This window comes from Martes martes (assembly GCF_963455335.1).
Source record: "Martes martes genome assembly, chromosome: 4".
NCBI classification, from domain to species: Eukaryota; Metazoa; Chordata; class Mammalia; order Carnivora; family Mustelidae; genus Martes; species Martes martes.
The window spans coordinates 97,956,281-98,028,369 of NC_137891.1; the positions used below are offsets into that span (position 1 = coordinate 97,956,281).

Below are 72,089 nucleotides of genomic sequence, written 5' to 3' on the forward strand. Positions count from 1 at the left end.
CAGAATCACTCAGCTAAGCTGCTCCCAGATTCATCACTCACAAAAAATGTAAGATAAGGGGCTCCTGGGTGGCTCAGTGGGTTAAAGCCTCTGCCTTCATCTCAGGTCATGATCCCAGGGTCCTGGAATCGAGTCCTGCATCAGGCTCTCTGCTCAGCATGGAGCCTGCTTCCCCCTTCTCTCTGCCTGCCTCTCTGCCTACTTGTGATCTTTGTCTGTCAAATAAGTAAATAAAATCTTTTAAAAAAATGTAAGATAATAAGTACATGTTCTCAGCCCCTAAGTTTTGGAATAATTTGTTACGCAACAATGGATAACTAATATATCCAGCTTGCTGGCAGGGCAATCAGTCTGAGTCACAGAAAACATTTGAGATATAGGAATGAAAATGTAATGATTCAGATCATAAGCTGTTTTATTTATTGAAGAGATAAAATAGTACATTAACAAAACCTTATTTGATAGAAAAATAATACCAGAACTCTTACAAATGTGATTATCAGCTAAACCACTAGAGATACCGATCCTGCTAAGTTCTTCCATAGTTATGTAACTCAAAGGCTAAGAGACTGGCTGAAGTCAGGATATGAATCACTGGGAAGTTACTTCTGGAAAGACAAAGAATCAATAAGGTCCTTTAATAAGGAAGTTGCAAAGTTTCTCTTTGGAGAAAGAGTACTCTGTCATTCCTATAGTGAAGGCCCAGGCCCAGCCAAAATGAAGCAGAGGGTCGTGACAATGATCCAAAGAGTCTGGCCCCAGAGCTCCCTTCAGCTTCTCTTTTGCTTGGCTTTGGAGAGTGGACTGGGCATGATTTAGAAGCTGGAGCCTTATTTGACAACAAGCAGATGAAAAAATTCAAGTCCCAAACCCATCCTTTGATCTTGAGCCATTAGTGCAGGTTCTCTTGGCTTCTCATGTCCAAAAAATGCTCAGGTATTAGTGTCACCACCTTGAGGGACATAGCTGCCCCATGAGTGGGTAAATCATTGTTCTGGTGCCTGAGATGGGAAATGTCTGGCTAATACCTTCTTTTCTGGTTTTATGATACAGGGACCAAAACAGGGAAAAGATGAGAAGGGGACAGAGACACCAGGCCGAGGTGACCATTTAAGCCTCCATGCTAATAACTGATTTTGGGTTTCCAAAGATGAAATAAGCCTCTCCACACAAGGCAGTATCATGTCACAGCCCTAAGGCCTGGCTGGTTTTATCAATCTGGCAGTTCAAGGTCAGCGCAAAGGACATCCCCAACACCTGAGAAAAGAGTTGAGAAAATGTGAAGTCTTCATAGGAGGAGCCATCTCTCCCACACCCCTGGGATTAGCCCCAGAGAAAAAGAGTGTCCATCATACTGGAACCACCCTTCATGCCATTGTTCCCCAATTCCTTCTCTATTCTCTCCTTTTGCTTTAGGATGGTAGTGGGGGTGATGGTGTCAGAACAGTAGAGGATAGAGTGTTGGGACATCTTTGTCTCCTTAAGAAGTCACTTGTATAGTCAAGTACTGCACAAGTCAACACTTTGTGCAATGAGTCATCTCTCCCTGTGCCCTGAGATTCCTTAGTTTCCAAGCAGAGAAAAATTACTTCCCTCTGAGCTTCTTGATTACATCTTAGCTCTTCTGTGACATACCCAAAATACTTGGGTATAAAATTAGTAGAAATGTCACATAATAAAAAAGAACACAAAACTATCCCCAATTCACCCCTGACTTACCATGCTAAGCAGAGAAATTATGGTTATGATTTTTATCATCAGCTCCTGTTTGGCATACAAGGCCAGTTACTCACAAAGAATGCTATTCTATCACAAGGTTTTCCACACCAGCTCAGTGAATGACCAAAATAGAAGTCTGCCTGATGGTTTTTAATTTGACTATGAAGCACTCATATCTCTTAGTGATAAGTTGACCAGATAGATCTTGCAGCATATTTTCTGTATGCCTTAAATTGGTAATGACATCATTTGCTACCTGACTGGGGAAACTCACATTTATTGAGCATGTACTATGTATCTGGTACTGTTCTAAAACTTTACTTGACTTACCTAATTTAATCTTCACAATAGTCCCATGATTTAAGTTCCTACCTGAATCACACATACACAGATAGTGATGATTCCAATGTGCAGGAAGTTGGAGTGAAACCACAGTTTTGCTTGTGCATAGCAACCCTAGAAAAAATTACAAATACAAAGGATACCAGTCTATTACTGACTTGACAAGAAACCTAATTTCAGAAGATAGTTCATATTTTGCCTTATACCAAAAGACTTAGGCCATTTTATTTTCTTTCTGTGTATGAAGGAACAGGCATAAAGCAGGGAATTAAACTACAGACTGGTAGTTTAATTAGTTTAATTAGTTTTTCTGGTCTTGTTATCATCATAGTAGCACCTAACGCCAAAGTCCTAGATTTCTACATACAGAGTTAAAGTGGCTCCTGAGAGGCATTTCAGCAATAGATGTCCTTATGTTCTTTAAACATCCTCTGCTGACTTGGGACAAATAAATGGGGAGATCGCCTATGCAATTCTAGGGTTGGTTGCATTTCAGCTCCTGCTGAAACCTGAATCTATCATGGCCCTACCAAGCTCCAGGCCATGGTTAGTTGGTGAGTATCTCAATCTTTCTTCATAGACCTAAAAATTTCTGGAGATTTTCAAACAACCCTAAGGTGGATAACACCAGGTAACAGGAATTTAGGAACTTAATCTTGGAATATAATCTTGGCTTCTTCTCTCACCCTAGTCTGGAGGTCTAACATAACACAATGAAAAAAAAAATAAGTGGGCAGGTTGTTTCAATAGTTCTACCAACTCTCTCTCCCCCAAATCCAGACTCTTTTACTAATGATTCATTTTACCAAGAGGCTGGATGTTGCCATTTCCAAGGAAGAAAAGCAGAGTAACAGGAAAAGGGAGAGGTTTTCTACCTCAACTTTATAATTTTCACTTTCAACCATAAGACCTACTTCTTGCTCAAGAAAAATGTAGATATAATCCTCTGCCACTATCAGATAAACTTTCCCCCTCTAATGTAATAGTTTAGGGTAGCAAGATTTGTGATGGCATCTCTAGTCTAATGAGCTTTTTCCTTTCTTTTCTTTTGTCTAGTTGTCTGGACAACTTTTATCTAATTTGTTTAGTAAACTGGTTTTCTCCCTGGCCTCTATTTTATCCAAGGTTCCTTGTTTCTGGCTGGGAGGACTAAGTCCTGTATGACTGGAGTTTCTAAGATAATTGAAAGTTTAACCAAAGATGCTAATAACAGAAAAGTTGCCAAAAAATTACCTGAACTTGTGGATTTGAGGGACAAGATGCTGGTGGGTGACTGCCCCAATCACTTGTGCCATTTACACCACAACATTGCAGCTAAAAGCCAAACACCCCAAAAACATGATGGTTAGAAAGTTAACAGAAGGAAAACTGTAACTTGGAGAAATGGTGGGCCCTTCAGATCTGACTATAGTGGAAAATACGGAATTAGCTTACTACTATGGCTCCTTAGAACAAAATATTTTCAGATCCATTATACCATTTCATTCACATAAATCTCCTTCAAGTAGAAAGGTCATGTTTAACTTATTAACATTTTACAGATGAAAAATTAAGTACACAGGGGATTCAGTCTGACATGTTTGGGTCTTCCTTAGATCTTAGTAGGGCTTAGACAGTGAGCCTACCTGAGAATGTGAAGGATGAGAGAATGTAGAGAACTTTGTACCAATCAGACAGATTCGTGTTTGTGACTGCTAAACATTATTTTGGACCTAGGGGCTGCAGACCTTAGATTCTGGACCTTTCAAGAAGGGAAGTTACTTTAGCCTCCAAGCACTGAGGTTGGAAAGTTAAGTCTGGGCGAAGCTGAGGAGGATTCTATCTGTACTCACAAATGACTGGATGGAATCCCATGCTGCTTTGGTGCTGTTGTTCGAGTGGTATTGCTGGATGCTCTCAGTCAGGCTCGTAGACACATAATTATTCAACTGGGTGTGGCATATTCCAGCAGAGAAGACATTACAAAAAGCAGGTGAGTTCAAGGAACAAGAAATTTCTAATAATGGCTGGTCGTTCCATTTGCTCCTCCCTTCCAAATGATCTCCTCAAAGCTAAGGAAGTGAGGAGCAGGAGTTTATATACAGGGAAAAGTGCTGAGACTAAAGTAGCATTGCAGGAAGAAGTTCATAGTAGCCTCTTGTCTTTCCAGAACTCTCGTTTTTCAGAGGAAGATAATCAAAGCATGGGCTCTCTCTTAGGCATGGAGACAGACATTTTCTACTGCCAGACACATGGAGGGAAAGAAGTAGGTGGAGGATAAACTTGTTTTTACTTTTCTTCCTATTCATCCTTCAAAGCATGATTCAATTGCAATCTTCCATGAAATCCGCACCCCCCCCCCCAGTTACAGTTAATTTCTTTCTTCCATCCTTCCACTTTGCCTCTATCTCTATTACAGGACTTCTTCTCCCCAGTGAGAAATACAACAATTTGATCTTTATAACTTACCTTCTGATCATACACGAAGAGCAGGATGGCCATGGTCACCTCAGCAAGGAGGATAATCAGCAGCAGGAAAAAGAACTGAGGCAAAGTAGAGACATGCTCATAGCACTGATCCTAGTTCTTCCCTCACTCCCACTGCACCCTGGGAGCATCCAGATGTGTCTCCACACGTGTACAGAAGTTCCTATTTCTGCTTGCTCAGGCCTTCATAGGCCTTTTGTTTTGTGAGGAATATGTGTCATTCTTGTACAACTAGACTCCAAGTCTTTAAATGGCAGATCAGCTGTCTTCTAACTTTATTCTCCTCTTCACATGTGCCTATACAGCTCCATGCACATAATGAGTATGCAATATTATTTGTTGAATCAGTGAAGCAATTTTGGCATCAGCTTTTTGAAACAGTTGAGCAAAAGAGCAGTAAACTAAAGTATATGTCTTTAGTTTGGGGCCTGGTCCTTTCTGCAAGATCAGGGCTAGTTTGGGGTTGGGATCAGGTGATGGTGGAAGTTGAGAGGAGCCCTGTACAGATGTGGAGAAGAGGTATTCTAATCACAGTCCTAATACTTAGTTATCCCTAGCTGTAGATGCTTACTCCCTTTATGCTAATCACACACAACAGAAAACATATTGTCACTTATTCTACTTCACCTTTTTATCCCAACATTAATTTTGACTACTTAAACCTGTTTAATCTTTTCCCTATGTCTATCAGCTCCCATCTTTTACCATTAATCTGGGAACTGAGAACAGGAACTTTTTATTCTATGCCTTGGTTCCAGTTTAAGAGTTGACCCATAAGGGAAAGAAAATTAACCAAATAACCTAAGGACAAACCAACGTGACTGGGAACCCTTACTAAGGATGGAGTAGTACTGTTATATCAAGCACTATTCTGGGTCCACTTAGAGATACAAGGAGCTCTTCTTTCATAGAGCTTATAGGTAAAACCGAACCTAAATGTGCTCTTCAGGAGTCTTAACTGACAGGGAACAACAGAAAAGCTCTAGCATCTCTCATGTTAGATCACAATGGCTACCACCTAGGGCCTCACTTAAGTTGGATCATCACACCATCATGTATCCTGTGCAGATCTGAGTTGGAGAAGCATCTTCTGTCATTTTAGGAGGATCACAGTACCCAGAAGAATCTAGAGATTATATTTTCCATTAGTTAGTGACTCTGATTCAGATCCTAAAAATACATACTGATGTGAAAGCATTTAGGCAGATGGATAACACTTGATTTCAACCAAACATGAAGAAATAAAATGTCATAAAGGGAAATTATGACAAGGGTCATTATTAACACTGTACAATGAATCCCAAGGAGGATAGCAATGTCCTCTTCCACCTATCCCTGGGACCCCAGTCAGAAACAAAATACTATTGCTCTAGACAGATTTGGCCAGCTTAAAGTGCCAATCCTATGTTCCTATGATTTCCCTGTGCCCATAGGTTAGCTACCAAGGAACATCTTGCCTGGGACTTAAGGTATCATGTCTCTCTACTTAAGGTACCACATCTGCTGCAAGATACTCACTGACATAAGCAGGCACTTGTTCTCCTTGATGGAGCCCATGCAGCCCAGGAAGGCAACCACCATGATAATGGAGCCCACGATGACAAACGCATTGCCCAGTGTGAGGGAGGGGAACAGGCTGAAATTGTTGTGGATCAGGAAATAGATCCCAAAGCCCAAAATGCAGCAGCCACAGAACTGAAAGAAAGAATCCCACAACATTCTTGAATATCTGCTCACATTTTCACTTGAGATTAGGGTGGGGGATGGGGTAACCATGTGATGGGTATTAAGGAGGCACATGTTGTTATGAGCACTGGGTCTTCTATGGAACTAATGACTTGTTGAACACCACATCAAAAACTTATGATGTACTATATGTTGGTTAATGAACATAATAAAAAAATTTTTTTAACTTTCCCACCAAAGAATCAAAAAAAATCATATTTTCCATTGGCTCTATAAAGACTCTCATGAACACCCTCTTTACCCAGCTTTCCCCTGCACCTAGAAAAGAAGTGATCCTACTTTCCTCCTGTGATGTCCCACTCATGCTTCATCTTACCCATATAAGATACCAGGGGAAGCTCACTGTGAGTAATATAGTATCTTCAATCTTCAGCTCTCCTACTCCTTGTTCCCACAACATCTTACACATGGTCTTCCCTTTGGAAACCACAACAATGTAGAGGGGATGCCTGGTTGAGAAGTTTATCTTGCTAGACAGAAAACTAGAGAAGCCAAACTTTGAAGAATCTTCTCATAGACACATGAGTGCAAACTGATCCTATGTTTGAAATTCAATTGCTTAATTTGGTGCGGTGAAACCTTCCCAGAAAAGGTGACATCCCTTTCAATCAGTTATTCATCCAAGGGATTAAGGGAGGGAGGGGAGCAGGAAAGTGTTATTTATTCACAGAATAGAGGGTCTCAGGTTTCTCACCCATAGATGTCAGCAGTGAGCAGTAGTAGCCTTAAGTCCCCAGAGAGAGGAATAGCAAGCCAATAGATCTGCACTGGATAAAGATGTGGTACACATACACAATGGAATATTATTCAGCTATCAGAAAGGATGAATACCCACCATTTGCATTGACATGGATGGAACTGGAGGGGATTAAGTGAAAAAAGTCAAGCAGAGAAAGACAATGATCATATGGTTTCACTCACATGTGGAACATAAGGAGTAGCATGGAAGACCATGGGGGAAGGGAGGGAAAACTGAAGTGGTGGGGGGAATCAGAGAGGGAGATGAACCCTGAGACTATGGACTCTGGGAAACAACCTGAAGGTTTCAGAGGGCACAGGTATGGGGAGATGGGGTAGCTGGGTGATGGGTATTAAGGAGAGCATGTGTTCTGATGAGCATTGGGTGTTATATGCAACTATTGAATCATTGAACATTACACCAAGAACTAATTATGTACTATATGCTCGCTGACTGAACATAATTTAAAAAAGATAACTGCACTGGTACTTTTCAATTTTACAGACTTATACAATGGCAGAATGGGAAGAAGGGAAATTATTACTCCCTTGTTTTAAGCTGGGTATGCCATTTGGACATGCTCTCCATACCAGGATCTTCAGGAGAGGAGAGAGAAATAGAATGGAGCTGGGAGGAGATGAGCTCCTCATGCTCAGAAGAGGCACACTTACCCAAAAGAGCAGGTTGAAGAAAAACAGAACATACTTCAGCAATTTCAAGCCACTCATGCCCATGCTGGGATATTCTTACCCTAAGAAGTGAAAGGAAAAAAAGGGGAAATAAATTACCTGGCTCTGTAAGGTGGCACCGGTGAGCAGACAGCATAAATGTTCAGAGTTCAAGATCTCCAGCATGACCTTGGGTTTGATCTGTGAGTATCCTCTGGGAAGTTTCCCCAAACTCCCTGTTTTCCAGTCTCTGAACCAATTGGTTTATCTTGGACACTCACTTTTGCTCCAATTCGCAAGCCAAGAATACTTATCAAGAATACTTAAGAATACTTATCACTGAATTAAGCACTGTAGAGGAAAGCAATAGAGTTGCTTTTGGAGGAGTGAGTCACAGTAACACAAACTAGGCCAATGCTCAGAGAAGAGTGCTTGGCATTTACTCAAGAAAGCAGGCTAGGGGTCAGGAATTAATCAGCTGTGGAGGTCAGTGACTTGATCAACCAGTTCCTTAAATGCCCTGAGATGTATATATATACTACATTTGGTTTATAAAACTCTCCACATGAAAGTGGGGGAACATACATATGTATGATTCATTCTTCTACTGAAGAAACGTTTATGATGTTTTTTATTCTAGATACTATGGGAGATGTAACTGTGACTAAGCAGTAGCTATCTTCCAGGAGATGTCAATCATATGGTAGAGATAAAACTAGCTATCAAATATCCAATGGAGAAATGAAGAGATAGCAATGGGAGCTTGATTAAAAAATATATATATATATAATTTCATTTTCTCAGCAAGGCATTAATGTGCAAACCCTCACCCTCAATTCTAGAGATCTGAATACACAATTTTGAATTTTCTCTCAGACACAATTTGGTTTTATAGAGTAACTCATATTTTAAAACCACACATAAGCCTGCTATATAAAGCAGAATGCTATTTTATTGTTTTTTTCCCATTAGAACTATGCCTTTTCTAGTATATAGATTGCTTACACAATCTATTGCCTGTACTCTCTTAATAGTATCAAGCTATCCAGAAATCAGATGGTCTTGAGGGATAGGTCGTCTAGGCTATTAATAAGCCTGATGAGCTATTTGTGTTCCACAATAAAATAATCTCTCTTGAAAAGACCAAATATATATATTTATCTCATATTATTTTCCTTTTCTTTTATTTTGTCCTTCTCTTTCCCTTTCCCCTTCTTATCTTGACCCTCAGTATTATTCTTAATTCTTCACCAATATTTTAGCCAAGTTAAAGTAAAATTGATTATATTATAAGTGTGTTTGTATATACTTGGGAAGTCAATATGATGACTTACTAGATAGGCTTTGAGGTCAAACTTGAATTCAACTCTCACATATGCCACTAAAGAGCTACATGAGATTTGGAAATTTACTTAACATTTCTAGTCACAATTTATTCCTATGTAAAATGAGGGGAAATACTTACACCTCTTAGGGTGGATGTGAAAATGAAATGATCTTACAACAGAAACTTATATACTGCTGTACTCAGTAAATGAAACCCATGATTATTTTGTCTTAAAGGAACTCTCTGGGAAGGGAGAAATGGAAGTATACTATAAAGTTCCATTATGTGGTATGGTAATGTTACTTGAAGATAGACTGTGATGAATTTAAGATGTACAGTATAAACCATAAGGCAGCCTCTAAAATAGCAAAATGGGGAATTAATAAGTCACCAAAGGATTAATAAATAAAACTTTAAAAAAATAAGCCAGCAAAGGAGATAAAATTTTTTTTAAATACTAGATTAGTTGGAAGAAGCCTGAAAAAAAAAGAGGAAAAGGAAACTGCTACAGTTTGAATGTTTGTGTTCCCACAACATTTACATGTTGAAATCTTAATGCCCATGATGGTGTAGGGACGTAAGGTTTTGGGACACAGTTAGGTCATGAGGGTGGAACTCTCCTAAATAGGATTAGAGATCTTATAAAAGAGACCCCAGAAATCTTCCTAGCTCCTTCCATCTTTTGAGGACACAACAAAAAGTCTGCTACCCAAAAGAGTAGTCTCACCTGACCACATTAGCATCGTGATCTTAGAATTCCAGCTTCCAGAACTGTGGGAAATATATTTCTGTTGTTTTTAAATTACCCAGTCTGTAGTATATTGTGCTTTAGCAACCTGCACAGACTAAGACAAAAACTAAGAACATATGGGGAAAACAGAAAACAAATAGAAAGATGGGACAAAGAAAAAACAAATATGCTCAACTCTAACCATATTAATAGCAAGTAAATGTAATGGTCTAAGTACTCCAGGTATGCCCCAAGATAGCCAATTGGGTTAAAGAATATTCAGTAATGAATTATCAGAAAAAGAAGAAAACAATCCCATTTAAAAATAGCATGAAAAAGAATAAAATGCTTAGGAGTAAGTTTAACCAAAGTGGTAAAAGATCTAGACACTGAAAACTAGACATTGATGAAAGAAGTGTAAGAAGACACAAATAAATGGAAAGATATTCCATGCTTCTGGATTGAAAGAATATTGTAATGTAAGGGCCTACTTAATCAGAGGGAGCCATTTTGTTGTTTATGCAGTAAACTTAGATTGACCCTATGCAGTAAACTTATATTGACCCTGCCCCTCCCAGAGGAACTTACTTGCAAAGCCCAGATACAGGGGTGGGTCAGGCCAGGAAGAGACAACCAGTCAGTGGGGCATGCATACTGTCTCCCTAGCTACCAGTCCCGGGTAGCAAAGCCCAGATACAAGGGCAGGTCAGGCCAGGTGGAGACATCCAATCAGTGGGGCACACATATATCTACTAGGGTGAATTGTAATTCAATTGGCCACCCATGTGTGACCTAACATGATTGTGCAGTTTTCTCTGTGGATTGTAATCTCATTGGCCACCTGTGTGTAGCCGGGCTCAACTACGTGGCCTTTACTCTATAAAAGTTAGTCTGTGAGACAGGGAGGGGTTGCCTCTTTGCAAGAGATAGCCCTGACCGGTCAGTTTGATTCTCGATGCTTGTTGTGAAATAAAGCTTTGCTTGACCTTCGCTTTGTATCAGTCTCACTCCTTTGATATGGACCCTAACAATTGTTAAAGGGTCTGTACTACCCAAAGTGATCCACAGATTAAATGCAATATGTGTAAGCATTTCAGTGGCATTTTTCACAGATACAGAATAAACTATCCTAAAATTTATGTAGGATCATAGAAGACCCTGAATAGCCAAAGGTATCTTGAGGAAGAAAAACAAAACTAGAACCATTACATTTCCCGATTTCAAATTATATTACAAAGCTGTACGAATCAAAATAATATGACATTAGCATAAGAACAAACACATAAACCAATAGAACAGAATAGGATGCCCAGAACTAAATCCATGCATATACGGTTAATTTATTTATAGCAAAGGAGACAAGAATATATGATGGGAAAAAGACAGTTTCTTCAATAATAGGTGTTGGGAAAGTGGTCAAGCACAAGCAAATGAATGAAATAAAACCACTATCTTACACCAATCACAAAAATAAAATCAAAATGGATTATAGACTTGATACAAAAATAGTGATTTGAAGGGGGCACATGTACCCCAATGTTTATAGCAGCAATATCCACAGTAGCCAAAATACGGGAAGATCCTAAATGTCCATCAACAGATGAATGGATAAAGAAGATATGGGAGAGATATACGGTGGAATATTACTCAGCCATCAAAAGGAATGAAATCTTACTATTTGCAATGATGTGGATGGAACCAGATGATTTTAAGCCAAGCGATATAAGTAAGTTGGAGAAAGACAAATACCATATGATTTCACCTATATATGGAATTTAAGAAACAAAACAGATTAGTATAGGTGAAGGGAAAAAAATAAAATAGGATAAAAACAGAGAAGGAGGCAAACAATGAAAGATGCTGAACTCTAGGAAACAAACTGAGGGTTGCTGGAGGGGAAGTGAGTGGGGAGATAGGATAATTCGGGGATGAGCATTAAGGAGGGCACTTGATGTAATGAGCACTAGGTGTTATATGCAACTGAAGAATGACTAAATTCTATACCTGAAATTAATGCACTATATGTTACTTAATTGAATTTAAATAAAAAATTAAAAAATGGATTATAGACTTGAATGTAAGACTTGAAACCACAAAACTCCTGGAAGAAAACATAAAGTGTAAGCACCTTGACATTGGCCTTGGCAAGAATTTCTTGGATATAACACCAAAAACAAATGAAACAAATGCAAAGATAAATAGGTGGGTCTGCACAGCAAAGGAAACCATCAACAAAATGAACAGGCAACCTATTTAGTGGGAGAAAATATTTGCAACATATATCTGATAAGAGATTAATATCCACAATATATAAAGATCTCATACAATTCAATAACAAGAAGCAAAAACAAATATATGATTTACAAATGGGCAGGGGAAGTGAATAGACATTTTTCCAAAAAAGTCATACAAGTGTCCAGCAGGTATAAAAAAGATACTTAACATTACTAATCATCAACATGGAAAATGCATGTCAAAACTGCAATGAGATATCACCTCATACCTGTTAGGACGGTTATCCGCAAAAAGATATAACAAGTGGTGAGAGGATATGGAGAAAGACAGCCGCCATGCACCATTGGTGGGACTGTAAATTGGTTACAGGCACTATGGAAAACAGTATGGAGGTTTCTCAAAAAACTAAAAATAGAACTATTCTACAACTCAGCAATTCCACTTCTGGGCCTATATCCAAAGGAAAGGAAATCATGGTCTCAAAGAGATATCTGCAACCCCACGTTTATTGTAACATTACTTACACTGGCCAAGACATGGAAACAACGTATATCTATTGACATTTCATTTTTTTTAAAATGTGGTATAGGGTGCCTGGGTGGCTCAGTTGGTTGGGTGTCTGCCCTCGGCTCTGGTTGTATTACAGGATCCTGGGACTGAGTCCCGCATTGGGCTCCTCACTCAGCGGCAACTTGCTTCTCCCTCTGCCTGCTGCTCCCCCTGCTGCACTCTCTCTCTCTCTCTGACAAATAAATAAATAAAATCTTTTAAAAATGTAGGATAAATATACAAAAGAGTATTATTCAGCCATGAGAAAGAAGGAAATCCTACCATTTGTGACAACATAGATGGACCTTGAGGGAATTCTCTCAAAATTCAGAAGACAAACAATCCCATTTGAAAATGGACAAAAGAATAAAAAGGACAAAAGATCTGAACAGATAGTTCACCAAAGAAGATACACAGATGGAAAATATGTACCTGAAAAATAACTCTACTTCATTAATCATTAGGGAAATGTAAATTAAAACCAAAATGAGATACTGCTGTGTCCCTCCTAGAGTGGCTAAAATTAGAAGAAAAAAAAAAGACAAAAAAATGACCATACCAGGGGTTGATGAGGATGTGGTTAGTGAGAGTGTAAAATGGTATATCCACTTTGAAAAACATTTTGCCAGTTTTGTGAAAAGTTAAACATATACTTACATGATTCAGCCATTCCACTCCAAGGTATTTATAAAGAGAACAAAAAGCATATGACCATACAAAGACTTGTACAGGAATATTCATTCCAGTTTTATTTGTAATAGTCAAAAGCTGGAAACAGCCAAAAGGGTCATCAACAGATAAATGAAAAAACAAACAGTGATACACCTATCAGATGGTACACTACTCAGGAATGAATAGAAGTGAACTGCTGATATACAACACAGCGTAGATGAATCTCAAAATAAGTATGGTGGATGAACAAAGCTAGACAAAGAAAAGAGTACATGTATGATTCCAGGTATATAAAATTTTAGAGATGAAATGGAAACTAATGTATAGCAACAGAAAGCAAATCAATGATTGGGGATTGAGGTAGAGGAAAGCAGTGGTGCTGGCGGGGGTTAGGTAAATAAAAGTAGAGTAGGGACAGGCAGGAGAAAGGGATTACAACAGACCATGACTGATCTTTTGGAAGTGATGAATGTTTGTTATCTTGATGTAGTGATGGTTTTATGTATGTATGTGTACATCAAAAAGTCCTTCCTAATTTGACCCTGTCCATCTCTCCAAATTCATGGCAATATACTCTGGCTTATGTATTTTTTTTCATTATTATTATTGTTTAAATGTATCTATTTTCAGTGTAACAGAATTCATTGTTTATGCACCACACCCAGTGCTCCATGCAATACGTGCCCTCCTTAATACCCACCACCTGGCTCCCCCGACCTCCCACCCCCGCCCCTTCAAAACCCTCAGATTGTTTTTCAGAGTCCATAGTCTCTCATGGTTCACCTCCCCTTCCAATTTCCCTCAACTCCTTTCTCCTCTCCATCTCCCCATGTCCTCTGTGTTATTCTTATGCTCCACAAATAACTGAAACCATATGATACTTGACTCTCTCTGCTTGACTTATTTCACTCAGCATAATCTCTTCCAGTCCCGTCCATGTTGCTACAAAAGTTGGGTATTCATCTTTTCTGATGGAGGCATAATACTCCATAGTGTATATGGACCACATCTTCCTTATCCATTCGTCCATTGAAGGGCATCTTGGTTCTTTCCACAGTTTGGTGACCGTGGCCATTGCTGCTATGAACATTGGGGTACAGATGGCCCTTCTTTTCACTACATCTGTATCTTTGGGGTAAATACCCAGTAGTGCAATTGCAGGGTCATAGGGAAGCTCTATTTTTAATTTCTTGAGGAATCTCCACACTGTTCTCCAAAGTGGCTGCACCAGTTTGCATTCCCACCAACAGTGTAAGAGGGTTCCCCTTTCTCCACATCCTCTCCAACACACGTTGTTTCCTGTCTTGCTAATTTTGGCCATTCTAACTAGTGTAAGCTGGTATCTCAATGTGGTTTTAATTTGAATTTCCCTGATGGCTAGTGATGATGAACATTTTTTCATGTGTCTGATAGCCATTTGTATGTCTTCATTGGAGAAGTGTCTGTTCATGTCTTCTGTCCATTTTTTGACATGATTATCTGTTTTGTGTGTGTTGAGTTTAAGAAGTTCTTTGTAGATCCTGGATATCAATCTTTTGTCTGTACTGTCATTTGTGAATATCTTCTCCCATTCTGTGGGTTGCCTCTTTGTTTTGTTGACTGTTTCCTTTGCTGTACAGAAGCTTTTGATCTTGATGAAGTCCCAAAAGTTTATTTTAAAAAATTTTTTAATGTATAAAAGCACTTTAGATATGCATGACATGAAAAAATGCTGTACATACTAACATATACAACTCGATGAGTTTGGGATAAGTGTACACTCATGAAACCATCACCACAATCCAAACCATAGACATACCTTTCATTTCTTGAAGTTTCCTTCCATCACATTATTATTATTTTTATTTTTTGTGATAGTAATACTTAATATAAGATCTACCCTCAGCAAATTTTGAATGTACAATACTGTATTGTTAGCTATAGTCACTATATTGTAGAGTATATTTCCAGAACTTATTTTGGGTAACTGAAACTTTGTGCCCTTTGACCATCACCTCCCTATTCACCTCTCTCCCAAACTGGTAGCAGCTACCATTTGACCCTATGCTTTCCTGAGTTTGACTATCTTATATTGCCCGTGTAAGTGACACCATACAGTATTTGTCTTCCTCTGTTGTGCTTATTTCACTTTGCATAATGTCTTCCAGGTCCATCTATGATGTTACAAGTGTCAAGAATTCCATCTTTTTTGAGTTAAGTAATACTCCATTGTGAGTATGTACCACATTTCCTTATGCATTCATACATTAATGAACATTTAGATTGGCTTCATATCTTGGCTATTGTGAATAATGCTGCAAAATGAGAATGCAGGTGTCTCTTTGGGATCCTGATTTCAGTTCACTTGAGTATATATCCAGAAGAGGGATTGCTGGATCATATGGTAGTTCTATTTTGAACTTTTTGTGGTTCCATAAGAGCTCTACATATTTACATTTCTACCAACAGTGCAGCAGGCTTCATTTTCTCCACATCCTTGCCAACACTTTTTTAAAAAAAAATTATTCATTTGTTTACTTATGGTGGTAGAAGAGCAATTACTATTTTTGTTTGTTTCAAGTTTTTTTTTATGTTATGTTAGAAACCATACAGTACATCATTAGTTTTTGATGTAGAGTTCCATGATTTATTGTTTGTGTATAACACCCAGTGCTGCATGCAATACATGTCCTCCTTAATACCCATAACCATGCTAATGCATTTCCCCCCTCCTCTCTCAAACCCTCACTTTGTTTTCCAGAGTCCATAGTCTTTCATGATTCATCTCCCCCTCTGATTCACACCCTCATTTTTCCTTTGCTTCTCCTAATGTACTCCATGCTATTCCTTATGTTCCACAAATAAATGAAACCATATGATAAATGACTTTCTCTGCTTGACTTATTTCACTTAGCATAATATCCTCTAGCTCCATCCATGTTGACGTAAAAGTTGGGTATTCATCCTTTCTGATGGGTGAGTAATATTCCAGTGTATATATGGACCACATCTTCTTTATCCATTTGTCTGTTGAAGGGCATCTTGGGCTTTTCCACAGTTCAGCTGTTGTGGACATTTCTCCTATGAGCATTGGGGTGCATGTGGCACTTCTTTTCACTACATCTGTATCTTTGGGGTAAATACCCTGTAGTGCAATTACTGGGTCATAAGGTAGCTCTATGGTTAACTTTTTGAGGAACTTCCCCACTGTTTTCCAAAGTGGCTGCACCAACTTGCATTCCCACCAACAGTGTAAAAGTGTTTGCCTTTCTCCACATCCTCTCTGACATTTATTGTTTCCTGCCTTGTTAATTTTTGCCATTCTAACTGGTGTAAGGTGGTATCTCAATGTGGTTTTGATTTGAATTTCCCTAATGGCTAGTGATGTTGAATATTTTTTTCATGTGTCTGTTAGCTATTTGTATGTCTTCTTTGGAGAACTGTCTGTTCATGACTTCTGCCCATTTCTTGGCTGGCTCATTTGTTTTTTGGGTGTTAAATTTGAGAAGTTCTTTATAGATTTTGGATACCAGCCCTTCATCTGTAGTGTCATTTGCAAAAATCTTCTCCCATTCTGTGGGATGTCTCTTAGTTTTGTTGACTGTTTCCTTTGCTGTGCAGAAGTTTTTTTTATCTTGATGAAGTCCCAAAAGTTCATTTTCACTTTTGTTTCCTTTGCCTTTGGAGACGTGTCTTGAAAGAAGTTGCTGTGGCCAGTGTCAAAGAGGTTACTGCTTCTGTTCTCCTCTAGGATTTTGATGGATTCCTGTCTCACACTGAAGTCTTTCATCCATTTTGAGTTTATCTTTATGTATGGTGTAAGAGAATGATCAAGTTTCATTCTGTATACAGTACTCCAATTTTCCCAGCACCATTTATTGAAGAGACTGTCTTTTTTCATTGGATATTTTTTCCTGATTTTTTTGAAGATTGTTGACCATAGAGTTGAGGATCCATATCTGGGCTGTCTATTCTGTTCCATTGACCAGTGTGTCTGTTTTTGTGCCCATACCATGCTGTCTTGGTGATCACAGCTTTGTAATATAGCTTGAAACCAGGCAACATGATGCCCCCAGCTTTTTTTTCCCCCCAACATTTCCTTGGTGATTCAAAGTCTTTTCTGGTTCCACTAAAATTTTAGGATTGTTTGTTCCAGCACTTTGAAAAATGCCATTGGTATTTTGATTGGGATGGCATTGAAAGTGTAGATTGTTCTGCGCAGCATAGACATTTTATAAATGTTTATTCTTCTGATCCATGGGCATGGAATGGTTTTCCATCTTTTTGTGTCTTCAATTTCTTTCATGAGTATTCTGTAGTTTCTAGAATATAGGTCCTTCACCCCTTTGGTTAGGTTTATTCAAACCTTATGGTTTTTGGTGCTATTGTAAATGGAATCAAGTCCCTAATTTATCTTTCTACAGTTACATTGTTAGTGGATAGGAAGGCAACTGATTTCTGTCATTGATTTTGTATCCTGTCACATTACTGAATTGCTGTATGAGTTCTGGTAATTTAGGGATGGAGTCTTTTGGGTTTTACACATAAAGTATCATGTCATCTGAGAAAAGAAAGAGTTTGACATGCCACAACAGAATGACTAGGAGGAGGAATTCCCAACAAAGAAAAGAACAAAAGATGACCTCTCCCACAGACACAAGGGATATAAGCAAGATGTCAGAAATAGACTATGGGGTAACATTTATGAAGACAATAGCTAGGCTGGAGAAAACCATTAATAACCACATAGATTCTCTAAGGACAGAAATGAGAGCTCGTCAGGTCGAACTTAAAAATGCTACAAATGAGATGCAGTCAAAACTAGATACTCTAACAGCTAGGGTAAATGAGGCAGAAGAAAAATTAGTGATCCAGTAGACAAACTGATAGAGAGGAAGGAGCAGAAGGAGGCCTGGAACAAACACCTTAAAATCCATAAAAACAGAATTAAAGAAATAAATGACACCATGAAACATTCCAGTGTCAGAATTACTGGGATCCCTGAGGGCATGGAGAGAGAGAGGGGGGACTAGAAGATATATGTGAGCAAACCCTAACTGAGAACTTCCCTTATCTGGGGAATGAAACAAGCATTTATGTCCTAGAGGCAGAGAGGACCCCTCCCAAGATCAAGAAGAGCAGACTGACCCCAGGCATGTGATAATAAAACTCGCAGGTCTTAGAACCAAGGAAACCACCTTAAGGGCAGTTAGAGGGGAGAGATTCCTTACATACAGAGGGAGGAACATCAGAATAACGTCAGACCTGTCCACAGAGACCTGGCAAGCCAGAAAGGGCTGGCAAGACATATTCAGTGTACTAAAGAGAACACCAGCCATGAATACTTTATCAGGCAAGGCTGTCATTCAGAATAGGCAGAGAGATAAAGAGCTTCCAGGACCAGCAGAAACTGAAAGAATATGTGACCAGTAAGCCGGCCCTGCAAAAAATATTAAGGGGGGTTCTATAGAAGGAGAAAGACCCCAAGAGTGATATAGAACAGAAATTTACAGAGACAATCTACAAAAACAAGGACTTCACAGGCAACATGATGACAATAAAAGCATATCTTTCAATAATCACTCTCAACATGAACAGCCTAAATGCTCCCATGAAATGGCACAGGGTTGAAGATTGGATAAAAAGACAGGACCCATCCATATGATGTCTTAAAGAGACTCATTTTGAATCTAAAGATACATCCAGACTGAAACTGAATGGATGAAGAACAATTTTTCATACCAGTGGACCTCAAAAGAAAGCTGGGGTAGCAATTGTCATATCAGACAAATTAGATTTTAAGCTAGAGACTGTAGTTAGATAAGAAGGACACTATATCATTCTTAAAGGGTCTATCCAACGAGAGGATCTAACAACTGTAAATATCTATGCCTCCAACATGGGAGCAGCCAACTACATAAGCCAACTGTTAACCAAATAAAAAGACATATTGATAATAATATGTTAATAGTAGGACACCTCAGCACTCCACTCAGCAACAGACAGATCATCTAAGCAGAAAATCAACAAAGAAGAGCTTTGAATGGCACATTGGACCAGATGGACCTCATAGATATATACAGAACATTCTATCCTAAAGCAACAGGATACTCATTCTTCTCAAGTGCACATGGAACTTCCTCCAGAATCGACCACATACTGGGTCACAAATCAGGTCTCAACCTATAGCAAAAGACCGAGATTATTCCCTGCATATTCTCAGACCACAATGCTTTGAAACTGGAATTCAATCATAAGAAAAAATTTGGGGGGTGTCTGGGTTGCTCAGTGGGTTGAGCCTCTGCCTTTGGCTCAGGTCATGATCTCAGGGTCCTGGGATCGAGCCCTGCATTGGGCTTTCTGCTCATCAGGGAGCCTGCTTCCACCTCTCTCTCTGCCTGCCTCTCTGCCTACTTGTGATGTCTGTCAAATAAATGGGTAAAATCTTAAAAAAAAATTGGAAGAAAATCACACACTTGGAAGCTAAAGACCATCCTGCTTAAGAATGTTTGGGTCAGGGGTGCCTGGGTGGTTCAGTCAGTTGGACAGCTGCCTTTGGTTTGGGTCATGATCGGGGTTCTGGGATTGAGCCCCACATCAGGCTCCCTGCTCAGTGGAGAGCCTGCTTCTCCCTCTCCCTTTGCCTGCTGCTCTGCCTACTTGTACTCTCTATCTCTGTGTCAAATAAATAAAAATCACTTAAAAAATCTTCTAAAAAAGAATGGGTCAACTAGGAAATCAAAGAAGAACTTAAACAATTCATGGACACCACAGAGAATGAAAACACATTGGTCCAAAACCTATGGGATACTGCAAAGGTGGTCCTAAGAGGAAAATACATAGCCATCCAAGCCTCAGTCAAAAAAATAGAAAAATCCCGAATTCACCAACTAACTTTACACCTTAAAGAACTGGAGAAAAAACAACAAATTAAGCCTAACCCACACACAAGAAGGGAAATAATTAAGATTAGAGCAGAGCTCAATGAATTAGAAACCAGAAACACAGTAGAACAGATCAAGGAAACAAGAAGCTTGTTCTTTGAGAGAATTAGTAAGATTGATAAACCTCTGTCCAGACTTATTGAAAAGAAAAAAGAAAGGACCCAAATTAATAAAATTATGAATGAAAGGAGAAAGATCATGACTAACACCAAGGAAATAGAAACAGTTATCAGAAACTGTTATCAACAACTATATGTTAATAAATTAAGCAACCTGGAAGAAATGGATGCCTCCCTATAAACCTATAAACTACCAAGACTGAAACAAGAAGAAATTGACAAACTGAATATAGACCAATAACCAGTAATGAGATTGATGTAGAGTTGTTATTCATCAGTTGCATATAACACCCAGTGCTCATCACATCACATACCCTCCTTAGTGTCCTTCATCCCAAAGATTTCATTCTTTTTGATGGCTGAGTAATATTCCATTGTGCCTATATACCACATCTTCTTTATCCATTCATCAGTTGAGGGACACTTGGGTTCTTTCCATAATTTGCCTATTGCTGATAGTGCTGCTATCTTAAAACCTAGCAATCAACATTGACTATTTCAGTGCCTCCTTTTTCACCTGTGCTGAAATTTGCTGTTTTCTCTCCCTCTGACCCCTTAATTTGGTTAGCCACTATTCACCCTGACATTCAACCCCAGTGTCACTCTTCCAGGAAACCCTCTCTGATTATATCTGTTTCTCTGCACCCAAACCCGTTCCCCACAAGGAGTGCCCATAATACCTGCACATCCCGGTTACTGTCCTAGGCTCTTTGTTTTATAATTATCTCTTCCCTCTCTAGAATGTGAACTCCTTGAGAGTAGGAGCTAGTTTATTCATTTTTTAAACCTTGAGATCTAACACAGTCCCCTAATTACACTAAAAAGAGTAAGATTGTTCAATAACCCTTTGTCAATTAACTCTGGATAATCTGGTATGGTGGAATGAACATGACACTACAGCATCAGAAGCCTTGGGCTTGAAAATTATTCTACTAATAGACCAATCTTTTGGATGTGGGCAGATGACTTACACAGAAGCTTGGGCCAGATGCCTCATAGGGTCACCACAGCCCCAACATCCTGGGATCCCGTGATCACCTCTTCAGGTCCCTGTAATCAAATGGTCCACAGAGAACCAACAAATGAAGCCCCCACAGACCTGTGGGTATCCCCACTGAATTTTCCCCTCACAGATAGGAAGAACAACCTCTTCTTTCTCCTTCCCTTATTTTCCATTTGCTCAGACTCCCACTGGTTGAAAGAGAAACCTGCCCATTTGGTGAAGATTGTCACTACTTTTACCACATGCATGGCCCTAGTTTTCTTATTAACCCAGACAGAATGACACTCATTTCCCCTTCCTTTCTTCACTGTGACTGTGTCAGCTATTGGGCTCTTGCCCCTTCCAGCCCAACTGGCTGGAAGAACTGACACCTCTTTGCAGTCAAAATCTGCTCCATGACTCATGGCTCTGTGAAGAAAGTCCCTGACGTCAGCTTCCAGGAAACCCCTGTGACCAAACTCCAGTTAACTGTGGCCAGGGATGAAGTTCACTTTTCACTTCCCTCCAAGCAAATATCTTTGGCTAGTAAACTGTCTTGTGGATTTCTAGCTCAATCCCTCCTTTTTTTTTTTTTTTGGCCCATCCTTGGAGGGCCATCATATCTAGTCCTGAATTAATTCGAGTTTAGAAGTAGCTAAGGTTGGGAAAGAAACTTCAGGAAGCTATCAATTCAATCCAGTCTTATGCGATCCAATCTTGGAGCCACAGCAAGACAGCATTGGTGTTATGCAGACTATTATATTTATGAGATGTTAGTACATGAATGAAAACAAGCAAACAAAACCATAAGGGATCACTATATTGTGCACCCGAAACTAAAATTATGCTGTATGGTAACTAACAAAAAAAAAATTTTTTTTTAAAGATTTTATTTATTTGACAGACAGAAATCACAAGTAGGCAGAGAGGCAGGCAGAGAGAGGAGGAAGCAGGCTCCCCACCGAGCAGAGATCCCAATGCGGGGCTTGATCCCAGGACCCTGGGATCATGACCTGAGCTGAAGGCAGAGGCCTTAACCCGCTGAGCCACCCAGGTGCCCCAACTAACCAAAATTTAACTAAAAACTTTAAAAAAAAGGAATAAAAGGAATCCATGGTAAAATAAATTTGAAAATAAACAGGATTAAATAAAAATAAAAGAAAAAGCAGTAAACAATTTTTTTAATGAATGACTTTGGAGAAACTCATTATATGCTAATGTACATTGTTACTACAAACCTATTCTTATTTTGAAGATTACTTATAACTGCTCAGAGAACATAGTGTTCCATAGAATAGAGTTTGATAAACACTAGTTGCAGAATCAGACAGATCTAATTTTGAATTCTGGCAGCGCTACATGCCAGAAATGTGGCCTTGGGCAACTAGTGTAATCTCTCTACTTCCACAATTTCCTCATCTTTTTAAAAATGGTGATATCCACATACAGCTCACATGTGGTTCAAGGGGTTAAAAGAGATAACATCTTCTAGATGGCTCAGCATCAGAGTGCCTGGTTCAGTGAGCACTGACTAAAAGATCAAGTTTAGAGATTCCTTACCATAAGGGTAACCCTGGGCTTTCTGCTAGATTTTCAGAAATAAAATACGGCAGGGACCAGAAGGCCTTTAATAACTTTTTGTTTGTTTCATTTTTTGGTAAATACCTAAAAAAAAAAAAAAGTTTGTGCCCCCTCTATAAAAAAAATTCAAACAATAAAGAAAGTACAAAGTCGAAAGCATAAAATCTTCTGAAATCATGTCCAGAGAGAACCACCATTGACATTTTAGGTGAACACCTTTCCAGACATTTCTCCCTATATACAGAGCTATTTGCCAGCTTACACAGAAAAACAAGGTACTCAATAAGGTGACTTTGGGCTTCTATCCTCTTCTACCCAGTGCCTGTGAAGCTTTTTGGTTCATCAGTGAAGAACAGTGGAAACTTGATTAACAAAAGATTTTTTTAAAAAGGGAAGAAAATCTGTTCTCTATGAGGGTCCCCCAAATAAGGACAAAATAAATTTAAATAGATGATAGAGTTCACTGAACCCTGCAAAATGCTGAATGTTTCACAAATGTGTTTTATTTATAATCCTCTTATCAACCCTGTAACTTAGGTGTCAACAGCCCCACTTTGCAAACAGGAAATCCAAGACTCAGTCAACCCACTTAACAGCACAAGTTCACCCAGCTAATGAACAGCAAACACAGGGTACAAGGCAAGGTCTCTCAGCCTCCCATACCACCTTCCTTCCACTGCCCCAGGCCCCATTTTGTGCCTCACACTTCCCAACCCAACTCACACCCTGCACCTTGATGAGCCTCAGGAGGACTCCTTCCAACTTTCAGAGTGAACCTCTGTGAGCAGCGGCTGAGAGGAATGGGGGTTATGCAAGTATGTCTCTCTGGAGGAGTAATAAGCAATCACAGGGGGAAAGGGGATACTAAAATAAAACCAAACCAAACCAGTATTTATGCATTGTTTTCCTCTCATCTTTCCCTCATTTTGTCAAAGGAATGTGTTTGTCATCTTAATCCTCCCCAAAATTGTGATCTGGTAAAAGCTTTCCTTTTCAAAGTTGTTATCAGGGAGACAAATGGGTAATTTCGCAGGAAAGAAAGAAGAAAGAAGCAAAGAGGAGAAAAAAAATGAGGAAAGACAAATCCAGATGATCTCAGAAGCTCATTTCCTAGCGCTTCTCTTTCCTTACCCCCAAAATATGTAGAATTTTGCTGTGGAGGATCCCTGTCCTGGAGACCCATCTATGGTGCTTTTAGGCAAGTATGTCAAGTGTGAGCAAGGTTCTCTGTGGGCTAATAAAATCCACTTCTGGGGCACCTGGGTGGCTCAGCGGATTAAAGCCTCTGCCTTCCACGTGGGTCATGGTCCCAGGGTCCTGGGATCGAGCCCCGCATGGGGCTCTCTGCTTAGCAGGGAGCCTGCTTCCTCCTCTCTCTCTGCCTACATCTCTGCCTACTTGTGATCTCTGTCAAATAAATAAATAAAATCTTAAGAAAAAAAAAAGCCACTTCTGTGGTATTCCCATCAAAAGTCTGAATAACCTGAATCTAGTCATGAAGAAACATGAGACAAGCCAAATAAAGAGATATTCTAGAAAATAGCTTGTATATACACTTCAAGAATATCAGTGTCATGAAACACAAGGAAAGACAAAGGAACTATTTCCAGTAGAAGGAGACTAAAGAAACATGACAGTTAAAAGCAAGGTATGATCAGAGATTTCCAGTCACTGTAAGGATACCAATGGGCAACTAATGGGATCTGAATAAAATCTATAGATTGGTAACAGTATTGTATCAGTGTCAATTTCCTGATTTTTATTATTATAAAGTAGTGTGTAAGAGAATGTTTTTGTTCATAGAAAATACACAGTAGGGACTCCTGGGTGGCTCAGTCAGTTAAGGGTGTGCCTCCAGCTAAGGTCATGCTCTCAGGGTCCTGGGATCAAACCCCGAAGCTGGCTCCTTGCTCAGTGGGGAGTATGCTTCTCCCTCTCTCTCTGTCCTCCCCTACCTTGTGCGTTTGCACTCTCTCTCTCTCTCTCTCACTTTGTCTGTCTCTCTCTGTCTCTCGCTCTGCACACTATCAAATAAATAAATAAAATCTTAAAAAAAAAGAAAATATACAACAAAGCACTCTGTGGGCAAGGATATCATGCCAGCAATTATTCCCAAATGAGAAAGCCAAGGAAGGATAAATAAAATGTGATAAAATATTAATACTTGGGAAATCTAGGTGAAGGGGTGTATTCAGAAATTCCTGGTACTAGTTTTGTAAGTTTTCTATAAGTGTGAATTGAGAGAGAATGTTGAATATGAGTAAATGATCTAAGGAATCCTGATCTTTAAGTCATTATGTGATAATTCCCTGATAGCATAAGTACTGAGATTCCACAAGAGCTGTTTTTAGAAGAACAAACCGTAGGATAATTCTTTAAGGCCTCTATTTGTTCCTAATAGGGAGTGAGTATCAAGCCACAAGTTTAAACTGAAAAGATGTGAGGTATCAAAATAATTTCTCACTCCCATTCATCAGTCTAGTTCTCCTGAAATATAAAATGTCAAACAAAATGTGACAAATTAAACATATTTCAAATATCCCATTTGCTAGCATATTGACTTCAGGTCAATTGGATTTATGATTAGGTTGTATTTTTTATGTTTGCTTATGATAAAATGCACTGGAAATCTATGCAAACAAAGAACACAGTCTAATGATGCTTATTTAATAGGAGGTTTATAAGAAAAGAAAGTATAGTGTATAATGTGGAGGAAAGAACATTCCATGGAGAATTGGAAATTACTATTTAACTTGTTTTAAGACTTTGGACAAGTTTCACCTTACCTGAAAAATAAGCAGTTTGGAATATTATAAGGATAGCTAATGTTTACCGAGTTGAACACTTCATTTGAACCTAATATAATCCCGAATTCCATTTAAGTAACAACATTCTAACACTTGGAAAATAGGGCTCTTATTTTAAGTGGTTATAGAAATGTAGCCTCATGGCACTTTTCCTTAACAACAGTTCTTGGCCATTGCTGTGATATACTGATGTTCCTGCTTGGGAAGGACCAGTCCCATGTGCTGGTGACCTGGTGAATGAAGAGGGGACTTGCCTCTGTGTCACAACCCAGAGATCCATGGCCTCCACTCTGGCAGGGCTCACCCAATGGCTTTGGAAATGGCTTCCTTCTTCTCAAAGCCTGTGTCCAGACAGCCTTCCCACACTCAACCTCCAGCTACAATCCTTGCCTCTGGCCCAGCCTTCACCCCCGCAGGCCTGCTTTGTGTAGCGGTCTCATTTCTCTGTTCCTTTACTTGGGTGCTCTGAACCTGCGGCAGCAGCTGGGCCCCGGAGCTTTCTGAGGGCATGTACCCAGTTTGCAGGCCTGGAGTGGCCTGCACACACTGGGTGCTAGCTTGGTACAGGAAGTATGGGGCGGGGGGTGCTAATGTAGAAACACAAACCAAACCACTGTAACTGAATCAGCACAGCGTCTTCCAGAACAGAAGCTGAGGGACCGGAGCCAGAACCTCGTGAAGAGCTCCAAACTTCACCCTAACTTGGGGGAAATCGAGATTAAGGAGTAAGAAAGCTGCCTCTTCACCCTCATTTCAAGCCACATCCCATCAATTCTGATGTTTCAGGCGCAGCCACGGCCAGGCCCAGACCTCGGACCTGCCTGGTTGTTTGGTCTTGCCTCTCACTTCCAGGTGCTAGGTTCTAGAACCAAGTAGAAGAGAGAGATTTCCACTTCCTGTGCTCCTGCTCACTTGCCTCAGATGCATCTGGGGTGGGGGCAGGTCACACTCTTTGAGTGTGCATGTGCTGTGCCCCATCTGGAATGCTGTTACCCCCAGTCTCCATAGCAAACTCATATTTCTTTGAAAATGAACCCAAGCAGTCACTTCCTCTCCAAGGCACACTCCTACACCCCTCCCACATTTTGTGCACACTCTTTGTCCACTATCAAAAAGATCACCTTGTGTTATATTGGTGTGTTGAGTCTGTACTCCACACCAGAATCTACAAAGTCTTTGAGATTGCTAAGCACATCAGTTATCTCCGGGTTCTGGGACTTAAGGTCTAGCTGTTTGTAAGCTGTGGGGTGGAAGGAAAAGGGTAACAGGCTTCATATCTGGAGTCTGAACCCCTCTGGGTGGTCAGAGATCAACCTGAGGACACCAGAAACCAAAGACCAATGTATTTGACCTTGTCTGTCTGTGCTGGTTGATTACCAAAGATGAAGTGGCTTCAGCAACAGTAGCTGCAAAGGAATGGGCTTTGAATCATTTCCCGCGGGTATAAAGGCGCCCAATCCTTTCATTTAAAAGGTAAGTACTCTTTTTTTTTTTTAAGATTTTTATTTATTTATTTGACAGACAGAGATCACAAGTAGGCAGAGACGCAGGCAGAGAGGAGGAAGCAGGCTCCCTGCTAAGCAGAGAGCCCCATGCGGGGCTCGATCCCAGTACCCTGGGATCACGACCTGAGCCGAACGCAGAGGCGTTAACCCACTGAGCCACCCAGGTGCCCCTAAAAGCTAAGTACTCATAATTGGCCCACACAGAAAACAACACAGGAAATCAAGCTTCAGTTCAGTCTCTGCTCCAAATCAACCACAATTTCAAAACAGTGCAGATTCCGGTGGAGATTGAGAAAGCAAAACTTCTTTGTTTAACCAGCAGCTAAGACTCCTTTTGCTCAAGTCTCTTCCAAAGCAGCGATTATCTTCCATAGGAGTTCCTGAAGGGCAGGACTATTTTAGGGAGACAAATCTCCACCTTGCTATTTTTGTCTCCCCTCTAGAATCTTCCAAAGCAGAGTGCTTGGCCCCAGGAGTCACTTAATGCATGATCATTTTAAAAAATTCGTTGAAAAGTCTGGTCTTGGGGCACTTGGCTGGCTCAGTTGGTAGAGCATGTGACTCTTGATCTCAAGGTTGTAAGCTAAGGATTACTTAAAAACCCAATCTTAAGGGGCACCTGAGTGGCTCTGTTGGTCAAATGTTTGGCTCTTGGTTTCAGCTCAGGTCTTGATCTCGGGGTTGTGGAATAGAACCCTGCATCTTGTTCTATGCTCAGTGCCTGCTTAAGATTCTCATCCTCTGCTCCTCCACCCCACCCCCAACTTGCACATACACACACGCTCTCTCTCTCTCTCATAAATAAATAAAATCTTTTTTAAAAAATCTTGAAAAAATAAAATAGAAAATCTGATCTTTATTTTTAAATTCATGACTCAATGGCCCGTGAGGTGCTTTGGGAATCTAGAGCCCTTGGAGGTGTTGCCATCCCTCATTGTTAGGTTGGTTAGTAATGGTCCTTGAGGGCTTTTCTCTCCCCCAAGGGCATAATCAGTTGAGATTCCTGCAGGTCTTAGAAGGAGAAAGCTCTGATTTAGTGTTTCCTATGGTCTCCTGACCTCTAGTAATGACTAGGGTGGTCACAGAAAGCCAGAACCAAAGCTTGACTTTGACCTCCCAAGTCCATGAGACCCCAGTCAGTAGTAACTGGGCACAAATTAGAAATCATTACAATATCAAATTTTGTTGGTTGGTGCCTGTCACATTATATTTATCAATATTTATGGTTTGTATACCAAGGACAAGTTTATTCGGCAGAACCCTGAGGACCACAATGTTCTTCCTGCTGTTTGAAAACAATCAATCTAAGCATCTCTTCCGGTGTTCAGCTTTTACCTCTTGATACACAGGCAGTGGGAATGCCCTGCGTTCCTGACTCTGAGCTATTTAGCAGCTCTGAAGAATCACAGTAAGAGGCATGAAAACTGGTCGAATGAAGAACTGCCATCTCCCAGCTGCCTTTCTAAATGTCTCTGGCCGTTGGTTCTCTCCTCACTCTAAAATCACAAGATCGATCTTCTAAGAGACCTGAGCATGTATGAAATCTCCCCAACGTCATGTCCCGCAGAAGGTTCCAGGCATCAGAAATGATACACGCAGAAATTCAAGTCCTGAAGCAATTTAAGCCCACGAATGTCCTGGCCCAAAGAGGTGTCAGATAATGGGAACCCAGTTAATGAAGAGTCTCTATGGCCTGCTTGTCTTTTGAGGGGTGCCAAAATCCTAATCTTTTGACTTTCCTGCACTAAATATTTGTGAAATAGAAGTTCCAGGAGATTTTGGACTTACCGAAGAGGCATCCAGACAATCCTAAGACAGCCCATCCCACATAATACAGTTCAGGTCTTGTCAAGCCAGATCAAAACGTTACCCAACTTACCTTTTGCAGACACTCACTCTTCCTGAGTCTTTTAGGCAGGATCGGTGATTATCCTTGAGGCAGTCACAACGAGGCTGGTAACACGGATGTCCGGGGCTATTTGTATAAAAGGAGAAGTGAAGGGAAAATAAATGTGCTCACACTGTGACAACAGGAAGCCCAGTTGATGAGAAGGAGGAAGTGAGGCTAGGCCTGCTCTTTTTAGCCTCAGAGATGTAATCCTTCCCCTGTGGCTTTTTAGACACCTACTCTCATGACCCACCCAAATATGTAAACTTGTTTCTATGAAACACTGGAAAAGTCAAAGACCAAGCTGGTCAAGGCACTCATCGGTGAGCCCTGGCGGGTTCTGGGATGATTTTGGCATTAATTTCTGTCTAGAAAAAGTCAGTGCTTCTCAGTCAAGATGGCAACTCAATCCACACTCAATGTGTGGATTGTTCAAGAATAAGTATGCCTGGGGCACCTGGGTGGCTCTGTCAGTTAAGCATCTGCCTTCGGCTCAGGTCATGATCCCAGGGTCCTGGGATCGAGCCCCACACTGGGCCCCCTGCTCTCCCTCTTCCCTGTTTATGCTCTGTCTCTCTCTCAAATAAATAAATGAAGTTTTTTTTTTTTTTTTTTTTTTTAAAGAAGAAGTATGCCTGGCCCTCCGTTTGGCAGGTGGAAACTGGAGTAATTATTTTTGGAAGTTTACTAGGACTGAGACAGGAATGTCTCTTAAGCCTCTCGGCCTTCTCCCCACCCTCCCCCCAGCTGCCTTCCTGAAGATCTCTAGTTTCCTGTTGGATTGGGATGCCATTTTCAGACACCTGTGTCTCAGAAGCTGGACTTCCCTTGCGTAAGGATATTGCCAAGGGTAAACCCCAAGGCACAATCCAAGGGACACTGGTAGAAATGATTTGGTTAGTAAAGGGAGCCTCAGATTTAGAACCCAAACTTCTGAGTTTCGATCCCAGCTTTATGTCTGTTAGCTCTGCAGTCCTGAGCAAATCTCAACCTCGCAGCTTCAGTTTATTAATGGCAACATCTAATAATAATCCCGCTAGATAGTTACCGTTATTTCCCCATTTATAGATGAGAAAACAGAGGCTCAAAGAGGTTATATATTTAGCACAAGATTATACAGCTAAGAAATAGATGTTGGAGGGGTGCCTGGGTGGCTAAGTGAGCTGTGTGACCCACTCTTGATTTTGGCTTGGGTCATGATCTCAGAGTCATGGGATTGAGCCCCATGTTGGGCTCCACGCTCAATGCAGAGTCTGCTTCTCCCTCTCCATCTGCACCTGCCCCCCACCCTGGCTTGTGTGCTCTCTTTCTCCCCCACTCTCTCTTTAAAAATAAATAAATAAAACCTTTAAGAAAAAGTTATAGCAGTTGGGACTCAAATTCATAGTCACAGAGAATGCTATTTTAGAAACCCTATGACCAGTAGATTTTGAAAATCTTATTTCCAGTTTTCTCTCTGCTTTGTCTATGCAGATTTTCTTAGAACGAAACCGTTAAGGGCTAAGTGATAACCCCAACATATCCCGAGTTAGCAGTGAAATGCAGAACTTACCACTGAGCCACAGTTTTGGTTTTTTTTTTTAATCTGATAAAGGAAGACATGGACATTCTCCCCAGTGGTCGACTTAGAAACACGCGTCCGGGAAGGCAAGCTTTCTCTGTCTTCCTTTACCCTGACACATCCAGATTCTGCAATCACCTCTGACCAGGGCTGGCTTGTGGAGAATGCTGAGTTCAAGGGGAAATGGATCCTGACTGCAGAACGTGTCAGTCCTTAATGTTCTCTAAGTGCACAGATTCTTCCAAACTTATGAGATCATGGAACAACAAGTGTGTGTGTGTGTGTGGTGTGTGTGTGTGTGTGTGTGTGTGTGTACAGTTTTTCTCAGGGAACAGTTTTTCAGCATCACTGCACTGTAGGAAATGCTGTCATCAATTCTCCTCTCTTCATCTGGCATCAGTCTGAGGAGTCGATGCCCCTCCCTCAGGGCTGCTGTCACCATGACGGGTCCCTGCAGTCAGGGGTCTAAGAAAAGACTTCTTGCCAGGCTCCCATTCTCTGTGGCTTCCATTACTATCTCTTTGAGCCCAAGATTCACAGATCTACGTGCGTGATCCGAGTTCTCATTGAGCTCCACGTATGTGCTTGAAATCCCCTACATGACATTCAGCTTGGGAAGCCAGGAATTCTGCTGCTGAAACCTCCTCCTCTCCTGTATTCACCATCTCAGGGAAAGGTCCCACTCATTGCCCTGTTGCCCAAGTCAGGCTTCCTCTTGGGCTAGCCTCTTTCCCACATCGTGGCATATGACCGTCCACCAAGTCCTAGAAATTGTATCTTTCCCTCACTATTTCTCCAGTCAGGCAACTTCTGTCCAACTCCAGAGCCATACACTAATCCTCATCTCTCACCTGGTTCACTGCATCCCAGGCTCCTGCAAGATCAGCCTGGGTGTTTTCTCACTCAGCCCCAACAAGGAAATCTTTCTAAAAATGATAATTGAATCACGCCGTTCCCCAGCTTACAGTTCCTCCCTGGTTTCCCCCTTAGGTTTTCGATTTGGTTTTGTTTTTGTTAAGTATGCTCTACACCCAGTGCCTAAGAAGTGTTCCCCTTGGGCCAAAGACTTGCAATTTCCACATGGAAGTTATGACTGTCTTGTTAGAGTTCTATCTTCTTTGAGCTCAAGTGGGGATGGATACATGAGAACCCACTGAGACCGTATGACACTGTAGTACAGATGAAATGAGCCTGAGCTCAGAGAGAGCAGAGTGACAGGTCTTGCAACGCCTTTACTCTCTGTGTTGTCTGAAGCAGCTATGAATTCCTCTCCTGACCCCTCCATCCCGCCTTGACTATACATCTGCCTTCCCTCCCATCCATCAGCAAAGGACCGCACTGCCCTAGGACAAGAATCAGGAACTCATAGCTCATTAAGTAGCATACCCTTTGCTTCTCCTCAGAGTGACAAGAGGCTCCTTTTGCAGGCCAATTCACTCCTAAGCCTCAAAGTACAAATATGTCCAAGTGTGGCCATGCTAACTTGGGGTATCCTGTGCCCCACAAGGACAGGTATCCTCAATAAGCCTGGGAATGTCACTGGCAAATGTCACTTTGAGACCCAACTTACAGATGACAAGTCAGTTATAAAGATTTTGAGGCTTAAAAAATACAGTGCAGGTGGGGCGCCTGGGTGGCTAAGTCGGTTAACCATCTGCCTTCAGCTTGGGTCGTGATCCCGGGGTCCTGGGATCGAGTCCTGCATCAGGCTCCCTGCTCAGCCGGGAGTTTGCTTCTACTTCTTCCTCTGCCCCTCCTCTCTCTCATGTGCACACTCTCTCTCTCTCTCTCAAATAAATTGATAAAATCTTTAAAAAAAATACTGTGCAGGTAACTGACACAAAATCATCTGTAGAAGCTGGTCACCCCAGAAGCTATGGCTTTCTGTAAGTTTTCCTTATTCTCCTCTCTGTCAGGGCACACCAACTGTCCTTGGTCTTACGGGGCATAAATTAATCCAACTGTGAACTCCCTGATTTTGTGTATCTTTCCAGCAGGGAAAGTAAGGGAAACTAAATTGGAAAGGTCTAGCTAAAACAAAAAAAGTTGTGTGTGTGTTGTGTATGTATGTGTAAGTATACAGATTTAGCAGCAAAACTCTCTTCATTCAAATAAAGCTTAAAATGGAACAGCCATAACTAATAGAAGAAAGCAGAACTGCTCAGAGAACGCAGGGGTGGGGTTCATCCTATCCCGCCTTTTGTGGCTTCTTGGCTTCTTGGTCCAACCCTATGGATAGAAAAGCCCTGGTCCAGGGGGCCAGGCTCCTGGTTCCCTTGCCAGTGTTGGGGTTTGTTTTTAGTTGTAGGCCCGGGGCTGTGGCCCCTCCAGTCCTGCAGGCCTCACTAGCTTGGAGAACGTCTCATTGCCATGGCTCAGTGGAAATAAGAAGCTAGTTCCACCCCACAGCTCCTCTTCCCCCATTTGGGAGGCTGGGAGTTGTGGCTTCCTGCAGAACAGATAATGGGGAAATGTTTTTCTCAGCTGACAGCAATTGCACTGCCACAAAAACCCTGAGGCTTCCTTACCAGCTTGGAGGCTGTGAACTCGGAGTATGTACCATGTGAGGCTTGGGGCGAGTGCAGGATGTTACCAGCTCTGTGCCCCATGATACACTACACTCTCTCCTAGCCAAGAATAGTAAAATGGGTTCCCCTTTCTGTACATCCAGAATGCAAGCTGGTGCAGCCACTTTAGAAAACAGTGTGGAGATTCCTCAAAAAATTAAAAATAGAGCTACCCTATGACCCTGTGATCGCACTACTGGGTATTTACTCCAAAGATACAGATGTAGTGAAAAGAAGGGCCATATGTACCCCAATGTTCATAGCAGCAATGGCCACAGTCACCAAACTGTGGAAAGAGCTGAGATGCCCTTCAACACATGAATGGATAAAGATGTGGTTCATATATACAATGGAATATTACTCAGCCATCAGAAAGTATGAATACCCAACTTTCGTATCAACATGGATGGGACTGGAGGAGATTATGCTGAGTGAAATAAATCAAGCAGAGAGAGTCAATTATCATATGGTTTCACTTACTTGTGGAATATAAGGAATAACACAGAGGACATTAGGAAAGGAAAGGAAAAGTGAATTGGGGGAAATCAGGGGGAGAGATGAAGCATGAGAGACTGTGGACTCTGAGAAACAAACTGAGGGTTTTAGAGGGGAGAGGGGTGGGGGGATGGGTGAGCCTGGTGGTGGGTATTAAGGAGGGCATGTATTGCATGGAGCACTGTGTGTGGTGCATAAACAATGAATCTTGGAACACTGCATCAAAAACTAATGATGTATCTTATGGTGACTAACTTAGCACAACTATAAAAAGAATAGCGAAATGGTAATCTTGCAGGCAATTCTGGCATACCCCTGGGGAGCTCCTTCTCATCTCTGGGCAAGGAGAACAGCCAGAGATGACAGGTGGTGTGGTAGAGGGGAGAGAGGCCTGGACACAGAAACAGAAGTGCTGGATTCTAGTCTTTGTTCTATAATTACCCAGGGAAAGTCCGCTTAATCCCTAAGGGCTCACTTCCCTGTCTGTGAAAGAAAATAGACCAGGCAATCCACACATTCTCTTTGGGTCTTAAACATTCTGAACATTTATTACTTTAGAATATAAAAAACGAATTTCTAAAATATAGTTATTTAGTTAGCATCTGGTGCAGAAGGTGGAGCCTTCTAGTTCTTATCTAGCATTTGTGTTCTTATTTAGCAGCAGTATGAAAAAAGTACGGCATTTCCGCCCTTACAGGAGAAAAGCTAGGATCAGTGAGTTCAGGTAATTTGCCCAAATCACACTGCTAGAAAGTGGCAGAGCCCAAATGGAAAAAATTGCCCGTGACACCAAAGCCTGCTCACCCATTCAGCTATCCAGCTTCCCCCAGAGCTAATCTGACATTCTAAAACTTGCTCCCCTTGTGGATAATTGAAAGCTCACAATGTTTACTTTCACCAGGAATATCGCAAGGTTCTCTTTCAATACTTTCCAGGTTTATAGAAAAGGAGCAAAAAGAGGACAATCCTCCACAAAGCAAAGCCTGAGAGTGTTTTCAGACACCCAGCGCAGACTCCTATGTGCTGTTTTCCCAACAGGGTTTGGAGTAACTTCCATGAATGGTGCACATAATCTCTTAAGTAAAACAAACAAACAAAAAAACCACCCCAACAACAACCCCCAAAATGCTTCAAGAGAAAGGTTTAGATAAGACTTATTTGTATCCTCAGCATTGGGGAGCATAATCCGAGGAACTAGAGGCAGGCAGCATCTCAGTGTGTATTTCTGATGTCAGCTTTTCCACTCTGAAGTCAACTCAGCATTTTAGAGTTGCATAGAGCAAAAAACAAACGTGCCCACTACACCCTATGTTCTAAGTGGTGAGAGTGCTTGCCAGCGGGAAGGGGAATGAGTGTGGGCAAGAGCCTGGCAGAGGGCCTGGCAGAAGGAAGTGGCATTGGGAGACAAAGCCCCAGCTCCTGGCTGAGCCTGCCCCTAGGGCAGCACGGGAGATGGATGGAGCCCGGCAGATGTTGTTGTGGGTTGTGGATCCTTTGCCTAGCCACATCTTCCCAAAGATTCACTTCTCACTGGGAAGCTCTAGAGTGCGAGGGATTAGAAAATGCTCTGTCTAGACAAAATCTACTTCAGAGAAGGAAACCGAAGCTCCAAAAGCTCCAAATTATTATTATTTTTTTGCTCCAAATTCTTGATGGATAACTGATATCTTGTGACTAGAGCTATTATTATTTTTAAGTTTATTTTTGGAGTGGTTTAAGGTTCTTGGCAAAATGGAGTGAAAAGTACAGGGAACTCATATATATCCCCTGGCTGCTGTGAGAATTAGTAGAAAACCTTGTTTAGAATGGAGTCAGGAGGCCAGCAGGGGGAGCTCTCACACCCTACCACTACTTGTCAATTGCGGCCCCAACAGGAAGAGTTGGATACTTGGGCTTGGATACTTTTTTACTATACAGGCGGGGGGGGGGGGGGGGGGGGGGAAGGGGGGAGGCTCTTCCCTTGCCTGGCACCAGCCCACCCAATGAGAGACTGCCACAACTCAGCCAATGAAAAGTCACAACACTTCTAACTCCCAGTTTAACTCAATGGATTTTTTTTAGGAGAGCCTTCCCGAATTCCCACTCTCCTCTATAAAAAAGCCTTCCTCTCTTTTGTTCTTTGGACTTGCGTATGGTTTGCTGTATCTTACTTGTTGGGGTTTGCAATTCTGGGCTAGTCTCAAACCCATTTTTGTTGGCGAGATAACTGACAGTTTTATATTTAAGGTTAACATCACTTGGTGATCTGAAGCGGGATCCAGGAGACCCCCAACTCTGAGGCTGGTGAGCGAGCAGGTGCCTGTACCCACAGATCCAGCCGAGCTCCCTGCTTTCTTGCCCACCCGTGAGTTCGAGGGTAAGTTTTCTCCTAGATTTCAGCTTCGTTCTCTTTTGTGTTTGAGCTCTTCGGGCCTGTCACAAGCATGCTATGAAGGTGCTCACACGAGTTGTGTCTTTCCAGCATCAGCTTTATTCAGTCATGATACAAGGTTAACATAACTGTAACAGGGTCTTATCAGTCTTGGGGCTTTGCAGGTCTCTTCCGGTTCTGGCGATTATCAACGTTGAGTTCTTCCAGGCTGTCTTGGCTTTGCTGGTTATCAGGTCTGGATGCCGTCAGGAGGTGCTGGTTTTGGTGCTAAGTGGTCTTGGCTGCAACACCCCTGGCTGCTTATGTCACTGCTTAACATGAGTCACTGCTTGACAGGGGTGAATCCATCTTGCTTTCTACATTGCACCTGGTGATTCCGCATGACTAATCTATCAGGGTCATTCAGGAATCAAATATATCTTTAACCAGGTCAGCACATGGTTTTATTCGGCTAACTTGGGTGAAGGCAAATCTAAGTCATCCAATGACTTAGATTTGGTTCCAATCAAACAAAATCAAATCAATCTCAAATCGTATGAAATGTCAACTGGCATCATAAAATGAAAATGACACTGAATAAAACAAGTTAGATTGAATTAAATGAAGGTAAATCACTTTAAAGTAAATCAAATATCAATCAAATCAGATTATAAAGTCAAATCAGAATACTCAAACCCAAAGTCACATTTAATAAGAAGTCAAGTAAAAAAAAAGCTAATCTAAATCTGAATTTAATTACCTTAATTACCGTAAATTAGATAATCAAGAAAGCAGTCAAATCAAATGAAAATCGTATCATTAAGTACAGGTAGGTAGAAGCCCAAAAATACATATGGAATCTTCAACATAGGGTCTTGGTGCATACATAAAAGAATGGCAAGGGTGTGGTTAACTCTAGTAATTTTTGTAATTTTCCCTTCTTAAGCCTGAATTTACATAACATTCTAATAGCATGTTTAATAAGATATGGACTAGGGGTGCCTGGGTGGCTCAGTGGGGTAAGTCTCTGCCTTTGGCTCAGGTCATGATCTCAGGGTCCTGGGATCGAGCCCCACATCAGGCTGCCTCTGCCTACCTCTCTGCCTACTTGTGATCTCTCTCTCTCTGTCAAATAAATAAATAAAAATCTTAAAAAAAGATATAGAATATAAATAATAGCTAAAAACAATACAAGGATTTCTTTAATGGATTCCCAAATGTGAGTAGAGAAATAATTTCATTCCACCTTTAAGTATTTTAAAGGGTTGTAGTCAGACCATAAGCTAGAACAAATCGCATGTTTAGAAGGTTTTGTTAGCAATTCTAGAAACATCTAGGAACATTTCTTAGGTAGATTTTGTGTATCTGTTTACTGCAGCTAGGTTGTTAATGAGTGCCAAGGCCACAGGAGCAGCCCGTGCAGCTGGTTCAGAGTGGGTTAGCTTGTGGGTCAAGGTTCCATGGGCTGCTTTGAGCCCTTCTAAGCTTTCACCTAAAAGTTTTTCAATAATGTCAGTTTTTACCCAAGGCAGTTCTGTTATTTAAGTATGATAGGATGTTGGAAAATCTTTACACGAATATTCTAAGATAAAAGTACCCATCTTGGTAACATTATGAAGTACCACATAAATAGCATAAAATATATTGATGTACTCACTGTCCATGGTAATGGACATCCTTCATCCTAGTGTGATTAAAACACATGACCTCTGAGAAGTTCTTTGCATAAATCATCCAGTTAAAATGTCCCATGTCTAAGAATAAATTTTCCATGAATGTTCTTGTTGAAGGATAAAGATTAGCATTGATTTCTAATTCACGGCAGGCACAATGTCATTAGACCATTGAAATATCATCTCTTTGGGTAGCAAATATCCATCAATCCATAAGAGTGTGTGGGTTGCTAAAAGAGCTATGTTGCCACATACTTGTCATATGTGTATGTGTCATATGCCAGTAGACTTTGACCCTTCCTAAGTCTGAACAATGAAAGTTTACATTGTCCTGTATTGTCAATACCCAATGGTTGGGGGGTGTCTCACTGCAAGAGAGACTGTCCAGTCCAAAGAATGCATTTTGCCTGTTACAATGTTTCTGATATCATTCTGTACTCTCAGTAGGTTATTGAGTTTGTAGCGGCAATTTTTATTGAGTTATTGAGTTTGTAGCAGCAATTTTTAAATTGTTCCCTTATGTAGAAATTTCTTTTTTTTTAAGATTTTATTTATTTATTTGACACAGAGAGAGAGAGAGCACAACCAGGGGGAGCAGCAGGCAGAGGGAGAAGGAGAAGCAGGCTCTCCGCAGAGCAAGGAGCCAGATGCAGAGCTCAATCCCAGCACCCTGGGATCATGACCTGAGCTGAAGGCACACGCTTAACCTACTGAGCCACCCAGGCATCCCCCTTATGTAGAAATTTCTAAGATTGAGAAAATTCTGTTGGAAAGCTTGGACCTTATGGTCCATGTCACAGTTAAAGTCCAGTTGGTAGGCACAGTAACCATGCACAGTTGAGACTATAGGATGTAGTTCTCTGCATGCTGGGGAGATTTTGGAACCCAAATTGCCTACTGCATTAAGTAGGGGGTTCATATTTTTTTAGTGTAAATGAAATGTAAATAACTCCTGTTAATGGCCTGGATTTCCATTTCTTGAATTCCAGAAATCATTTAGAGATGATGCCTCATCCTACCAGGATTGTAGGGGTGCTCTAAATTTAATCTTGTCAATGGGTAGTACATCGGGCAATTCCTGGGTGGCTGTTCCCAGCTCTGTTGCATAAATCTTACATTCAGGTTCTATGTGAAGCAAATTGAATTGTTCCTTTTGGAAGGTGATTTGAACTCTCTGTGGCATAGGTTTGTATCCAATTCTCATAGGTTAAAGTAATACAGGTTCGAACATACTTGGTTTGAGAATTTTTGGTATTGAGTTGGTAATGCCCTGTGTCCATTATGGTTTCCAATGGAGGGTTCTCATACAATGTGTAGTAGTCCCATATCCCCTCTCAAAAACACATGGGCCTGAACTATTGGGTGATACATCCCATTGGTTGAAGGTAATTACTTTAGCTGCATAAATTGGTATTGATGAATCAGTTCTGGTTATATTCTCATAGATAGGGTGCTGTGTCAACCATGTGAGTTCTACCCATTGTGCATCTGATGGCTGGATCCATGAAAAGACATATTTTTGCATACCTGGATCAATCTGTGTCACTAGGTCTGCATTAAAATCAATTCCTAATGTTTCCCACCATGCTCATGGTCTTCTTTGTATAACTGAGGTTTTGTTCACCAAAGGATAGTAAAAATATATTGAATCTAATTGTTCTAATGTACATGTCAGTATGATCCCTTCCTTTGTTATGGTATATGGGTTGGCTTTAGATTTGGATATTAAGTAACATTGTAGTGTTGGCAATTGAGTTTCTTATGCTAGATAGGTGTGAAAGGACCTAAGGTGGTGAGACTCAGGTGCAAGGCTATGAAAACATTATCTAGAGAATGATCACAGGAAGAGACTGTATTACCCCATTTACCTCTCATGTGCTGAAACTCATTTGGGTATGATTGTATAGGTGTCATAGACTGTTTTGGGCACCGTTTGGCCTTAACTACAGGGTGATCAGATTTCCAACAATTAGTTATATCAACTGGTAGTTTGTAAGTTGTGATGTTAGCTTGCAGTGGGGGCCTCATAACAGGTAATCCCTAAAACCATAAACATTATCTCTAGAAATATTCCACTGTGTAATATTGCATTCAATTTTTGATAAGCCTGGATCATATCCAAAAGTGTTATCCCTGGAAGAGATATCAATTCCATGACGGTGTGAAACAATAATGATATATTCCGTGAGGATGTCTTCAAGGATTGAGGTGTTGTGTGGCATGCGCGTGTAACCTTTGTGTCATCATTCCATTGTATACTGTATCCTGGGCTATTGAAGTACAACTTAAATTCAGCTATCTCATTAAGCAGAAGTTGTCTGGTCATGGTATTGTTCAAGAGTTTTGATTCTGTTCCATTATGATTTTTTATATGAAAAGTTTCAAAGACTGACTTTGAGGTTATCTTCCCTGCTCTACGGCAATTTATCCTTCCAGGTAATGTCCATGTCCTGTAAACCAATGTTTTAAAGGGTGAATTGTTCCAAATGGTTAGTTTAGGTGCTGTTTTTCTGAATATTCTGCATAAGAGTGTCCCATCATGTGTGCTGCTATAAGGTTCAGTTGAAAGCGTTCACGAATAGGTTTTAAAAAGCACTGGTCTTGTAGCATTGTCCCTGTGTAAATGTGTAGTAAAATTACCTTTAAAACCCCTTAGGCAGGCCAGAGTCCAATTATGGCATGATGGTTTCATCTAATAATGTGTGTTTTTTGGTTCATGTAAATCAGGTCTGGCTTGATGTGTGAAGTTGTTATCTGGTTGTGTAAGCAGCGTTGGTCCTATTTTTAATTTCGAATCTAAGTCTGTAGGTGCAAATGTTCCATTTCCTCTTCTCTAAAATTCTTCAGATGTTAAGTAGGTTGATGAAATCTTGGGGTACCAAGTGCCATGTGTGGTGTTGTTGCATTGTGTATCTTTTTTTTTAAGATTTTATTTATTTATTTGTGTTTTTTTAATTTTTTATTTCTTTTCAGCGCAACAGTATTCATTGTTTTTTCACCACACCCAGTGCTCGATGCAATCCGTGCCCTCCCTAATTCCCCCAACCTCCCACCCCCCGCCCCTTCAAAACCCTCAGGTTGCTTTTCAGAGTCCATAGTCTCTCATGGTTCACCTCCCCTTCCAATTTCCCTCAACTCCCTTCTCTTCTCCATCTCCCCATGTCCTCCATGTTATTTGTTATGCTCCACAAATAAGTGAAACCATATGATAATTGACTCTCTCTGCTTGACTTATTTCACTCAGCATAATCTCTTCCAGTCCCGTCCACGTTGATACAAAAGTTGGGTATTCATCCTTTCTGATGGAGGCATAATACTCCATAGTGTATATGGACCACATCTTCCTTATCCATTCATCCGTTGAAGGGCATCTTGGTTCTTTCCACAGTTTGGCGAATGTCTATACTGCCTAGAGCCATCTATACTTTTAATGCCATTCTGGTCAAAATTCCACCGGTATTTTTCAAAGAGCTGGAGCAAATAATCCTAAAATTTGTATGGAATCAGAAGAGACCCTGAATCGCTAAGGAAATGTTGAAAAACAAAAATAAAACTGGCAGCATCACATTACCTGATTTCAAGCTTTACTACAAAGCTGTGATCACCAAGACAGCATGGTACTGGCATAAAAATAGACACACAGACCAGTGGAACAGAGTAGAGAGCCCAAATATGGATCCTCAACTCTATGGTCAAATAATCTTCGACAAAACAGGAAAAAATATCCAGTGGAAAAAAGACAGTCTCTTCAATAAATGGTGCTGGGAAAACTGGATAGCTATATGTAGAAGAATGAAACTCGACCGTTCTCTTACACCGTACACAAAGATAAACTCGAAATGGATAAAAGACCTCAACGTGAGACAGGAATCCATCAGAATCATAGAGGAGAACATAGGCAGTAACCTCTTTGATATCAGCCACAGCAACTTCTTTCAAGATATGTCTCCAAAGGCAAAGGAAACAAAAGCGAAAATGAACTTTTGGGACTTCATCAAGATCAAAAGCTTCTGCACAGCAAAGGAAACAGTCAACCCACGGAATGGGAGAAGATATTTGCAAATGACAGTACAGACAAAAGGTTGATATCCAAGATCTATAAAGAACTTCTCAAACTCAACACACACAAAACAGACAATCATATTAAAAAATGGGCAGAAGATATGAACAGACACTTCTCCAATGAAGACATACAAATGGCTATCAGACACATGAAAAAATGTTCATCATCACTAGCCATCAGGGAGATTCAAATTAAAACCACATTGAGATACCACCTTACAACAGTTAGAATGGCCAAGATTAGCAAGACAGGAAACAACGTGTGTTGGAGAGGATGTGGAGAAAGGGGAACCCTCTTACACTGTTTGTGGGAATGCAAGTTGGTGCAGCCACTTTGGAGAACAGCGTGGAGATTCCTCAAGAAATTAAAAATAGAGCTTCCCTATGACCCTGCAATTGCACTACTGGGTATTTACCCCAAAGATACAGATGTAGTGAAAAGAAGGGCCATCTGTACCCCAATGTTTATTTATTTATTTGACAGAGAAAGACACAGCAAGGGAGGGAACACAAGCGGGGGGTGGGGGTGGGAGAAGGAGAAGCAGGCTCCCCGCCAAGCAGGGATCCCAATGCAGGTCTCTATCCCAGGACCCTTGGTTCATGACCTGAGCCGAAGGCAGACACTTAACGACTGAGCCACCCCGGCACCCTGCATTGTTAAAACAAAAATTGAAAAAAAAATGGTAAGTCTGGAAAACGTGTTAAATAATAGTCATAATATGTAATGTTGTGGGTATGTTGTTACAATCCTTTGGGTATCTGGTTGGCAATGGAACCTTGTCTAGGGGTGGGATAAAGTATGGAAAATGATATAATTGGGGCTTAGTACTGATAGTACTTTCAGGATATTCATATTTTGTCATATTCATTAATACTAGTAGTAATATTTGTATTCATCATATATATCTTATTGTTCTAAACCTGGTTGGTCCCCAAATTCTAAACCTGGTTGGTCCCCAAATTCATACTTCGTGTTGACAAGGGATTTGTGCAGATATATTATAACGTTAATGCATGTGATATCTTGGACATCCTTCAGTGTGAATGGCTCTGTGTTGGGTACATATGTTTGTGTGGTGAGATTATGCAGGATGGTACTAATTAATGTTCTTATTTTTAAAATTTTTTCTGATTTCTGAAAATTTTCTTTTCTTTTCAAGGATAGATTATATATTCTCAAAATTGTTTTTTAGAAGAGGGTATGTCCATCCCTTTTTGTTTCCAGTAAGAATTTTCTTTTTTTAAGCTTTATTTGAATTCCCATTAGTAACATAGTATAATATTAGCTTCAGGTGTACAATGTAGTTACTCAACACTTATATACAATACCCAGTGCTCATCACAAGTGCACCCCTTAATCCCTATCACCTATTTAACCCAGCCTCCCACCCACCTCCCCTCTTGTAGCCATCGGTTTGTTATGAATTTATTTCTTGGTTTTCTCCCTTCCTCTTTTTTTTTCCTTTGCTCATTTGTTTTGTTCTTAAATTCCACATATGAGGGAAAGCATATGGTATTTGTCTTTCTCTGACTGGCTTATTTTGCTTAGCATAATATTCTTTGGCTTCATCCATGTACTTGCAAAAAGCAAGGTTTCATTCTTTTTTATGACTGAGTAGTATTCCAGTGTGTGTGTGTGTGTGTATAGTGGTGTGTGTATATAATATGTAATATATAAAATATAATGTATAAATTATATATTATATATGGTATATATAATATATAACATATAAATTATATAATACATATATAAGCTATATATATATGTATGTGTGTGTATATATATAATATACATTATATACACACACCACACCTCCTTTGTCCATTCATCAATTGATGGACACTTGGGTGGTTTCCATAATTTGGCTATTGTAAATAATGCTGCTTATAAACATCAGGGTGCATGTATCCCTTCAAATGAGTATTTTTGTATTCTTTGAGTAAACACCTAGTAGAGCAATTGCTGGGTCATAGGGTTGCTCTACCTTTAACTTTTTTTTTTTTTTTAATTTTTTATTTATTTTCAGCGTAACAGTATTCATTGTTTTTTCACCACACCCAGTGCTCCATGCAATCTGTGCCCCCCCTAATACCCACCACCTGGTTCCCCCACCCTCCCACCCCGCCCCTTCAAAACCCTCAGGTTGTTTTTCAGAGTCCATAGTCTCTCATGGTTCACCTCCCCTTCCAATTTCCCTCAACTCTCTTCTCCTCTCCATCTACACTTGTCCTCTATATTATTTGTTATGCTCCACCAATAAGTGAAACCATATGATACTTGACTTTCTCTGTTTGACTTATTTCACTCAGCATAATCTCTTCCAGTCCTGTCCATGTTGCTACAAAAGTTGGGTATTCGTCCTTTCTGATGGAGGCATAATACTCCATAGTGTATATGGACCACATCTTCCTTATCCATTCATCCGTTGAAGGGCATCTTGGTTCTTTCCACAGTTTGGCGACCGTGGCCATTGCTGCTATAAACATTGGGGTACAGATGGCCCTTCTTTTCACTCCATCTGTATCTTTGGGGTAAATACCCAGCAGTGCAATTGCAGGGTCATAGGGAAGATCTATTTTTAATTTCCTGAGGAATCTCCACACTGTTCTCCAAAGTGGCTGCACCAGTTTGCATTCCCACCAACAGTGTAAGAGGGTTCCCCTTTCTCCACATCCTCTCCAACACACGTTGTTTCCTGTCTTGCTAATTTTGGCCATTCTAACTGGTGTAAGGTGGTATCTCAATGTGGTTTTGATTTGAATTACCTTTAACTTTTTGAGGAACTTCCATCCTGCACCAGTTTGCATCCCCATCAACAGTGCAAGAGGGTTCCCCTTTCCCCACATCCTCATCAACTCCTCTTGTTTCTTATGTTGTTGATTTTAGCCATTCTGACAGGTGTGAGGTGATGTCTTATTGTAGTTTTGATTTGTATTTCCCTGAAGATGAGTGATGTTGAGCATTTTTCATGTGTCTGTTCGTTGTATGTCTTTTTTTTTTATTTTATTTCTGTGTTTGATAAAGAGTACAAGCAGGGGGAACTGTGGGCAGAGGGAGAGGGAGAAGCAGGCTCCTTGCAAAGCAGAAAGCCCAATGCAGGGTTTGACGCCAGAACCCTGGATCATGACCTAAGCTGAAGGCAGATACTTAACCACCTGAGCCACCCAGGTGCCTCGCCCATATGCCTTCTTTGGAAAAATGTCTATTCGAGTCTTTGATTTTATTTATGTATTTGACAGAGAGAGAGAATGAGATCACAAGTAAGCAGAGAGACAGGCAGAGGGGGAAGGGGAAGCAGGCCACCTGCTGCCCAGGGAGCCCGATGTGGTACTTGATCCCAGGACCCTGAGATCATGATCTGAGCCAAAGGCAGAGGTTTAACCCACTGAGCCACCCAGGTGCCCATCTTCTGCCCATTTTCAATTGGAATATTTAGTCATGGAAGAATATAAGACATGGATGCCCACTCTCACCACTGTTATTTAACATAGTATTGGAACATAGTTCCTAGCCACAGCAATCAGACAATAAGAAGAAATAAAAGGCATCCAAATCAGCAAGAAAAAAGTAAAACTTTCACTATTTGCAGATGACATGATGCCCTATGTAGAAAACACAAAAGACTCCACCAAAAAAAATTGCTAGAACTGATATATGAATTCAGTAAAGTCACAGGATACAAAATCAATGTACAGAAATCTGTTGCATTTCTATACACCAATAGTGAACTGGCAGGAAGAGAAATTAAGGAATCAATCCTATTTACAATGGCACTAAAAACCTTAAGATACCTAGGAATAAACCTAACCAAAGAGGTGAAAGACCTGTCCTCCAGAAACTATAAAGCACTGACAAAAGACATTGAAGACAATGAAAAGAAATGGAAAGACAGTCCATGTTCATGGATTAGAAGAAGAAATATTGTTAAAATGTGCTTACTGACCCAAAGCCATCTATACATTTAGTGCAATCCCTATCAAAATACCATCAGAATTTTTCACAGAGCTAGCACAAATAATCCTAAAATTTCCATGAAACCAGAAAACACACAAGATAGCTGAAGGAATGATGAAAAAGAAAACCAAAGCTGGGGGCATCACAATTCCAGACTTCAAGCTCTATTACAAAGTTGTAATCATCAAGACAGTATGGTACTGGCACACAAACAGACACATAGATCAGTAGTACAGAATAGAGAGCCCAGAAATAGACCCTCAACTCTATGGTCAACTAATCTTCAACAAAGCAGGAAAGAATGTCCAATGGGAAAAAGACAGTCTCTTCAACAAATGGTGTTAGGAAAATTGGACAGCAACATGCAGAAGAATGAAACTGGTGCATTTCCTTACACCATACACAAAAATAAATCCAAATGGATGACAGACCTAAACGTGAGACAGGAATCCATTACAATCCTAGAGGAGAACACAAGCAGTAACCTCTTTGACGTTAGCCATAGCAACCTCTTACTAGATATGTCTCCTCAACCAAGGGAAAGAAAAGCAAAAATGAACTATTGGGACTTCATCAAGATTAAAACCTTCCTCATGGTGAAGGAAACAATGAACAAAACTAAAAGGCAGCCTATGGAATGGGAGAAGATATTTGCAAATGACTTATCTGATAAAGGATTAGTGTCCAAAACACATAAAGAACTTACAAAACTCAACACCCCTCCAAAAATCATACTAATGTTTTTTGATTTAATGGATGTGGCTAATTCCATGTTTTTAGGTATTTTGATAGAGATAGCACTGAATGTCTAGATTGCTTTGAGTAGCATATGTCCATTAGGTTTTATTTCATTTATTTCATTTTATTTTATTTTAATTTTTATTATGTTATGTTAGTCACCATGAGTACTTCATTAGTTTTTGATGTAGTGTTCCATGATTTATTGTTTGCGTATAAGACCCAGTGCTCATTGCAATATGTGCCCTCCTTAATACCCATCACCAGGTTAACCCTTCCCCCTCTGAAACGCTGGGTTTGTTTCCTGGAGTCCTTAGTCTCTCATGGCTCATCTCACCCTCTGATTCTCCCCTCTTCATTTTTCCCTTCCTTCTCCTAATGTCCTTCATGCTATTCCTTATGTTCCACATTTAAGTGAAACCATATGATAATTGTCTTTCTTTGCTTGACTTTTTTCACTCAGCATAATCCCCTCCAGTTCTGTCCATGCCCATGAAAATGGTGGGTATTCATCCTTTCTGATGGGTGAGTAATATTCCATTGTATATATGGACCACATCTTCTTTATCCATTCATCTGTTGAAGGGTATCTCAACTCAATACCCAAAAAACAAATAACAAGTCAAAAAATGGGCAGAAAGGGGCACCTGGGTGGCTCAGTGGGTTAGGCCGCTGTCTTCGGCTCGGGTCATGATCTCAGGGTCCTGGGATCAAGTCCCGCATCGGGCTCTCTGCTCGGTGGGGAGCCTGCTTCCCTCTCTCTCTCTCTCTCTGCCTCGGCCTGCCTCTGTCTACTGGGATCTCTCTCTGTCAAATAGATAAATAAAATCTTTAAAAAAAAATGGGCAAAAGACATGAACAGACACTTCTCCAATGAAGACATACAAATGGCTAACAGACACATGAAAAAATCTTCAACATCATTTTCAAATCAAAACCACATTGAGTTATACCAGTTAGAATGGCAAAACTTAACAAGGCAGGAAACAACAAATGTTGGAGAGGATGTGGAGAAAGGGGAACACTGTTACATTGTTGGTGGGAATGCAATTTGGTACAGCCACTCTGGAAGACAGTATGGAGGGTCCTCAAGATGCTATAAATAGAGATACCCTATGACCCAGCTATTGCATTCTTAGGTGTTTACCACAAAGATACAGATGTAGTGAAAAGAAGGGGCACATGCACTCCAATGTTCATAGAAGAATGTCCATTAGGGGTTTTTTTTTTAAAGATTTTATTTATTTGTGAGAGAGAGAGAGAGAGAGGTAGAGGAGAAGCAGGCTCCCCGTTGAACAGGGAACCTGATGCAGGACTCAATCCCAGGACCCCAGGACCATGACCTGAGCAAAGGCAGACCCTTAACCATCTGAGCCACCCAGGTGCCCTCCATTAGGTTTTAATACTAGGCTATGGGACTATTAAAACTGGATGACATCCCTGGGATGATTATGCCCCCTTTTAATAATTCCATTATCTTATCTGTTATTTCCTTATGTTCCCTTTTAATGGGCGTTGTTCAGTAAATGATCCCCTCTTGGGGTCTTGAGAGCTCTATGGGATCTATTGTCACTTGTGCCAAGCATGGCTTCTTATTTTTCATTTCTTTTTAATGGTATCCCTTCTTCGTATAACTTTGGAATCAGATTCATTCCTATAATGTTTTCCAGTGGCAGCACATTCACAAAGGTGTATTTTATGGCTTCTCCATCATATATTAGCTCTTCTGTTTCTATGGGTATTCCTTATTTTTCCTCCCAATCTTCCAATGTTTATAGTTTTTACTTTATTGGATCTTTCTCTCTTTTTTTTTTTTTAAAGATTTTATTTATTTATTTGACAGACAGAGATCACAAGTAGGCAGAGAGGCAGGCAGAGAGAGAGAGGAGGGAAGCAGGCTCCCCGCTGAGCAGAGAGCCCAATGCGGGGCTCGATCCCAGGACCCCAGGATCGTGACCTGAGCCGAAGGCAGAGGCTTTAACCCACTGAGCCACCCAGGCACCCCATGATCTTTCTCTCTTTAATAGTAATATTTGAGATCCTGTATCTACTAAAAATGTATCTATTATTATCTTTTCTTATTCTAAATGCTAATTGTAGATATGACCTATTATCTCTGATTCTGGTGACATACTGTTCCACCCTGGGATTCTCTACTATTTTGGTAAAAAAAAAAAAATCTTTGGTAGAGACCCCTTTGTTCCTTTTGTCAGTAAGTCTGCTCTTCTCTTGGTGGTTTATTTTATTTTATTTTATTTTTAAGATCTTATTTATTTGAGAGAGACAGAGAGGAAGAGAGAGAAAGATCACAAGCAGGGAGGAGGGGTTGAGGGAGAAGCAGAGGAATCCATCCCAGGACCCTGGAATCATGACCTGAGCCAAAGACAGACGTTTAACCCACTCGGCCACCCAGGTGCCCTCTCTTGGTGGTTTAAATGAGACGTTTCTTCTCTCTCCTCTTATGTCTTGATTTCTGTATGCACTTCTCTTAACTTTCTCATTTCTTTGTTTCCTGTTCCTTTATTGATTTCTATTCCCTGTGCTTCCTTGTTGATATTTTCCTTGGTTTCTTCCTGGATATCGGTGGTTATACTCTCTATTTTCTCTTCTTTGATTATTTGATAATTCTGTGTTCTATGTCTATCAAATGGTCTGTTTGTTTTGTTCCCAGACACCTGTACAGTAGTGTTCAATATAAACCTCTGCTGTGGTCTGTTTCTCTCAGTGGATGTTTGCATGTATGTTCTGTAAACCTCTGCTGTGGTCTGTTTCTCTCAGTGGATGTTTGCATGTATGTTCATTTGTATGAGCAATGCACGGAGGTGTCATTGAGGGTTTGTGTATGTTCTCCCATCTCTTAAAATCCTCATCCAGTGGATTTGGGGGATTCCTGGGCCATAAATATTATCTTATGTGTGACTAATAACTCAGCCAACAATCTAAATGTGTCTAATACATTTTGAATGTTGTGGCATCCTGATAATGTGTTCATAAATGAATTTTTTTTTCATTCTCTTGGGCTCTTTTGAACTCTTCAGTGGCAGGCATCTCAGATGGTTTTGGGAATCTTCCCTGAGTGTTATATCATTGCCAGAATAGCCAATTTTGACAATGTAATCCAGCCTGTTCTAGATCAGTCCAATTTAATTTACCTCCAAATTTGGTGGCATCTAGATAGGAGTTCATCCCTTTCCATGCCAAAAGGATAGAATCTTTGTGACATATTTCACTGTTACTTCCATAATTGCATGGTTTAATGAGGGGGTTTCCACTAAAAAAGGTACCTGATACATTTCTGTCCCTGATAGTGCTGTAATCACCACCACCACCCCGAATTCTTAGTCTTCTGAGTCCTTAGGTTGGGGGTCCTGTGGTCCCAAGGGTGGTGCATCCTTTAAACTGAAATTATTCATTGATTTCTCCTGCCTTATCTGTTAGCTAGCTCTTTCCCCCTTTGTTGGTCCTGGTCTTGCTGCAAGATGATTTTCATCAGGGGCGCCTGGGTGGCTCAGTGGGTTAAAGCCTCTGCTTTTGGCTCAGGTCATGATCCCAGGGTCCTGGGATCGAGCCCCGCATCAGGCTCTCTGCTCAGCAGGGAGCCTGCTTCCTCCTCTCTCTCTCTGCCTGCCTCTCCGCCTACTTGTGATCTCTGTCTGTCAAATAAATAAATAAAATCTTTAAAAAAAAAAAGATGGTTTTCATCAGTAAGATGGGAACCTCTGCAGTGAGCACTTGGGACACTCAGAGTTTACATTTTTAGGATCCTTCAGATTTATGATTACATCTCCTAGAGTCCTGTCTGTGAGTTTCTCTCTGACTTCCAACTCCATGGGGTACCCAGGGTCTTCTATACAAAGTAATGACATCTGGCCTCTTGGCCCTCTCTGCCATCTTTTTAAAGCATTTATGTAGTGTCAGACATGGACTAGTCAGCATCTGGAGTATCTGACAGTTTGTTGCAAGAGTCCTCCCTCTTTACAGGGGTTTAATCAGTCTTGGGGCTTTGCAGGCCTTGACAAAGGTGAACTCTATCTTGCTCTCTGTAAGCCTTATTTGAGATCTGTTTTAAGGCATTGTTTTTTTGTTTTTCCTCAGAGTACTCATCAGGGCCTATGGGCCAACTTCTTTTAGGAATCATACTGTTCCTGATGGAAATGTGCTGGTGGTTGGTCTGATTCCTTCTAGGAATGAGCTGTTCCTGTTGAAACTGTGTTGTTTAGGAATTTGTCTCTTTACTTCAGCGAAAGACCTCTGACAAATGGCATCCCAGTGAATGTCTTGAGGGCATTCAGCCCCTAGGGACATGGGCTGGTTTTACATTTAAAAAATATGGTCCCCGGAAGGAGTCAAGATAGCAGAGGAGTAGCAGGCTGAGACAACATCAGGTAGCAGATAAGCTAGGTAGTTTATCAAACCATTCCAAACACTTACAAATCCAACAGGAGATCGAAGAGAAGAAGAGCAGCAATTCTAGGAACAGAAAAGCAACCACTTTCTGGAAGGAAGGACATGAAGAGAAGTGAATCCAAAGCAATGGGAAGATAGACCACGGGGGGAGGAGCCAGCTCCCAGTAAGCAGCGGAACAACGGAGCACAAAATCAGAACTTTTAAAAGGCTGCTCCCCTGACAGACATCACTCCAGAGGCTAAGTGGGGGTGGAGCCCTCATGGGGACAGCATGGTCTCAGGTCCCGTGGGGTCACAGAAGGATCGGGGTGTTTGAGTTTTGCAGAGCTTGCAGGTATTAGAGCAGGGAAGTTGACCTCAGAGACAGAGCCAAGGAGTGAGCTCTCAACTCGGGGTCACCTTAAACTGTGATCTGTGGCACAGTCAGACCACTGCTCTTTGAGCAGGGACCCCACAAGTGGCAGATTCAGGAAGACCCCCCTGGAAGAGTGGCAGGGATCTGCTGGGTTTGGAGACTCCAGGCAGGGCTGTGTGCTAGAGACAGAGATGCTCGATCACAGGCCGGGTGAGCTCAGATTGTGGCCAGAGACCAGGGAGACAAGAGTGATTGAGCACTTTTCTTCGAGGGCGCCAGAGACCAGGGAGACAAGAGTGACTGAGCACTTTTCTTCGAGGGCGCATTGGGGCCCTGAGCTCTCGGCTCCTCCGGGCTGGAGATTGGGAGGCTGCCATTTTCATTCCCGTCCTCCAGAACTCTACAGAAAGCATTCAGGGAACAAAAGCTCCCAAGAGAGAACCCGAGCAGATTACATAGCTCAGCCCCTGGCAAGGGCTAAGCAATTGTGCCTCAGGCAAAGACACTTGAGAATCACTACAACAGGCCCCTCCCCTCAGAAGATCAGCAAGAACATCCAGCCAAGACCAAGCTAATTGATCAAGGAGAACAGCAGAATTCCAGAGGAGAGGAAAGCAAAACAAGGAATTCATGGCTTTCTCTCCATGATTCTTTAGTCTTGCAAAGTTAATTAATTTTTTTATTTTAATTTTTTCTTATTTTTTTTAACTTTTACTCTTTCTTCTTTTAATGTTTTTTTAACTAGTTTATCTTAACAATACCTTTCTTTTAAAAAAAATCTTTTTGAACCTTCATTATTGTAGTCATATTTTATCCTTCATTGTGTCTAACTTTATTTTTTGTATACACATAGGGTTTTTTCTTCTAAAAATTTTTGGGATACAACTTCTTCTAATAGATCAAAATATACCCTAAATCTAGCACAGGGCTTTGTTCTAGTTTCCAGCCTGAGAAAATTCTCTCCACTTTCTTTTTCTTTCTTTTCCCAACCAACTTATCTTATTAACTCCTTTTTTTAGAATTTTTAAAAAATTTTCATCCTTACAGTCATATTCTATCCCTTCATTGTGTTTACCCTTGTGTGTGTGTGTGTGTGTGTGTGTGTGTAATTTCTTTAAATTTTGAGAGATAGTTTCTTCTAAGAGACCAAAATACTCCCAAAATTAAGTGGATGGCTCTGTTCTATTCACCAGTCTAATATATATATTTTCTTTTTCATTTTTTAACTTCTTTTAACTTCTCTTCTTCTCCCCATGATTTGGGGTCTCTTCTGATTTGGTTAACGCACACTTTTCTGGAGTCCTTGCCACCCTTTTAGTATTTTATTCTCTCATTCATATATTCTTATCTGGGTAAAATGACAAGGCGGAAAAACTCACCACAAAAAAAAAAAAAAAGAGGCAGTACTGAAGGCTAGGGACCTAATCAATTTTGGACATTGGTAATATGTTAGATCTAGAGTTCAGAATGGCAATTCTCGAGGTGCTAGCTGAGCTCAGAAAAGGCATGGAAGATATTAGAAAAACACTTTCTGGAGAAATAAAAAGCCCTTTCTGGAGAAATAAAAGAACTAAAATCAAACCAAACAGAAATCAAAAAAGCTATTAATGAAGTGCAATAAAAAATAGAGGCTCTTATTGCTAGGATGAATGAGGCAGAAGAGAGAATTAGTGATATAGAAGACCAAATGACAGAGAATAATGAAGCTGAGCAAAAGATGGACAAACAGCTACTGGACCATGAGGGGAGAATTCGAGATATAAGTGATACCATAATATGAAATAACATTAGAATAATTAGGATTCCAGAAGAAGAAGAAAGAAAGAGGGGGGCAGAAGGTATATTGGAGTGCATTATTGTAGAGAATTTCCCTAATAGGACAAAGGGAACAAGCATCAAAATCCAGGAGGTGCAGAGAACCCCCCCAAAATCAGTAAGCATATGTCCACACCCCATCATCTAATAGTAAAATTTACAAGTCTTAATGACAAAAAGAAAATCCTGAAAGCAGCCCAGGCAAGAAGTCTGTAACATACAATGATAAAAATATTAGATTGGCAGCAGACTTATCCACAGAGACCTGGCAGGCCAGAAAGAACTGGCATGATATATTCACAGCACTAAATGAGAAAAACATGCAGCCAAGAATACTATATCCAGCTAGGCTATCATTGAAAATAGAAGGAGGAATAAAAAGTTTCCAGGACAAACAAAAACTAAAAGAATTTGTAAACACCAAAACAGCTCTACAAGAAATATTGAAAGGGGTCCTCTAAGCAAAGAGAGAGCCTAAAAATAGTAGACCAGAAAGGAACAGAGACAATATACAGTAACAGTCACCTTACAGGCAATACAATGGCACTAAATTCATATTTCTCAAAGTTACCCTCAATGTAAATGGGCTAAATGCCCCAATCAAAAGACACAGGGTATCAGAATGGATAAAAAACCAAAACCCATCAATATGCTGTCTATAAGAAACTCATTTTAGACCCAAAGACACCTCCAGATTTAAAGTGAGGGAGTGGAAAACAATTTACCATGCTAATGGACATCAAAAGAAAGCTGGGTGGCAATCCTTATATCAGACAAATTAGATTTTAAGACAAAGACTATAATGAGAGATGAGGAAGGACACTATGTCATATGTCAGGGGTCTGTCCAACAAGAAGATCTAACAACTTTAAGTATCTATTCCCCTAACATGGGAGCAGCCAACTATATAACCCAATTAATAACAAAATCAAAGAAACACATCAACAATAATACAAAAATAGTAGGAGACTTTAACACCCCCCTCAGTGAGATGGACAGATCATCCAAGCAAAAGATCAACAAGGAAATAAAGGCCTTAAATGACACACTGGACCAGATGGACATCACAGATATATTCAGAACATTCCAACCCAAAGCAACAGAATACACATTCTTCTCTAGTGCACATGGCACATTCTCCAGAATAGATCACATCCTGGGTCACAAATCAGGTCTCAACCAGTACCAAAAGACTGGGATCATTCCCTGCTTATTTTCAGACCACAATGCTCTGAAGCTAGAGCTCAATCACAAGAGGAAATTTGGAAAGAACCTGAATACATGGAGGCTAAAGAGCATCATTCTAAAGAATGAATGGGTCAACCAGGAAATTAAAGAAGAATTTAAAAAATTCATGGAAACAAACGATAATGAAAACACAATGGTTCAAAATCTGTGGGACACAGCAAAGGCAGTCCTGAGAGGAAAATATATAGCAATACAAGCCTTTCTCAAGAAAGAAGAAAGATCTCAAATACACAACCTAACTTTACACCTAAAGGAGATGGAGAAAGAACAACAAAGAAAGCCTAAACCCAGGAGGAGAAGAGAAATAATAAAGATCAGAGCAGAAATCAATGAAGTAGAAACAACAACAACAACAAACCCGACAATAGGACAAATCAACGAAACTAGGAGCTGGTTCTTTGAAAGAATTAATAAGATTGATAAACCCTTGACCAGACTTATCAAAAGGAGAGTTCATTTTTGCTTTTGTTTCCATCGCCTTTGGAGACATATCTTGAAAGAAGTTGCTGTGGCTGATATCAAAGAGGTTACTGCCTATGTTCTCCTCTATGATTCTGATGGATTCCTGTCTCACGTTGAGGTCTTTTATCCATTTAGAGTTTATCTTTGTGTATGAATGGTCGAGTTTCATTCTTCTACATATAGCTGTCCAATTTTCCCAGCACCATTTATTGAAGAGACTGTCTTTTTTCCACTGGATATTTTTTCCTGTTTTGTCGAAGATTATTTGACCATAGAGTTGAGGGTCCATATCTGACTCTCTACTCTGTTCCACTGGTCTGTGTGTCTATTTTTATGCCAGTACCATGCTGTCTTGGTGATCACAGCTTTGTAGTAAAGCTTGAAAGCAGGTAATGTGATGCCGCCAGTTTTATTTTTGTTTTTCAACATTTCCTTAGCCATTCAGGGTCTCTTCTGATTCCACACAAATTTTAGGATTATTTGCTCCAGCTCTTTGGAAAATACCAGTGGAATTTTGACCAGAATGGCATTAAAAGCATAGATCGCTCTAGGCAGTATAGACATTTTTTAAAATTTTTTTATTAAATTTTTTATTTATTTTCAGCGTAACAGTATTCATTGTTTCTTCACCACACCCAGTGCTCCATGCAATCTGTGCCCTCCTCAATACCCACCACCTGGTTCCCCCACCCTCCCACCCCCCGCCCCTTCAAAACCCTCAAGTTGTTTTTCAGAGTCCATAGTCTCTCATGGTTCACCTCCCCTTCCAATTTCCCTCAACTCCCTTCTCCTCTCCATCTACCCTTGTCCTCCATATTATTTGTTATGCTCCACAAATAAGTGAAACCATATGATACTTGACTCTCTCTGTTTGACTTATTTCACTAAGCATAATCTCTTCCAGTCCCGTCCATGTTGCTACAAAAGTTGGGTATTTGTCCTTTCTGATGGAGGCATAATACTCCATAGTGTATATGGACCACATCTTCCTTATCCATTCATCCGTTGAAGGGCATCTTGGTTCTTTCCACAGTTTGGCGACCGTGGCCATTGCTGCTATGAACATTGGGGTACAGATGGCCCTTCTTTTCACTACATCTGTATCTTTGGGGTAAATACCCAGTAGTGCAATTGCAGGGTCATAGGGAAGCTCTATTTTTAATTTCTTGAGGAATCTCCACACTGTTCTCCAAAGTGGCTGCACCAACTTGCATTCCCACCAACAGTGTAAGAGGGCTCCCCTTTCTCCACATCCTCTCCAACACACGTTGTTTCCTGTCTTGCTAATTTTGGCCATTCTAACTGGTGTAAGGTGGTATCTCAATGTGGTTTTGATTTGAATCTCCCTGATGGCTAGTGATGATGAACATTTTTTCATGTGTCTGATAGCCATTTGCATGTCTTCATTGGAGAAGTGTCTGTTCATATCTTCTGCCCATTTTTTAATATGATTGTCTGTTTTGTGTGTGTTGAGTTTGAGGAGTTCTTTATAGATCCTGGATATCAACCTTTTGTCTGTACTGTCATTTGCAAATATCTTCTCCCATTCCGTGGGTTGCCTCTTTGTTTTGTTGACTGTTTCTTTTGCTGTGCAGAAGCTTTTGATCTTGATGAAGTCCCAAAAGTTCATCTTTGCCTTTGTTTCCTTCGTCTTTGGAGACATATCTTGAAAGAAGTTGCTGTGGCTGATATCGAAGAGGTTACTGCCTATGTTCTCCTCTACGATTCTGATGGATTCCTGTCTCACGTTGAGGTCTTTTATCCATTTAGAGTTTATCTTTGTGTACGGTGTAAGAGAATGGTCAAGTTTCATTCTTCTACATATAGCTGTCCACTTTTCCCAGCACCATTTATTGAAGAGACTGTCTTTTTTCCACTGGATATTTTTTCCTGTTTTGTCGAAGATTATTTGACCATAGAGTTGAGGGTCCATATCTGGGCTCTCTACTCTGTTCCACTGGTCCATGTGTCTGTTTTTATGCCAGTACCATGCTGTCTTGGTGATCACAGCTTTGTAGTAAAGCTTGAAATCAGGTAACGTGATGCCACAGTTTTATTTTTGTTTTTCAACATTTACTTAGCAATTCGGGGTCTCTTCTGATTCCATACAAATTTTAGGATTATTTGCTCCAGCTCTTTGGAAAATACTGGTGGAATTTTGATCGGAATGGCATTAAAAGTATAGATTGCTCTTGGCATTATAGACATTTTAACAATGTTTATTCTTCCGATCCAAGAGCATGGAACGGTCTTCCATCTTTTTGTGTCTTCTTCAGTTTCTTTCATGAGTGTTCTGTAGTTCCTCGAGTACAGATCCTTAACCTCCTTGGTTAGGTTTATTCCGAGGTATCTTATGGTTCTTGGTGCTATAGTAAATGGAATCAATTCTCTAATTTCCCTTTCTGTATTTTCATTGTTAGTGTATAAGAAAGGCACTGATTTCTGTACATTGACTTTGTATCTCGCCACGTTACTGAATTGCTGCATGAGTTCTAGAAGTTTGGGGGTGGAGTCTTTTGGGTTTTCCATATAAATAATCATGTCATCTGTGAAGAGAGAGAGTTTGACTTCTTCATTGCCAGTTTGGATACCTTTTATTTCTCTTTGTTGTCTGATTGCTGTTGCTAGGACTTCTAATACTGTGTTGAACAAGAGTGGTGAGAGTGGGCATCCTTGTCGTCTTCCTGATCTCAACGGGAAGGCTGTGAGCTTTTTCCCATTGAGGATATTTGCTGTGGGTCTTTCATAGATAGATTTGATGAAGATATGTCTCCAAAGGTGATGGAAACAAAAGCGAAAATGAACTTTTGGGACTTCATCAAGATCAAAAGCTTCTGCACAGCAAAGGAAACAGTCAACCCACGGAATGGGAGAAGATATTTGCAAATGACAGTACAGACAAAAGGTTGATATCCAGGATCTATAAAGAACTCCTCAAACTCAACACACACAAAACAGACAATCATATTAAAAAATGGGCAGAAGATATGAACAGACACTTCTCCAATGAAGACATGCAAATGGCTATCAGACACATGAAAAAATGTTCATCATCACTAGCCATCAGGGAGATTCAAATCAAAACCACATTGAGATACCACCTTACACCAGTTAGAATGGCCAAAATTAGCAAGACAGGAAACAACGTGTGTTGGAGAGGATGTGGAGAAAGGGGAGCCCTCTTACACTGTTGGTGGGAATGCAAGTTGGTGCAGCCACTTTGGAGAACAGTGTGGAGATTCCTCAAGAAATTAAAAATAGAGCTTCCCTATGACCCTGCAATTGCACTACTGGGTATTTACCCCAAAGATACAGATGTAGTGAAAAGAAGGGCCATCTGTACCCCGATGTTCATAGCAGCAATGGCCACGGTCGCCAAACTGTGGAAAGAACCAAGATGCCCTTCAACGGATGAATGGATAAGGAAGATGTGGTCCATATACACTATGGAGTATTATGCCTCCATCAGAAAGGACGAATACTCAACTTTTGTAGCAACATGGACGGGACTGGAAGAGATTATGCTGAGTGAAATAAGTCAAGCAGAGAGAGTCAAGTATCATATGGTTTCACTTATTTGTGGAGCATAACAAATAATATGGAGGACAAGGGTAGATGGAGAGGAGAGGTAGTTGAGGGAAATTGGAAGGGTAGGTGAACCATGAGAGACTATGGACTCTGAAAAACAACCTGAGGGTTTTGAAGGGGCGGGGGGTGGGAGGTTAGGGGAACCAGGTGGTGGGTATTAGGGAGGGCACGGATTGCATGGAGCACTGGGTGTGGTGACAAAACAATGAATACTGTTATGCTGAAAAGAAATAAAAAATTAAAAAAAAAAGAATAGAGAAAGGATGCAAATAAATAAAATCATTAGTGAAAGAAGAGAGATAACAACCAACACCAAAGAAATACAAACAATTATAAGAACATATTATGAGCAACTATACACCAGCTAATTTGACAATCTGGAAGAAATGGATGCATTCCTAAAGACATATAAACTACCACAACTGAACCAGGAAGAAATAGAAAATCTGAACAGACCCATAACAAGTAAGGAGATTGAAGCAGTCATCAAAAATCTCCCAACAAACAAGAGCCCAGGGCCAGATGGCTTTCCAGGGGAATTCTACCAATCATTTAAAGAAGAATTATTTCCTATTTTCCTGAAACTGCCTCAAAAAATAGAAATGAAAGGAAAACGTCCAAACTCATTTTATGAGTCCAGCATTACCATGATTCCAATACCAGACAAAGATCCCATCAAAAAAGAGAATTACAGACCAATATCCTTGAACACAGATGCGAAAATTCTCACCAAAATACTAGCCAATAGGATCCAAGAGCACATTAAAAGAATTATTCACGACAACAAAGCGGGATTTATTCCAGGGCTGCAAGGTTGGTTCAACATCCACAAATCAATCAATGTGATAAAATACATGAATAAAAGAAAGAACAAGAACCATATGATATTCTAAAAAGATGCTGAAAAAGCATTTGACAAAGTACAGCATCCTTTCACGATCAAAACTCTTCAAAGTGTAGGGGTAGAGGGCACATACCTTAATATCATCAAAGCCATCTATGAAAAACCCACAGTGAATATCATTCTCAATGGCGAAAAACTAAGAGTTTTTCCATTAAGGTCAAGAACATGGCAGGGATGTCCATTATCACCACTGCTATTCAACATAGTACTAGAAGTCCTAGCCTCAGCAATCAGACAACAAAAAGAAATTAAAAGCATCCAAATTGGCAAAGAAGAAGTCAAACTATCACTCTTTGCAGATTATATGATACTTTATGTGAAAAACCCAAAAGTCTCCAGTCCAAATCTGCCAGAACTTGTACAGGAATTCAGTGAAGTGTCAGGATATAAAATCAATGCACAGAAATCAGTTGCATTTCTATACACCAACAACAAGACAGAAGAAAGAGAAATTAAGGAGTCAGTCCCATTTACGGTTGCACCCAAAACCATAAGATACCTAGAAATAAACCTAACCAAAGAGGCAAAGAATCTGTACTCAGAAAACTCAGTACTCATGAAAAAATTGAAGAAGACACAAAGAAATGGAAAAATGTTCCATGCTCATGGATTGGAAGAACAAATATTGTGAAAATGTCTGTGCTACCTAAAGCAATCTATATGTTTAATGCAATCCCTATCAAAATACCATCATTTTTTTCAAGGAAATGGAACAAATAATCCTAAAATTTATATGAAACCAGAAAAGACCTCAAATAGCTGGAGGAATGTTGAAAAGAAAGCCAAAGTTGGTGGCATCACAATTCTGGACTTCAAGCTCTATTACAAAGCTGTCATCATCAAGACAGTATGGTACTGGCACACAAACAGACACATAGATCAATGGGACAGAATAAAGAGCCCAGAAATAGACCCTCAACTCTATGGTCAACTAATCTTCAACAAAGCAGGAAAGAATGTCCAATGGGAAAAAGACAGTCTCTTCAACAAATGGTTTTAGGAAACCACATGCAGAAAAATGAAACTGGACCATTTTCTTACACCACACACAAAAATAGACTCCAAATGGATGAAGGACCTCAATGTGAGTAAGGAATCCATCAAAATCCTTGAGGAGAACACAGGCAGCCACCTCTTCGACCTCAGCCACAGCAACTTCTTCCTAGAAACATTGCCAAAGGCAAGGGAAGGAAGGGCAAAAATGAACTATTGGGACGTCATCAGATCAAAATCTTTTGCACAGCAAAGGAAACAGTCAACCAAACCAAAAGACAACTGACAGAATGGGAGAAGATATTTGCAAATGACATATCAGATAAAGGCTAGTATCCAAAATCTATAAAGAACTTATCAAACTCAACACCCAAAGAATAAATAATCCAATCAAGAAATGGGCAGAGGACATGAACAGACATTTCTGTAAAGAAAACATCCAGATGGCCAACAGACACACACAAAAAAGTGCTCCACATCACTCTGCATCAGGGAAATACAAATCAAAACCACAATGAGATACTATCTCACACCAGTCAGAATGGCTAAAATTAACAAATCAGGAAATGACAGATGCTGGCGAGGATGTGGAGAAAGGGAACCCTCCTACACTGTTGGTGGGAATGCAAGCTGGTGCAACCACTCTGGAAAACAGCATGGAGGTTCCTCAAAAAGTTGAAAATAGAGCTACCCTATGACCCAGCAATCACACTACTGAGTATTTACCCTAAAGATACAAATGTAGTGATCTGAAGGGGCATGTGCACCCGAATGTTTATAGCAGCAATGTCCATGATAGCCAAACTATGGAAAGAACCTAGATGTCCATCAACAGATGAATGGATAAAGAAGAGGTGGTATATATATATGCAGTGGAATACTATGCACCCATCTAAAGAAATGAAATCTTGCCATTTGTGACAGCATGGCTGGAACTAGAGGGTATTATGCTGAGCAAAATAAGTCAATCAGAGAAAGACAATTATCATATGATCTCCCTGATATGAGGAAGTTGAGAGGAAATGTGGGGGGTTTGGGGGTAAGAAAGGAATAAATGAAATAAGATGGGATCGGGAGGGAGACAAATCATAAGAGACTCTTAATCTCACAAAACAAACTGAGGGTTGTGGATGGGGAGGGGGGTAGGGAGAGGTGTTTGGTTTATGGACATTGGGGAGGGTGTGTCCTATGATGAGTGCTGTGAAGCGTGTAAACCTGGAGATTCACAGACCTGTACCCCTGGGGCTAAGAGTACATTATATATTAATAAAAAGTTTAAAATTTAAAAAAAAATAAACATTTTTTCTTGGGGGAAAAAAAGGCCCCTCCTCTTGTACATTTATAACTAAATGGACTGACTTAACCAAAATACCTTAGAACTTTAATGGCCATTATGGAAAATTGCAATCTCCCCAAACTTGTTTTACTCAAAATTAAATTAGAGAGCTGTGGCTCCAAAAAGAACAAGCAAACAAAAAACTGATTGGAATGCCTATTTTAAACAATACCTTGAGGTTTCTAGATGCTTTCAGAATTCTAAGTCTGCCTCTTTGCAAAATACTATTTCTAAATTAACTGAGGCAAACAATTGAAAGTCATCAAAATGACTTCAGAGGCCTCCCCGCTACCCCCACCCCTAGCCTGCCGCCCGTCTTCTTTGTTTGCAGGCAGGTGGCAGCCACTTTGTGCTCAGGCCCCACCCCTGGCACCATCTCTGCCTAACTGTGTTTTCCACTGAATCTTTCTCCACTCCCTTCTCTTCTGAGCCCGTTAAAACCTTCCTCTTTAAAGTGAAGTTTTCTGTTTCCTGGAGTAAGACCAAATTGTGAGTCATGATTAGAGCTTCATAAAATGACTGTGGATCCCATGAGTTTGTTGAAGAATTTGGCATAGTTGTTCCAACTTACCAGCCTGTGTTCTCAGATTTACATCAGTTAGGTGCCATGCTTGTTGGTGAGAACCAGGCCAAACATTGGATGGAACTGGCCTGAGGGGAATATCCTGAAGGGGGAATTTAGAGAAACAAATCCCTAACTTTTGGCAAGATGTTAGAACACTCACTGGAAATCACTGAGCATTTGTAGTAGTTTTTTATAAGCCTGCTGATCGAAACAAAATTTTGGTTGGCACCCAAAAACCAGATGAATCTGTCCACGACCATTACAATCAATTCCAAATTGTCTTTTAAGAGACTTCTGGTCTTCTTTAGATGTCGAATCCACCCAGGGAACATTTAATTCTGTTTATTAGCAGACTGAACCAGGATCATTCTCTTTTAGTTAGAAGGACCAGAATGGAATGGGAACTACCCAGTCTGGATTTAGTTCATATGACAGACTGGTTCTCTTATATCCTTGATGAGTCACCAAACAGAAAGACTGTGAAAATTCTCAGTTTTCAACTCAGGCAAATCCTCACCGTCACCCCTAGTTTCTACTGTTGTTGCTAAAAGCCAAGGCATTGGAAAAAAATGTTGTCATGAATTTAAGCACTCAAGGCACTTTCCACCTTCTAGTTGGCCTTTCCACTGGCCTCACAATTCTCAGTGATGGGGTTATAGGGGCTCTTCCCAATCCTCCTCTTCAATCAACTTGGAGAAATCCCTCCCCAGATTGGGAATTAGTCTCCATCCCTATTGACATGGAAGCTGCACTCTCAGGTTTTAAGCCCACTGCTATACAAGCGGCTCTGCCTCAAAGTATTAAAACAGTTCAAATTGTGGGGGTCTCTAATACACCTCAACCAGTTCCTGTCTCTGAACCTATTTCCTTTTGTGTAGGCTCTTTGAGAGACACAGCCCCTTTTCTCCTCAGTTACTCTACCTCCTTCATGTGTTGGGCTGAGATTTCTTAGAAAAATATCATGCCAGAATTTCTTTCTCCCAGGAGGGGGGAATAATTCTAGAATTTGACAATAGTCATCAAAATAGCCAAGCAGGGTAACTAAATAATCCTCTGACAGCTTTTATTTGTTCTGTCTCTGATGACATTATAGCTGAGTCTAGGGACACTGATCATTTATTCCTGTTGAATCAGATACCATTTTCTTTATGGGCAAAAGCCTTAACTGATATTGGCAGAACTCACAGTGTACCTGCCTTCAAGATTCAAATAGATACCTCAAAACCTCTTCCCATAATTAATCAATAACCTATAAATAAAGATGCTCTTTATGGCACCAAGCCCATAATAGAAAATTACAAGTCTCAGGCCCTCATTATCACTTGCGCTGGTCCCATAATACCCCTATTTTACTTGTGAAATAACCCAGTGACAGAAGAAGGAAGTTTTTCCTGCACCTCTGAGCTATAAATACCATTGTTATCCCTTGGCACCCTGTTTTTCTAACCATGCTATGCTACTAATATTCTCTCGCTAAAAGCAAATTTTTCACTGTCATTGATCTATGTGGTATATTTTTAGTATTCTAGTTGATAAAGATAGCCAATATCTTTTTGCTTTCACATGGGAAGGATGGAAATACATCTGGACAGTAGTGCCTCAGGGTTTCACAGAGAATCCTTCTTACTTTTCACAAATCTTGGGAGCTGATTTGGATGGTAGAAAGTTTTCTACAGGCTCTACTTTGTTATAATACATCATGATTTGCTTCTCTGTTCCCCTTCTCAAATCTCTGCCCAGGAAGATAGCTTCTATCTGCTAAGACTTTTGGCCTTAAAGGGACATAAAATTGCCAAAGAAAAATTGCAGTTTGCTCAATCTCAGATTTGATACTTAAGGCACCTGACCTCAGAATAAGGACTACATTTGGGTCTAGGTGCTTAATGCTGACAGATTACCTTTTGAGTCCCTGTGATAATTTATAGGAAACTCCTTAACCAATGCAGGTTTTTCATGGTTTATGGATAGTTCTTATTTAAAGGATAAAAATAGTAAACATTAGGCTGGGTATGTTATTTGAGCTCCTTTTGAAGTCATTGAAACAGCACCTCTACATTTGACTGCTTCCCTGACACAGTGAGTTATGTGCCCTTACTCAACCTTGTATGTTAGCCAAGGGTAAACTGCATTTCTGTCAATAGTTGGTATGCCTGTGGGGTAGCTTATGACTTTGGAATATTATGGAATCAACAAGGTGTCCTAAACTTCAACGGGAATACAATTTAAAATGGCTCCTATGTTCCAAATTTATTATATATATATATATATGCATATGCATATATATATATGTATATACACACACACACACAAATACACGCACGCGCGCGCACACACACACACACACTTACTTTTGTCAGCTGTTTTGGCTATTAAGGTTCCTGGACATTCCAGACTCAACTCCCTGGAGGCCAAAGTAATCTATCTCAGTGATATTTCCACCAAAATTACTAATCTCTGTTATGACCCAAAGGGATAGTCTCCCAAGTGATAAATTTCGGAAAATTTGACAAGAGATACCCAACAGTTGGTTCCATAGAGGGAAAAAACAATATTGGAAACCTAGTCATTGTTAGCTTGATTACAAAAGTGGGGGGAGAGGCTTTCTTCTGTAGACATGCCAATGCTTCTTCTGTTAGAAAAGATTATATTTACCCGAGGAACCTTTTTCAAACCTCATTGTGATCAGGGAACCCATTTGACTAGTCAGGTGCTTTGACAATGCCGTGTTATTTGGCTGGTTTTATACTTTCCTTATGCATATCATCCTAAACCCTCAGAGTTAGTCACATATGCACTAAGTTAGGCACTAGGACTCAACTAGAAAAATTTGTAGAGACCCTCCAGACACCTTGGCTGAAAGCCTTGCCATTGGATCTTTTAAATCTCAGATCCATCCCCATGGGAACTCATATTCTCCTCCTTTTTTTTTTTTTAAGACTTTATTTATTTATTTGACAGACAGAGATCACAAGTAGTCAGAGAGGCAGGCAGAGAGAGAGAGAGGAGGAAGCAGGCTCCCCGCCAAGCAGAGAGCCCAATGTGGGGCTCAATCCTAGGACCCTGGGATCATGACCCGAGCTGAAGGCGGAGGCCTAAACCCACTGAGCCACCCAGGCGCCCCCATAGTCTCCTCCTTTGAGATAGTCACAGAATGTCCAACGCACTTGTCCCCTGTCTCCTTTGACCCACCCACAGTTGATAAAATGAGATAGAGGTATACTTCAACAGTGTAAGGTTCTAACTGCTTCTATTAAAAATAGCATGTTTGGTGGGTGCCTGAGTGGCTTACTCAGTTGAGCATCCAACTCTTGATCTCAGCTCAGGTCTTGATCTCAGGGTTGTGAGTTCAAGCCACACATTCGGCTCCATGCTGGGTATGGAGCTTACTTTAAAAAAAAAAAATGCCATGCTTGGTGGAGCAGTCTTTTCATAGTGCAGTCCTAGAAGACAATGACCTTAAGCAAAGTGCAGTCCTAGAAGACAATGACCTTAAGCATCTTGTAACCTAGAGATTTCATCTGTTGGAAAAAAATGCCTCGAGAAAGACTCTTCAACCTCATCAGACATGCCCTTATCAGGAACTGCTAACCCACCCTTGTGCCACCAAACTCCAGGGAATAGATTCCTGGATCTGTGTGATGCATCTAAAGAAAGTCCCAATGCCTGACTGGAAGTACACACCATCTGGTGATCTGAAAGTAAAGATTTCGAGGAATTGAAGCAGGCATCTGATGAGAGCTTTCCCAAGGTGTCCAGACCAGGCTTGTACACATTTTCTCACTGTGCTTCTTCCCTCTTCTGCATGGGAGTACAGTGCCCTCTCTGCATTTCCCAAGCCCTCACAAAAGGGGGGAAACTTTTCTTTCAATGATGGCCTTTTGGTAATAGCCTCATCATCCTGGGACAAGTTAATTTTTCACTTGCTTTTTCTGCAGGGTTAGAAAGTTCAGAATTCCCAAAATTCACATGAATTTTCCAAATTCATGGTCTCTGAATTTTCAGTCTTACTATGTTGTTGATAATACCTTTGATCCTAAACAGTTCTTTTGAGATAACAGCATTCTTTTAAAGTGTCTGTGAAGTTTTCAAAAACCTCATCAGCTATGGCTTTGTTTATACCTATACTGTATCTTCCCAAATGCCCTTGGTTAACTCTTTCAGGTGCTCTCTTAATATTTACTACTCTGCTTTTGTGACTTCCAGGAGGCATTCTATGGGATTTTGCCTTCATAAGGAGAACCTTTTCTCCCATAAGTCAGATTAAATGCCAATGAATATTTCAGTTACCTACTTTTCAGACCTAGAATCCTGGTTTAGAACCATCGCACAATTCGAAATTGTTATGTTACTTCTCCTATTTTTCAGAATTATTTTACATTTTGTATTTTGTTGCCTGTTAAAACTTTTCTAAATTTTTAAATTTTTTAAATTTAAAATTAAAAAAAAAATGATGTACACAATAAAGTGATGCTATCTTGGTGCTCTGAGATGATCTCTAAAGTGACCGTGACAAGATATGGGCTTTAAGTTGGAGCACCTGAGAGTTTTTCCCTCCTAACCTTCCTTGTTACTCAAATGTGGTCTTTTGTGGTTTCCAACTGCTATGCACTTTACCTCTATTGTAGGATGTGACAACCAAGAAGGGTACTTCCTGGCACTGAGGGGCAAAACCACTAAATATGGAAAACCTGACTCTTGACCAGCGATGCTTTGGAAGAGAGAGATCTTGATCAAAAGATCAAAAGGGGGAAAGGTGAAAATAAAAGGAAATCTCATTTAGAATGGTGTTGGGAAACCAGCAGAGGGAGCCCTCATGCCCTACCAGTCATTATTTGGTGACCCAACTGGGAGTGATAGATCTTACACATGGATACTACTTGACTACCCGAGCAGGAGGAAGAAAGACTCTCTCCTGCTCCCACAACAGTCCAGCTAATGAGAAGCCGCTGTACTTTGAACTCCCTGTTAACCACGATGGAAGTTTTATTGGTAATAGTCTTCCCAACTTAAAGGAGTGTTCCTCTCCTATTCTGCAGATTTGGCAATAGCCCTGCCATATCTTCTTCATCTGGATAGCTATCTGCTATTCCCAAATAAACCCATCTTCGCTGGTCAGATAACTGGCAGTTTTATTTTTAAGGTTAATATGCCACACTTGCAGTCTCCCCCATTGTCAACATTTCCCACCAGAGTGGCACATTTGTTCCACTCAGTGAACCTATGTAATTTACATTCAAGTGTCCTCTTGGTTGTGTACATTCTGTTGGTTCTGCCAAATGTATAATGACAGGTATCTACTCTGTAGTAGCATACAGAATAGCTTCACTGCCCTAAAATCCTGTGTTCCCTATTCATCCCTCCCCTGACCCTAACCTCTGTGAACTACTGGTCTTTTTACTGTCTCCATAGTTTTGCCTTTTTGTGGCATGTCACATAGCTGGGATCCTATGGTGTTATGATTGACTTCTTTCTCTTAATAACATTCATTTCAGATTTTGAGACCTCATTACTTTTTAGCATTGAATAATATTCCACTGTCTGAATGTACCAGTTTATTTTTCCATTCATCCATTGAAGGACATCTCGGTGGCTCCCAAGTTTGGGAAATTATGAATAAAGCTGCAATAAATATCCGTGTGAAGTTTTTTTGTGTAGACATAAGTTTAAACTCATTTGGGTAAATACCAAAGGGTGTGATAACTGGATTGTGTAGTGAAAGTATATGTATTCCCTAGAGACTGTGGGCTTCATGAAGGCAGGGACTGCTTCTGGTTTTGTTCTTGTTATCACCTATGTGTAGGTGCCTCAGGGCTGCCTCAGACATAGTAGACCATGATGAATATTTGAATAAATGAGCAACCAACTTTAGCAGTTCATTTGGAAGGTGAGCTTTTGCACAAGGATCCAGATCTACTGAAGATAAGGGAGCAGAACTTGACCTATAGAAGCCATTCCTGGTACCCTAGTTCACCTGAGGCTATCAGAACTCTGCAGCACCCGCAGCCATGCTTGGAGACATCCTGTCATCTGGCTTTAAGAACTCCCAGTACAGGTGGTGCCATTTACATAGAATCTAAATTACTCAATCCAATCCATTGTCCCTTGGATGACTATCCAAATTTTCCTTTTTGTCTCAGCTGAGGAGGAAATCTGGCTTCTTACTCAAGCACATCTTCAGGGCTCCATGGATGTCTCTGTTTCTCAGGCTGTATATGATGGGGTTGAACATGGGTGTCAGGATGGTGTAGAGCAGAGAGAATCCTTTGCGCAAGAGTTGTGAAGAATTGGCTGAAGGCACAAGGTAAGTGGCGATGAGTGTCCCATAGAACACCGTGACCACAGTGAGGTGGGAGGAACAGGTGGAGAAGGCCTTTCTCCGGCCTGTGCCAGATGGAATTCTTAGGATAGCAAAAAGAATGCAGGAGTAAGAGGCAGCGATGAGGAGAAATGGAACCAGGGTTACTGCTGAGGAGGTGGCGAAAGCGATGGTCTCTGTCAGTGAGGTGTCCATGCAGGAGAGATGGACCAGAGGGGTGAAGTCACAGAAGAAGTGATCAATCTCATTGGGTCCACAGAAGGTTAGTCTCAACAGCAGGACCAAAGTGATTGCTGTAAGGAGGAAGCAGCAGAGCCACGAGCTGGCAGCCAGCCTAATGCAAAGGGGGCCAGTCATGAGGACAGGATAGCGGAGAGGTTGGCAGATGGCCAGGTATCGGTCATAGGACATCACAGCGAGCAGGAGACACTCTGTTGCAGCCAGGGACCCAAAGAAGTAAAATTGGGTCAGGCACCCAGCCACAGAGATGGCCTTCTGTTCGGCTATGATAATCAGCAACATCTTGGGGACAATATTGGAGGTATAGCAGATCTCTAGAAAGGACAAGTTCACCAGAAAGAAGTACATGGGGGTGTGGAGGTGCTGGCTGAGCAAAACTAGCAAAACAATAAGGATGTTTCCGGAAACAATTAAGATATAGAAAGCAAAAAACATCACAAAGAGGAAAATATTTAGCTGTCGGTTGGAGGAGAGTCCTCGAAGCACAAATTCCACTATGGTCGTTTGGTTTTCCCAGGGCAGGATTACCATGCCTTGGCTTCCCTAGGACACCCAGTGATAAGACGTGCAAAGTGCAGAAAGTTCTAGCTTACATGAAGACCATGGTCTGACAGTGGCTGATTTTCATTCCCTGCTCAGGTTTTTGGAAGGGTTTTTATTTCAGTAGAGGAGTACCATCTTTTTTTCCAAAGCCTGAAATGGTAAAGAAAAGAATTTTCAAGAAGAACTTATGACGGCTCCAATCCCTCCTTCTTCTCCTGCCTGTGTCTTCATTTCATCAGGAGTAATGTCAGGCTTTGGGGAAAGCAGGACATTGAAGGAAGGGGACGAAGAATACAAAGGGGAGGCAGGACAGAGGAAAAACAAAGGGAAGAAGAATCATCTGCTGTGTGCTCATTCTAAATGCACTATGGTAACTTGGGGAATTTTGGAAAGAAAAGAAGATCTAAAAGGAAGGTAGGTACATTCCAAAGAGCTTATGAACGCTCAGTCAGAACCTAGAAAATCAAGGGCCCGGGACAATGAGCCCTCCTCTCCCTCCTCAGGCACTGGTTATACAGGGATCCTATCCTACCTATGGTCCCTATCGTATCTGCTATGCATCTTTCTCCTTTCAGCTTCTCAGGGAGTTGAGAGGTAAGTTTCCTTTTTCTGTTACAGTTTCCAGAACATTAGCAAGAGAAAATCATGTGCATGCACTTGCTGGTGTAACTCAGAGGCAGGGGTGCTTTCTCTCACAGTTTTAAAAATCAGGTCATTAAAAATTTTTTGTGAGTGGTCTGGGTGGCTCAGTTGGTTAAGTGTCTGTCTTGAGCTCAGGTCATGATCCCCGGGTCCTGGGAGCAGGGAGTCTTCTCCCTCTCCCTCTGCCTGCTCCCCCTGCTTGTGCTTGTGCTTCTGCTCGTGCTCTCTCTTCTTTCTCTCTCTCTGTCTCTCATGCACATGCACTTTCCCCCCTCTCAAATAAATAATAAAATCTTTTTTATTTATTTGACAGACAGAAATCACAAATAGGCAGAGAGGCAGGCAGAGAGAGAAAGAGAGAGGAGGAAGCAGGCTTTCCGCTGAGCAGATAGCCCGATGTGGGGCTCAATCCCAGGACCCTGGGATCATGACCTGAGCTGAAGGCAGAGGCTTAACCCACTGAGCCACCCAGGCACCCCTAAATAATAAAATCTTTTTAAAAAATGGGGGCGCCTGGGTGGCGCAGTCACTAAGTGCCTGCCTTTGGCTTAGGTCATGATCGTAGGGTCCTGGGATTGAACCCCACATTGGACTCTCTGCTCAGCTGGGAGCCTGCTTCTCCCTCTCTCACTCCCCCTGCTTGTGTTCCCTCTCTTGCTGTGTCTCTCTTTGTCAAATAAATAAATAAATAAATAAATAAATAAATAAAGTCTAAAAAACAAAAGATTTTATGTTGGGCAGCAGTAAATGGGAGAAGATTCAGAACCAGGTGACCTAAGGCACTGTGTACAGCCAGCCAATGGAGTATAAGGTAGCCACAGGTTCTTTTGAATGAGATAAGATGGCCCAGGTCTCCTCCTCAATTCCATCTTGGTCCATGCCATAGGCCCCATCCGAAAGTTCAGGACAGAGAGAGTACTTACCCAAGAAATACTGCTATCCTCAGACAGGGCCAGAAGCTGAAACCATTTGACTCTTCTCAACCCCCTTGTACTGGATCTGTTACCTTCTTTAAAAAAAAAAAAGATTTTATTTATTTGAAAGAGAGAGAGAGAGCAAGCAAGAGTGCAAGAGCAGGGGTAGGGAGAAGCAGACTCCCTGCTGAGCGGAGAGCTCAACTCGGAGCTCGATCCCAGGACGCTGGGATCATGACCTGAGCTGAAGGCAGATACTTAACCAGCTGAGCCACCCACATGTCCCTGGATCCATTACCTTTTAAGAGGAGAGGGGCGCCTCGGTGGTTCAGTGGTTTGGGCCTCTGCCTTCCACTTAGGTCATGATCTCAGGGTCCTGGGATCGAGTCCCACATAGGGCTCTCTGCTCAGCAGGGAGCCTGCCTCCCCCTCTCTCTCTGCCTGCCTCTCTGCCTACTTGTGCGCTCGCTCTCTCTCTCTCTCTCTCTCTCTGTCAAATAAGTAAATAAAATCTTTAAAAAAAGAAAGAAAGGAAAAGATAGTTGCGGAGAAAGTGAATGCCTGCAGGTGGAGATGGGAAGCCCCATGTGCAGGTACAGAAAGCACCGGGGTAATAAAAGGTTGTTACCAGGCCAAAGAGCCCTATACAAAGCCAAGGGTATGGCTTCATAAGGGTCAGACTTTGAAACAAGTTATTTAACTTTTCTGAGACACAGTCTCTCATCCATAAAATGGGATACCAGGAGGGAAAAGAACTTAACATGTGCCTAGAATGTGCAAAACCATAAATACAAAGGCTGCGAGATTGCTGGCTGTTCCGGGCTGCCAGCGTTATGTAAGTTCACCAAGAAATTGCCTTTACTTTGAAAGGGGCGTTGGCAACAAGTGCCGTCTGTTTTGCCACTTCCTGCAGTGTTTGTGCATGTAATTGTGGGAGTCGGGAAGCTCTTCCAGTGATTTCATCATACTAAGAGCTCCTGGCAGTACATGAATCCCATTTTAAAATTGACCCAGTGTCCTCGGCGTCATTCGGTGGGGCCCCAGTCCTAGCTTTCCAAGTGACTCGCAGAACTAACCTGGAATTTGTGCTGACTGACAGTCCTGGTGCCCAGGGGACGCTTGGCCACTGGTGACTCAGATTCTGAGCCCGTTGAGCGGAATGTGGGGAAGGCACAAAGAGACACCTTCTCTCCATCCCTGAAAAACAGAAATAAGGATCTGAGATCTCGGAGGAAGGGCTTTGGTCTGACCGCACACAGCCAGACTCCTGGTTGCTGCTGCATTTTCCACCAATGAGAAGGACATCATTGGATCCCAGGCATGTCCTAAGTGCTGAAAACATAGAATGCTGTCATTGCAGCA

General features: G+C 40.9%; 2 protein-coding genes across 2 annotated transcripts; both read right to left on the bottom strand.

Moving 5' to 3' along the window:
* Window positions 1-390: 390 nt before the first annotated feature.
* CD53 (CD53 molecule) lies at window positions 391-29,150 on the bottom strand. Its single transcript, XM_080801361.1, has 8 exons — window positions 28,990-29,150; window positions 7,684-7,763; window positions 6,046-6,222; window positions 4,510-4,584; window positions 3,894-3,989; window positions 3,295-3,375; window positions 2,092-2,175; window positions 391-1,257 (listed from the first exon to the last, which is right to left on the bottom strand). The coding sequence occupies exons 2-8, from the start codon at window positions 7,744-7,746 to the stop codon at window positions 1,186-1,188; spliced, it is 648 nt and encodes a 215-aa protein (XP_080657487.1). The 5' UTR covers window positions 7,747-7,763; window positions 28,990-29,150; the 3' UTR covers window positions 391-1,185.
* Window positions 29,151-68,205: 39,055 nt separating this feature from the next.
* Window positions 68,206-69,159, bottom strand: LOC308341651 (olfactory receptor 11A1-like; the record flags this gene model as incomplete). The annotated part of the gene is made up of 1 exon (XM_080801672.1): window positions 68,206-69,159. The coding sequence occupies one exon, from the start codon at window positions 69,157-69,159 to the stop codon at window positions 68,206-68,208; it is 954 nt and encodes a 317-aa protein (XP_080657798.1).
* Window positions 69,160-72,089: the final 2,930 nt, after the last annotated feature.

Excerpts from the sequence above, each read along its gene's own strand:
- CD53 (XM_080801361.1), bottom strand. The coding sequence starts at position 7,746 with ATGGGCATGAGTGGCTTGAAATTGCTGAAGTATGTTCTGTTTTTCTTC. Across the intron at positions 6,223-7,683 it reads TCTTCAACCTGCTCTTTTGG|TTCTGTGGCTGCTGCATTTT; the intron begins GTAAGTGTGCCT and ends TCTTTCTTTCAG. Across the intron at positions 2,176-3,294 it reads CCTCAAATCCACAAGTTCAG|GGTTGCTATGCACAAGCAAA; the intron begins GTAATTTTTTGG and ends AATTTTTTCTAG.